The sequence below is a fragment of the Dipodomys merriami genome, unplaced genomic scaffold, assembly GCF_024711535.1.
Source record: "Dipodomys merriami isolate MVZ:Mamm:240054 unplaced genomic scaffold, mDipMer1.0.p SCAF_25, whole genome shotgun sequence".
Classification (NCBI taxonomy): domain Eukaryota; kingdom Metazoa; phylum Chordata; class Mammalia; order Rodentia; family Heteromyidae; genus Dipodomys; species Dipodomys merriami.
The window spans coordinates 8,779,154-8,851,242 of record NW_027203937.1 but is presented as its reverse complement, the minus strand read 5'-3'; the positions used below and the strand labels follow the sequence as shown (position 1 = coordinate 8,851,242).

The 72,089-nt window shown below is 40.8% G+C and overlaps 1 protein-coding gene and 1 long non-coding RNA gene across 4 annotated transcripts in view; both read right to left on the bottom strand.

Moving 5' to 3' along the window:
* The window catches only part of Rab30 (RAB30, member RAS oncogene family), a 95,627-nt gene extending 93,726 nt beyond the window's left edge, over positions 1-1,901 (bottom strand). The window contains exons 1-2 of one of the 3 annotated variants that reach the window (XM_070034900.1): positions 1,711-1,901; positions 922-969 (exon numbers count right to left, since the gene is read on the bottom strand). In XM_070034900.1, coding sequence (XP_069891001.1) covers positions 922-969; positions 1,711-1,743 — 81 coding nt within the window. In that variant the 5' untranslated portion in view covers positions 1,744-1,901. The remainder of the gene's footprint in view (positions 1-921; positions 970-1,710) is intronic. The other 2 variants (XM_070034898.1, XM_070034897.1) reach the window with 2 other exon arrangements.
* A 45,389-nt stretch (positions 1,902-47,290) lies between these two features.
* Positions 47,291-52,813, bottom strand: LOC138836154 (uncharacterized). The gene is made up of 3 exons (XR_011374918.1): positions 52,692-52,813; positions 51,518-51,568; positions 47,291-47,380 (listed from the first exon to the last, which is right to left on the bottom strand). It is a non-coding gene; the product is annotated as an uncharacterized lncRNA (long non-coding RNA).
* Positions 52,814-72,089: the final 19,276 nt, after the last annotated feature.

Sequence of the window (72,089 nt, the reverse complement as noted above, 5' to 3'; positions counted from 1 at the left end):
AAGTGAAGAGACAGGGAAAGAAAGAATTTCAATAGATGTGGATGAGGTAAGGCAAGAAAGGAAGGTAAAAAACAGAAGAGGATCTAGAAGAGCAGAGAGTAATCAAAACTGAGATGAAGCAAAAGGCAAAGACCTATAGTTGTTCTTTTCCCAAATCCAAAAGCTGCTCACAGCATCCCATTAAATCACTCAACCACAAAGTCCATACAATGGTCTCTCCTTTGTATTCAGTAAAAGCAGCAATTAACAAAGTTATCACCCAGCAGCAACTTTGAAGACCTAAACATCTGAATTCAAAAATCATCAGAATTGATTCAAAGCAGCTGAGACAGCTAGTAAAGACTTTCTCCCAAAGTCTGACTCAGCTTAAGAAAAGGTTTAACCTTTTTTAAAGTTAAGCAAATACTCTTGGCTTTTTTCCTTCTTTTGACATTCCAAGAGGGGGTGTGGTTGACCCCAGATCTATTCATTTCCAAGGTTGTAGATCTCTCAGGGAAGACTTGTCCCATCTGTTCTGGATTCCGTCAGCTGTTTATCTCAAAGTAACATAGTTGTTGCACTGATCATCCCCGTAACTTTTATGAAAAAGGACAACCAGCATCACACAAGCCAGAACGTTTTGTTTCCCATTAAAGTAAGTTGGGTTTTTTGTTTGTTTGTTTTAAGGCACATTACGATGCTCCTTGGTTTCCTAGGCCAGGATCACTCATTTGGGGGTACCTTTCAGCGACAGCCAGTAAAGGTTGATAACACTTCTACCTTTCCCTTTACATAGAGTGTTCAAAGGAACCCCAGGTTCCCTAATCCATCCTGTTGCAAACAGTTATTTGTGAGAGGTAACTGAGCCTCGAGAACCGGCAGCTCATTAGGGTACCATTGTCAGCGGCAAGAGCCTATGGCATTGTAACTTACAACACTCACACAAGCACAAATCTGTCGGTCGGCTCCACTTCCAAACAATCCTGAATCCTGCAATGGGGAGAACAGAAAACGCTAACTAAAATGATGCTTCCAGCAGCCTAAGAGAACCTTCCCCGGACACGTGAAATGTTTCTGACTAGTGCACCATTAAAGGACACTGTCACCTCAAATTAGCAGAAAAGGCGAGACAAACCACACACACACACACACACACACACACACACACGCACACACACACACACACACACACACACACACACACACACACGACATAAAGACCTAAGAAACTTAAGCTACTCAGAAGCAGTATGCTCATCTTAAAAAAAAAAAAAATAGTCTATGTCCGTCCAAGCGACACAAATGTTTCAAAGTAGTGCGATCACATTGAAACACTGTCTCCATGTCTCCCCACGCATCACCCCTTCGCACTCAAACCTCCGCACCCGGGCCGTGGTGACAGGACTGCAGTCCTCCACCTTTGCCCTCTTCTGATTTTTCCAAGAGCATTTCTCAACATCCTTCCCAGCCCAGCCCCCTCTCCCAGCCTCCAAAAAAAAAAAAAAGGTTGAAGGGAGTTGCGACGAGGGAATCTGGCAAGCACCAGTCTTCTGGCGGGGGCAGGTTGCCGGAGTTGTTCCTGGCAGTGACCCAAATTGCACAAGAGCCTGAGGGGACCCCACCATCACCGTCCTCCCCACGCCCCCTCCCCATCTTCTGCAAAGAAAGCCTTGAGAACTAGGCGCGAGGGATAACTTGGGAGAACCATCTGAATAAATCACTGCAACTCACCTGGTTTGGGATTTTTCTCCCCACCCCGGGCATAAACAGAAATGATGTGAGAATGAGTCACGCTCGCAAGGGAAGGTGCTGCGGTGTCCCGAGTCCAAGGGCTGCAGTCCGTCCCTGCCCCGGTGCGGCTGCTACTCTGAGCTCAGCTGGAGCGAGCGGCAATCGGCAGCCCAACAGCAGCAGGGGGGAGGATTAACTGTAGCACAATGAATGCAGTGGGGTTTTGCAATGACATCATCCCTCTGCTCTAGCGGCCCCAATAATCATGCTCGAGAGCCATGCATTCTGGGAATTGTAGTCCCCTTTCGTCCAGGAAAGGAAAGCCAAAACCGACATCGAACTACAATGCCCAAGATGCACCACGGCCGGGCGCGCCCAGCGCAAAGAAGCAGAGAGTTGGGCCGCCATGTTAGGTGCTGCGGGACGGCTCCGCGGAGCTGGCCGAGTTTTTAGGGACTGAGGCTGAAGAATGATGGTGCGGTGGGGACGGTGAGGTGAAGGACGAGCTTTCTGGAGAGCTCTGGGCGCCAGCGTGGGACGGGGTGGTGGTCTCGCCGGAGACGGACGCAGGGTGGGTCTGACTGAAGGAGGCCGATCTGGGCCTCACGTTTCTGCAGGGCTGCGCAGGCCCCTCGCCTCTGCTCAGTCTCGTCGCCGAGGGATCGAGGGAATCGTGTTATTTCTGGGCTGGACGGGTATCTTTAAACCCGCTAGCCAGGCAGTCGGGTCGACGGTGGCCTTTGTGGAGGTGTAGGGGTCTCGGGTGGAGACTGTCGCGACTGTACGTGGAAACCCGCCCTCGCCCAGAGTCACGCCAGCCTGTCAGATTTATTTTTTTTCCTTCCTTCTCCTTCCTTTCCCACTCTCTTACCTCCTTCCCTCAGGTTTAGGATTCTCCCACCGGTTTGCTTTTTTGCCATATAGGAATGACCTGCAAACAAAGGGGTCCCAAGAAATGTGCCAGGTATCGCGGGACAGTGCTTTGGCCCTGCAACTAAGACCACAGGCGCGGCCGAAAGGAGTAATGCCGAGTTTGAAACATCTCACCCAGCAGGGAAAGCACCGAGATCCTGAAAGAAGCTATTATTGGTAATAGGCTTAATAGCCACGGTTCTTGGGTAAACCTAGGGTGTATGCCCAAACACGGCCAAGACTCATTAGTGTGATCACCTTGATGTTTGATTAGCATATATTGATTGTACATAATAATGGGCTTCTTTGTGACATTTTCATGCATGCATAACACTTAAAATCACTCACTTGTGCCTCATTACCAATCTCTCTTTCCCCTCACCAATTTATATTAGAGATGTACTTAGCGTTTAGTTTGGGGTACTCTATAGTGTGATTAAGAACTTTTAAGTCATTCTGTCCAGTGTTTCAAACTGTTTTGTTTCCAGTTGTTTTACTAAATCAGTGGTATGTGTTTGTTCTTTTTCAGATTCTTGCTACACTCTGGATAGATGAGAAATTTCATTTCCTTCTGAGGGTGTCAGAAGGTTAAAAACTATATATAATATGTGTTTTATGTTGTCCCTCCCGCCTTCTGCACCTTATCCTTCAGACTAACTGGTCTCTTTGAACCAGTAAAAGTATGCACAATATTTCTGTTAGAAGTTAGTAAAATTACAGCTGATAGATTCTCTTATCAGAAAAAGGCTAGGAGGACTGATTTTAAATGACCAAAACATGGTAGATATCATCTGTAGAAGATTCAAGTTATATGTCTTGTTTCTGGGAACAAGCCACAAGATGAATTACTGTGTTTAATATGTAGGGAAAGGGAAGGATAGTATGTGTTGGTGTCCTTTGCCCATTTGCATTAGCCTTTCAAGTGCAACTGCTCATACAGATATCTGCATTCCTCAGAAATACTTTTGCACATAAAAGTGGTAAGTATTGGAAAAGGGACATCCACATTTTCTTTCTGATCTGTAATAATAGAGATGTTCTCTGCTAACATTAATTTTATATTTATATAAGCCATAACTACTTTGACATATGGAAGACAAATACATCCAGGGAAAAAGTAGCAGATTGCCCAGAAATCTTGCATGTAAAAAAATGAGACCTGTGTAATGTGATTACTATAATTTGTCATGTGTTTAATAACATCGGGTTTTCTAGTCTTAAATCTAGACATTTAGCATACTTTAAATTCATGGGGCATATTTAATACATGTGTATTTTGTGCTTTCAGGAATGTGAGTGTGTGTGTGTGTGTGAGTGTATGTGAGAGAGATATGCAGATCCTGGGGCTTGAACTCTGGGCCTGGGTTCCGTCTGTGGGTTATATTTAGCACTCTACCCTCAAGCCACAGTTCCATTATGGCATTTTTGCTTGTTAATTTGAGATAAGAGTCTATATACTTACCTGTCTGATCTGGCTTTGAGCCACAGTCTTCAGATCTCAGCCTCCTGAGCAGCTAGGATTAGAGATATAAGCCACTGGGACCTGGCATTCAGTTATTTTTTAAGATAATCTGTGTTTTTACCAACATGGGCCTTGGATCACAATCCTCCTAAGTTTCCTTTGTAGCTGGGATTACACTATTTTTTGTGTGTGTTGCTGGAATAAAATCTCTTTTTAAGTTTTTGCCCAAAGTGACCTTGAACTTCTCCTCCCAATCTCTACGTTCAGTAGTTGCTTATTTTGTACTTTTAATTTTTAGAAAAATATTCTGTACTCTTTAAAAATTAATATTTGCCAAGTTGATGATGCCAACTTCTAAAATAAACCCATGTTGCAGAAGAAACACTGGTTAACAAAGTACTTTCTTATTTTTTTCAGTGGTGAGGAGCAAACCTAGGTCCTCGGGACTGCCACTGAACCACACTCCCAAGTCCTAAGAAAATAATCCTAAAATGCAATTAGAAGTGCCTTAGAGAAAGCAGAGTGTATTCTTTAAATATAATTAGAAAGTTGATTTGTACTACAATCATATAGCTTACTAAAGTATATTCAGTTACTGTTGGCAGCAAGAATGTTTTCAACAGGGATAGAATTGTTGCCTCTAGATCCCAATTGAATTATCAGTACTGTGTATTTTTAAAACTATTTGTGCATCTACAGAGGCTGAGTGGAATCATCTCCCTCTTATATTTGTTTTTGTTAAGTGTAGTGCAAATAAGAAAGGTTTGAACAAAGAGTCTAGATTTATTGTTAGCTTTACTCATTGAACTCTAAAAATGTTGAGAGGAATTCCCTTGGTGGAGTTCCTATATACTGAGTTACTTGGATATTTCTGAAGATGAGGGTTTAGCTTGATATTAAGAAAGTCAGGGCTGGGAAGGTGGCTCATTGGTAGAGCACTTGCCTTGCATGCCTGAGAACCTGGGTTCGATTCCTCAGCACCACATAAGCAAAAAAGAAAAAAGCTGGAAGTGGTGCTGTTGCCTTGAGCTGAAGAGCTGAGGGACAGCACCCAGGCCCAGAGTTCAGGCCCCACGACCGGACCCAAAAAAAAAAAAAAAAAGAAAGAAAGTCAAATATGGGGCACGCAATAAGAGCTCAGTGCAGTGCAAAAATTATTATACAGAAATGTGAAAGAAATATATCTAGAAAGAGGCAATAGGATAGTTGAGGGATTTTTAAAATTTTTTTGAAATGTCCTTAATAACTCCATTTCTTGCCTTAAATTTTTTTTTAGATCATAGATGCTAGTATTCATATTTGAGTAAATGTAAACCTCATTTTGAGGTCTGAGAACTGAGAAATTATATAAATCATTTTGTCTTTTTCATATAAGGAGAAAGAACAATAGAATTAAAAATTTTTAGTACTGATACCACACATTAGTAAGAGGAAAGCTAAACTAGAGACTATTCCTTTTCAAGTTGAGTTTTCTTTCCCTGTTTAAGCTTTAGATTTTTTTTTCTTACAATCCAGGTTTTTGTTTCTGTTTTGTTTTTAAAGTTCAAATGGTTGTACCATGGGGTTGCAATTTAATGTATCCATTTATGTGTCCAGTGCTTCTTGATTATAGAGTTACTTCTTCCATCCCTTTCCCCCAAACTCATTTTATGTTTCCCTCTTTCTTTATACTCAGGTTTTAATTCCTTATGTTATTCAATTCAGTCTCTACTTAATTTTGGAATCTCAATTTTAAAAATAGAAACAGGAAAAATACAAAGAAGCATGCGTTGTTTTAGATTTATTTTGCCTTTTTATTTTGTTGGTTTGGGTGCTGGTACTGGGGTTTTAAACTTAGCCTCGAGCCCTTGCTGGGCTTTTTCCAACCCTCCAACTCTGGCTTTATTTTTGCTAATTTATTAGAAATAAGGTCTCAAAAGTTTGTATGCCCAGGGTGGCTCAGAAGCACGGTCCATAGATCCCAGCCTCCTGAGTAACTTCGGTTACAGCCAGCTTGTTTTTATTACTTTTTTTTTTTTTTTTTTTTTTTTGCCTGTCATGGAGCCTGAACTCTGGGTCTGGGCGCTGTCCCTCAGCTCTTCAGCTCAAGGCTAGCGCTCTACCACTGGAGCCACAGCGCCACTTCTGGCTTTTTCTGTTTATGTGGTACTCAGGAATCGAACCCAGGGCCTCATGCTTGCAAGGCAAGCATTCTACCACTGAGCCACCTTCCCAGCCCCTATTACTATTTTTTTAATGGTGTAGTATAACTGTGTTGCCCAGGCTGACCTCAGGCTCCCATGTTCAAGCAAGCCCACCTCAGTTTCCCAAGTTTGGGACTACAGGCTCTGTGCCTAGCTTGTGCAAATTCTTTGTCACTAAATTTTTTCAGTCAGTATTCAGTCCTGTCATGTTCTTTCCATCCTTATCCAATGAACAATGAGAACCAAGAGAACAAGGAGTTGAACCAAAATTCATTTAGCCAGTCAGTCTTTAGAAGGAAGCCCCTCTTAAGAATGTTCTATCTCAAAACTGACCTAATGTGTCGAATAGTATCTGTATCATGTATTTCTGCTTCTTCAGGTTCAAGTCTATTTTGGCAGTATGCTGGTAGCTCACACCTGTAATCCTAGCTACTCAGGATCAGAATTCAAAGCCAGCCCAGGCAGGAAATTTCATAACATTCTTATTTCCAATTAACCACCAGAAAAACCAGAAATGGCTCTGTGGCTCAAGTGGTAGAGCGCTTGCCTTGAGCTGAAGAGCTGAGGGACAGCGCCCAGGCCCAGAGTTCAAGCCCCACAACTGACCAAAAAAAAAAAAAAAAAGATTGTGAAGTCTATTTTGAATGGCTTACTTGATATTACACAAATTTGGAGCATTCTGAGCCTCTGTGACAATATGAGTGGTGGTGAGAATGTGTATAAAGAATTTTTGTTGTTGTTGTTGTTTTTGGTTGGGACCTGAAAGGCAAAGACTACAGTTACCTTCAAAAGTATTTCATCATGGACTAGGAATGTTGCTTAGTGGTAGAGTGCTTGCCTAGCATGCATAAAGCCCAGGGTTTGATTCCTCAGTACCACATAAACAGAAAAAACCAGAAGTGGTGCTGTGGCTCAAGTGGTAGAGTGCTAGCCTTGACCAAAAGAGGCTCAGGGACAGTGGCCAGGCCCTGACCTCAAGCCCCAGGACTGGCAAAGAAAAAAAAAAGGTATTTCATCAGAAGTCAGGTTTGTATGACAAGATCTCAACATACAGTTCTGTTTCTTCAAAACAGTGGGGATATAGGGAAACTGTGTTTCAGCCCATACTGAATTGTATTACTTAACAATTACAATAATGCCTGGGTTGACTGGGAAGTCAGTGATTATGAAGTGATTTTGCCAAAGTACCTGTACAGCTTGAAAAAGGCCCATGGTTCATTATAAAAAGCAGCCCCTGTTTTTGTTGAGACACTGATTCCCTACAAGAAACAGGTAAAAGTATCTAACTTGTGAGAAAGAAGTGTTTTGTACATTATATACAAAGGGTTTGTATTATCCTTTATATTTCAGTTTGTGAAGTTTAAAGCACCGCTATTATGTCTTATGCCTTTCTGTATCTCTGATCTAAAATCTTAACCAGTCCAAAATGAAGTACCAACAAAAGGAAATCATATAGTTGAGACGATAAGGCAGAAAAAAAAAAGGTAACAACATACCTTTCTTTTTAGGCCTCCCCTTAGAATGAATTAGATGTTTACTATAGTCTATTTCCATAATTGAATTGGTTGACCATACCATTTGAGTTTAGCAAATGGAATTTATCAATGGAAGATCTTTATTCTGGACAGTTAGTGTGTAAATGTGTGGGTGTACGCACACGTGCGTGTACATGCATATGCGCCAATTCTGGGTCTTGAACTCAGGGCCTAGGCACTATATCTCTTAGCTTTTTGGGGGAGGCGGGGGGAAGTCTGGTCTTGGGGCCTGAACTCTGGGCCTGGGCGCAGTCCCTCAGCTCTTCAACTCAAGGCTAGCGCTCTACCACTTGAGCCACACTGCCACTTCCGGCTTTTTGCTTATGTGGTGCTGAGGAATGGAACCCAGGGCCTCATGCATGCAAGGCAAGCGCTCTACCACTGGGCCACCTTCCCAGCCCTCTCAGGTTTTTTGCTCACGGCTAGTACTCTACCACTTGAGCCACAGCTCCACCTCACCTCGGACTTCTTAGTAGTTAAAGACAAGAGTCTTGGGGCTGAGAATGTGGCTTAGTGGTAAAGTACTTGCCTAGCATGGCATGAAGCCTTCCATTCAATTCCTTAGTACCGCATAAACAGAAAAACTGGAAGTTGGGCTGGGAAGGTGGCTAGTGGTAGAGAGCTTGCCTTGCATGCATAGGGCCCTGGGTATGATTCCTCAGCACCACATAAGCAAAAAGAAAAAAAAGCCAGAAGTGGCGCTGTGGCTCAAGTGGTAGAACGCTAGCCTTGAGCTGAAGAGCTGAGGGGGACAGCACCCAGGCCCAGAGTTCAGGCCCCACAACCGGACCCAAAAAAGAAAGAAAAACTGGAAGTGGCACTGCTGTGGCTCAAGTGGTAGAGTGCTAGCCTTGATCAAAAGAAGCTCAGAGATAGTGCCCAGGCCCTGAGTCAAGCCCCAGGACTAGCAAAAAAAAAAAAAAAAGATATCTTAGATTTTCCTGTAGGATTGGTTTCAATCTATAGTTCTTAGATCTCAGCTCCTTAGTAGCTAGGATTACAGCTATGAGCCACTTAAACCTAGCAAGAAAGCAAGAAAACTGTGTGCCAGTCCTCGTTCTTGAACTCAGAGCTGGGGTGTTGTCCCTGAGCTTATGTGCTCAAAGCTAGTGTTCTACCCCTTGAGCCACAGCTACACTTCAGCTTTTTGGTGATTAATTGGAGACTTTCCTGCTAGAGAAAAGCTGGCTTTGAACTGTGATCCTCAGCCTCCTGAAAAACTAGAATTATAAGTGTGAGCCACTAGCACCCAACTAAAAACACTTTTAGTTCTTCATACTTTTAACTATTTTAACTTCGGGTTGATATTCAAGTGGTAAAAGTGTTTTCTTGTCTTGATTAGTGATTTAATTGTAACAGCACAAGTTTGGCTGTTGTGCTTAATATATTGCCATTGGAGATCAATGCAGTAGGTATCCTAAGGTCATCATTTGAAATATGAATGCTCATAATAGCTGTACACCAGTGGCTCATGCCTGTAATCCTAGCAACTCAGCAGGCTGAGATCTGAGGATCACGGTTCAAAGGCAGCCCAGGAAGGAAAGTCCATGAGACTTAACTCTAATAAACCACTAGTAAACCGGAAGTGGTGCTGTGGCTCAAGCGGTAGAGTACTTGCCTTGAGCTGAAGAGTCCAGGGACAGCACCCAAGCCCCACGAACAAAAGAAAAAAAAATGCTCAGTTAATGAACATAGTGAACAGTCTTCATGATTTTGTTTTCTTATTTTTCCAAGTTTTGTAAATAGAGTACAGTAGGAAACATTTACAAAAATATATGCACATTAATGTTCATGAATACAGCCATTTAAAGAAATTCAAACAGATGCCCAACTGTAAGTAATTATAGCTAGTACTTTAAGTCTTAATTTAATAGGAAATCAACGATTCTGTCTGCATGAACTTCCTCTGTGCGTATGGTGGCATGACATACCACAGTAAAACCAGCCCTAGGGAAGCATAGGAAGGAGGAGGAGGATCCTAGGTTTAGAGCTAGCCTCCGCCAGTTTGAGACTGGGCTGGCCTTAGAGCCCTTTGTAAATAGTGAAAATAAATTAAGCAGTCTAATGCATTTTAGTTTGTTCAAGGAGTTCAAGCAATTATACAAATTATAAAACTAATTTTGTAAACTTGCTAACAGTATGCCTTAAAGTGGTAATATAATAAGTATATGGTTGCAGCTGATGTTGACAATACTTGTATTAGAATTGTAATACTGCATTTGGAAGCATGTTCTAGCCAGTAGCTCATATTTATAACCCTAGCTACTCAGCTGAGATCTGAGGATTTTGGTTCAAAGCCAGCCCAGCAGACCTCCAAGATTCTCACCTCTGAGTGTTAGCCTGCAACATGCTTAAAATGGAGGCATGGCTCAAGTAATTTGAGTGCCAATCACAAGTAAAAGTCCCAATCTAAAGCACAAGACCCTGAGTTCAGTCCCCAGTACCAGCAGCAAGTATTGAGGGGTAAGCATGCTCCATATATTTAATGGCTTTTACTCACAGAACTAGCAGAATCTAAGAGTTATGTGGTACATTTATTCAAAAGTTATGGCTGTATTAAAAATGAATTGCCAGGGCTGGGAAGGTGGCTCAGTTATAGAGTGCTTGCCTTGCATGCATGAAGCCCTGGGTTCGATTCCTCAGCACCACATAAGCAGAAAAAGCTGGAAGTGGAGCTGTGGCCCAAGTGTAGAACACTAGCTGAAGAGCTGAGGAACAGTGCCCAGGCCCAGAGTTCAGTCCCCACAACCAACCAAAAAAAAGAATTGCCTACATTTTTACATTTGACAGTCTAAATGCAAGTACATTTCTACAGTACTCCATATGTTGATGAGCATTATAGTGCTTGAATTTCAGTCCCATGACTATTCTGGATTTTGTACTCGTGTCTTTCTAAAATTATTTTGCTATTTACTTTTTATTCCTTGCATTTTGTTGGGTTTTGACAAGACTGAGGGTTTAAACTTCCTTAACCCTTTTTGCAATGGTTATTTGCTGAGATAAGGTCTTGCTTTTCTGGGATGGACTGGACTAACATCCTCCTACTTACATTTACCACCATAGCTAGGAAGATTATGTTTTTGTTTTTTTGAGGGGTGTCTCGTCGTGGGGCCTGAACTCTGGGCCTGGGCGCTGTCCCTCAACTCTTCAGCTCAAGGCTAGCACTCTACCACTTGAGCCATAGTGCCACTTCTGGCTTTTTTCTTTTTGCTTATGTGGTGCTGAGGAATGGAACCCAGGGCCTCATGCATGTAAGGCAAGCGCTCTACCACTGAGCCACCTTCAGCTGGGAAGATTCTGGATGGACCACCGCACTCAACTTTTTTTTTTTTCCTTGAAGTAGGATCCCACAGACATTTGCACTGGTCTAGACTCTTGAGTAGCTTGAGACTACATATGTGAGGTACTACACCAGACTCATTTCCTCCTGCTCTTCAGACCGTATATGAGAACCTTTACAATTTTAAGTGTGTTTTCCTGTGAAGGACTTTCTCACATTCCAGATACAGAAAGTACAGTGGTGATGGGGCTGGGAAGGTTGCTTAGTGGTAGAGTGCTTGCCTAGCATGCATGAAGCCCTGGGTTCGATTCCTCAGTACCACATAAACAGAAAAGGCTGGAAGTGGTGCTGTAGCTCAAGTGGTAGAGTGCTAGCCTTGAGCACAACAAGTTCAGGGGCAGTGCCCAGGCCCTGAGTTCAAGCCCCAGGACTGGCAAAAAACAAAAAATAAATTTATATAGTAGTGAGAAGCCACCAGATTTCAGGGGTTGAGTGAATGAAGAGCAAATAAAGTAAATAGGTACTGAGTATAGGCCCTGAAACTAATGGGTTAGAGCAGGACTGGATAGATTTAAGGTAGAAGGAGAAGCATGAAGATACTTAAATTCCCTTAGACCCTAGAGTCCCATGCTACTTTTGGACAGTATGATTACTTCCCAAAGGAATCTGAAGATACTGAAAATTCTACCCACCCTAAAATCTGCCAAGAGAAAAGGAATATCTCTGAAGTACTTTTGTGTTTTATTTTTCTGCTTTTGTGTTTCTTGCAGTTTCCATTTTGCAGGTATTTCATTACTGCATATTGAACCAGACTTTTACTTAGTGCACTATTAAATGATTCTACTTTCCTTCCAAAAAAGAAGCATAACAGTGACCATAAGCTTCACTTTTTTGAGAAATTAGTTTTATTCTAAAATGTTCCCAGGTCAAACTAAATGGATCCTCACAGCCACTATTGGAGGTAGTAGTTGCTGTTGCTTATTCATCAGTTCCTGCTCTGTAGGTATAGATCAATATCGTACAGAAGGAGAAATCTGAGATAGTTGAGTTCACTAGGTTACTTCTGAGGGTTGTAGAATTGTGCAAATATATAAGAAAAACAAAGTCTTCCACATAAAGTTAGAACTCTTAACAGAAACTAAAATTTCCATTTGAGGTAAGTCTCATCCCATAAAATGAAGTACTTTTTCTCAATTTAATTAGAAAAATAGTGGAAACAAATCCGTAAAAGAAAAGGCAGCTAAGACAAGTAGGTGTTCAGTTTGCATCCAAGGAAATTATTAGATTACTGTTACCTAATATGTTCTGATGTGGTTTAGTTTATACTTGATGCATACACCATAAAGAAAAAGGTATATTTTAAGGAAGGACAGAAATGCAGATATAGTTGCTCTTGTAAATGGACACATTTGAACTACAATGAATAGTGCTAGGCACTATACAAACAGGGTAACTCCCAAAATCTTAAGCCAAAACCTGATTTTATGTCTAAACTAATACCTATTTCTTACATTTAAATCTGAATCCAAATCTACTTAACTATTGGGCAGAAGGTAGGGACATGGTTTAGAATTAACCCTAGTCTTGACTTCTCTCATGGCAGCTATGGTATGAAGTTAGGCAAATGAACATTTAAAATCCATTACCTGCTATTAATTTTTTTTTTTTTGGGTCCGGTCGTGGGGCCTGAACTCGGCCTGGGCATTGTCCCTCAGCTCTTCAGCTCAAGGCTAGGGCTCTACCACTTGAGCCACAGCGCCACTTCCGGCTTTTGGCTTTTTGCTTATGTGGTGCTGAGGAATCGAACCCAGGGTCTTAAGCATGCAAGGCAAGCACTCTACCACTGAGCCACCTTCCCAGCCCCCTGCTATTAAATTTAGTAATAAACAAAACACCAAGTGTGTATATGTACCCAAGCTTGACTGTGTACTTGGTATATACTAAGAGCTTAAAAGAATAAGGAAATAAAACATTTTAGAAAATATTAAATATGGGCTGGAGGCATGGCGTACGTGGTATTGTGCCAGCCTAGCAAGTCTGAGACTCTGAAATAAATCATCAGTACCAGGGGCTGGGAAGGTGGCTCAGTGGTAAGAGTGCTTGCCTTGCATGCATGAGGCCCTGGGTTCAATTCCTCAGCACCACATAAGCAAAAAAGAAAAAAGCTGGAAGTGGTGCTGTGGCTCAAGTGGTAGAGTGCTAGCCTTGAGCTGAAGAGCTGAGGGGCAGTGCCCAGGCCCAGAGTTCAGGCCCCACAACCGGACCCAGAAAAAAAAAAAAAAAACCTACCACCCCAAAGATTTGTTATACACCAAAGGGGTGACACTGTGCAAAAAGAAATGTACTCATTGCCTTACTTAGATAACTAATCCCTCTGTACGTCGTCACCTTTTATAATAATTAAAAGTGAAAACTGAAGAAAAATACTTGCCAAAGGACAACATAAAAATGAAATAATTTAGGGAGTAATGCTATATACATTAAATGGAACAATGCTTGCAGAATGAAGAGGTTATTGGTACTCCAAGTTAGCCATTGTAGATAGAAGATAGAATTAAATGGTAACTAGTGTATAAACTGCAAAAGGAGAATTTTTGTCTTTTTTTTTTTTTTTAGTTGGTGGTGGGGCTTGAACTCTGGGCCTAGGCACTGTCCTTGTGCTCTTCAGCTCAAGGCGAGTGCTCTACCACTTGAGGAACAGCACCACTTCCTGTTTTCTAGTGGTTTATTGGAGATAAGAGTCTCACGGACTTTCCTGCCCGGGCTGGCTTTGAACCGAGATCCTCAGATCTCAGCCTCCTGAGTAGCTTGTGTTACAGGTGTGAGCCACTGGCGCCCGGCTTTTTGTCTTGTTTTATATGATTCAAAACTTTAGGAAAGTTCCTAGTGCAAAGCTAGTTTATCCTCATCTAACCAGCCTCAAGTCGAGGATAATCTGAGTACCGCTCAGTATTTCAGCATTAATTACTCCCATGTGAGGAAATAAAAAATGTGTTTTCTAATAGACATTCAACCTGTGAGCAAGGAGAGGTATTTTCTCAACAGAAAACACATAATATTTACCTATAATTTCCTTATTTGAAGGTAGGAATTTCCTCTTTTTGTAAGCTAAAGCACAAAGCTGCCTTACAGTGCTTATTAGCAAGTAAAGTAAAATCCAGGTTTGCTAGACTCTAAAATTGCTATGCAAGCCCAGTGCCAGCGGCTCACACATGTGAATTCTGGCTATTCAGGTAGCTGAGACAAGGATTGAATTTCGAAGCCATTCTGGATAGGAAAGTCCATGAGGCTCTTATCTCCAAATAACTACCAAAACAATCCAGAAGTGAAGCTGCAGCTCTCAAATGATAGAGCACTAGCCTTGAGCAAAAAAGCTCAGTAACAAAAATAATAATAAAGCTCAGTAACAATACCCAGTCCCTGAGTTCAAGCCCTTGTACTGGTACACAAGAAAATTCACTAAGCTGGCTGGGTGACAGTGGTTCACGCCTGTAATCCTAACAACCAGCATGCTGAGATCTGAGGGTCGTGGTTCAAAGCCAGGAAAGTCCATGAGACTCTTATCTCCAATAAACCCCTCAGAAAACCGGAAGTCATGCTATGGCTCAAGTGGTAGAGTGCCCGCCTTGAGCTGAAGAGCTGAGGGACATCACCCAGGCCCAAAGTTAAAGCCCTATGGCTGACCAAAAAAAAAAAAAAAAAAAAAAAAATCACCAAGCTGATAAGACATTGTTGGTTCATACTTAAAATCCTAGCTGTTCATGAGATTGAGATCTGCTAGACAGTGTTTTGAGGCCAGCCTCAGCAGAAGTTTGCCAGACTCCAATCAGCAAAAAGTAGGGCTGGAGACATGAGCACAATGTCCTGAATTCAAACCCAGTACCACCAAAGAAAAATCACTAAGCAAAAACTGCTACTAGTAGGGAAACAAAGGAAACTTTTTTCTTTTTACCTAAGTTTTCTATTTGCACAAAAGAAAAGTTTTATTTAGCCAAGACCAAAAAATGTGTGTGCTGGTACTGTGGCTTGAAGAGGCATTGTATTCAGCTTTTTCTCTTCACAGCTGATGTGCTACCGTTTGAGTTACACTTTCAGTCTGTATTTTGGATGTTAATTAAAGACTAGTTTTGGACATAAGAAGGATGCTGGTGGCTCACATCTGTGATCCTAACTACTTAGGAGGCTGAGATCTGAGGAATTTCAGACTTCCTACCTGGGCTGGCTTCAATTCAAACCATGATCCTGAAATCTCCTAAGTAATGCACTTAAAGACATAAGCCACCATTTACCAGCTTAAAGGTGATTTTTCATTTGTTTTGCTAGTCCTTTAACACTGGTCCTAGATGCTGTCCCTAAATTCCTTTTGCTCAAGGCTGGCACTTTACCACTTGAACCATAGCACCACTTTTGGCTTTTTTTCTGAGTCATTTATTGGAGATAAAGGTCTTATGGACTTTTCTGCCTGGGCTGGCTTTGAACCGGAATCCTAGTATCTCAGCCTCCTGAGTAGCTAAGATTACAGGTGTGCGCTACCAGTGCTTGGCAAATGTGATTGTTTTTAAAGCACATTTCTCAAAAGAGATCACAACCATTGTGAAATTAAAAGCTGGGCTCGGGAGACTGAAATCTTAACATTGCAGCTCAAAGCTAGACCTTTTTCTAGCAGGAAAGCCCCTGGGATTTTTCAGTTAGCCACCAAAATTCTAGAAGGAGAGCTGTGGTTCAAGTGGTAGAATACTAGCCTTGAACAAAAGAGCTCATTGACAGTGTCCAGGACCTGAGTTCAAGCCCAGGGACCAGCACAAAAAAGAATAAAGCCTGAGCCAGCCACCAGTGATTCATGCCTATAATCTTAGCTGCTCAACAGGCTGACATCTGGGGCTAGGTAGGTGGCTCAGTGGTAGAGCACTTGTCTTGCATGCTCGAGGCCCTGGGTTCGATTCCTCAGCACCACATAAGAAAAAAGCCAGAAGTGGCGCTGTGGTTCAAGTGGTAGAGCACTAGCCTTGAGCTGAAGAGCTGAGGAACAGCGCCCAGGCCCAGAGTTCAGGCCCCACGACCGGACCCAAAAAAAAAAAAAAAGGAGGCTGACATCTGAGGATCCCAGTTTGAAACCAGCCTGGGCAGAAAAGTTCTGTGAGACTTGTATCCCCAATTAACCACTAAAGAACCGAATTATGACTCTGGCTCAAAATCACACACACACATACACATCTTAAGTCAGCCCAGTTTGATGGCACTTGCCTGCAATCCTAGCTATTTGGGGAAGATCACAGAGGGAAGTTCAGAAAAGTTTGAGTCACCCCACTCCCCCCATCAAGACCAATAAAAGTTGGATGCTTTTTTTTTTTTTTTTTTTTTTTGGCCAGTCATGGGGCCTGAGCTCTGGGCCTGGGTGCTGTCCCTCAGCTCTTCAGCTCAAGGCTAGCACTCTACCACTTGAGCCACAGTGCCACTTCTGGCTTTTTCTGCTTATGTGGTGCTGAGGAATTGAACCCAGGGCCTCTTGCATGCAAGGCAAGCACTCTACCACTGAGCCACCTTCCCAGCCCTAAAAGTTGGATGCTGATGGCTCATGCCTGTAATTTTAGCTACTCAGCAGGCTGACACCTGAGGATCCCAGTTCGAAACCAGCCTGGGCAGAAAAGTTCCTGTGAGCATCTCCAATTAACCACTTGAGAACTAAATGTGACTGGCTCAAAGTGGTTGAGTGCTAGCCTTGAGTAAAATTGCTCAGGGAGCCGGGCGCTGGTGGCTCTCTCCTGTAATCCTAGCTATTCAGGAGGCTGAGATCTGAGGATCACTGTTCAAAGCCAGTCCAGGAGAGTCCATGAAACTGATCTCCAATAAACTACTAGAAAAACGGAAGTGGCGCTATGGCTCTATGTGGTAGAGCACTTGCTTTGAGCAAGGACCCAGAGTTCAAGCCCCATGACCAAAAAAATGAGCTCAGGGACAGTGCCCAGGGCCTGAGTTCAAGCCCCACAACCAACATAGCTAGGGCATAAGATGCAAAACCTTATTTGAAATAGTCTTAAGGGTTGATGGTATGGTTCAAGTGGATCTGCCTCATAAGTGCAAAGGCTTGGGTTCAAATCCCAATTTTTTAAATATAGTGCAGTTAGTACTGCGATAATTTAGTAGATTTGCCTTCCTTACAGTGTAGTGAGCATCTTTTTAACTTCTACCCTCCAAGAAAAATAGTATAAGATCTTGAGGATTTGTGTTGGTAATTTGCAATTCTTAGGATCCTATAATGCCCCCCCATCAATAAATGTTTTTAACAGTTTGCTTACAAAGAAAGCAGTTTATAGGCTAGGAATGTGGCAGTGGTAGAGCGCTTGCCTAGCATGCATGAAGCCCTGGGTTTGATTCCTCAGTACCACATAAACAGAAAAAGCTGGAAGCGGCACGATGGCTCAAGTGGTAGATTGCTAGCCTTGAGCAAAAGAAGCTAAGGGACAGTGCCTAGGCCCTGAGTTCAAGCCCCAGGACTGGCAAAAAAAGAAAGCAGATTACACAAAAATATTTTTTGGACTGAAGAAAATACTAATGAAAGTATGCTTCTGATCCCAAGAGGAGCACTAGAACAGTAACTTGAAATGACTGTATAGCTGATACTATGTCAGTCCTGACTCCAAAGCACTTGTATTAGTCAATAGTGTGAAATTGGAACGTTATTTTACAGATAAAGAGATAGATAACTAAGTGAAACCTGGTCTGATCTGTGCTGATACAGAGTTGTATACAGGTTTCACTCATCCTTTCTGTGAGCATTAATTCCATGGCAGAAACTGATCTCAATACACTGCCCAGACCCTCCTGGGCCATTTCATAACATTTGGGCTAAAGTTCAGGATCACATCTGGTCCTAAGAGATTCCATTGAGGTACTATTTATTGACCTGTAGTTAGTTTCTTTCCAGAACAGTTAGGTGTCATATCAATGCTTAAGCATATAAATACAATGACTACATGAGATTTTACAGAAAAAAAAATCAAGTATTAGGCATATGACCTAATGAGTAATTGTAGTCCAATAGTGAATTAGCCAAGTACTGGTGGCTCACGCCTGTAATCCTAGCCACTCAGGAGGCTGAGATTTGAGGATTTCTGTTTGAAGCCAGCCCAGGCAGTAAAGTCTGTGAAACTCTCATCTCCAATAAACTACTCAGAAAAAGTCAGGAGTGGTACTGTGGCTCAAGTGGTAGAGCACGAGCAAGCCTTGAGCACAGAGAGGCTCAGGGACAGAGCCCAGGCCCTAGGACTGGCAAAAAAAAAACCACCTTCAAATTTTAAGCTGTGGGTAGTGGCTCAGGCTTGTATTCTAACTACTCAGGAAGAAGAGATCCAGAGGATCAAGGTTCAAAGCCAACAGGAACTAAGCCTCCCCCATCTCAACCAATAAAAAACTTGGTTCACTGGCCTGGGCTAGTGGTCTTATATGTACAGGAAGTGTAAACCATGAGCCAGATCAGCCAGGGCAGAAAATGAGATCCTACTCAAAAAATAAGTGGCTTGACCTAAAGAGCACCTACCTAGCAAGTGTGTTCAAACTTTAATACAAGAAAAATCACAATTCTGCTGGGCACCTGTGGCTCATGCCTATAATCCTAGCTACTCAGGCTCATATCTGAGGATCATGGTTCAAAGCCAGCCGGGGCAGGAAAGTCCACGAGACTCTTATCTCCAATTAAGGACCAGAAAACCAGAAGTGGAACTGTGGCTCAAGTAGTAGAGCGTTCACCTTAAGCTGAAAAGCAGAGGGCCAGTGTGCAGGCCCAGAATTCAAGCCCCACAAATGACAAAACAAGTCTCTCTTCCAAAGCTAATTTTAATATCAAAGCAACAACTTAGTTCAAAGCCACAGTAATTTGTTCATGAACCAGTAAGTTACATTTGCCAACCAAATGTTATTGTTACCACTATACTATTATCTAAGTCCCATTACCAGTCCTAGCAACAGAATGTTACGGGGTCTCCTTCCACACTCCCCAATACTAAGGCATATAAGACACTAAGAAAAATGGTTTCCATAATCCAGTTGTGCTAAATCTTCTTCCCTTTGTCCTATTTATGTTTATATACCAGTTACTACATTGACAACATAAGACCAATAAACTCTAAGTTCCTTTGAAAGCAATAGCTGTAGCACTATTTTTACAGATTTTATTTTTTAATTTATTTTACATTTCCTTCTGTGTTTAAAACATTGTTTTTTGTTTTTTTTTCAACCAATACTCATTTGATATCCAGTAGGTGTCAAATGATATACCAGGTAGATTCTGTATATACTAAGATTCATAATCACAGATATATCTAAGAGTCTTGTGAGGAATAGGAGAAAAATAGATTTGCAAGCCAATAAAGGTTATAGTATATTGTAATTGCAATAAAATGCTAGAACTAATAATTTTACATTTATAATAATTCAACATCAGATGAGTCAAAGAAATATGGCATGAATGATAGATATAAAATCCTTGAATAAGAACTGTATAGAGCCAGGCACTGGTGGCTCATGCCTGTAATCCTAGCTACTCAAGAGGCTGAGATCTGAGGATCACAGTTTGAAGCCAGCCCAGGCAGAAAAGTCTGTGAGACTCTGATCTCCAATTAACTACCAGGAAATGGAAAATGGCACTCTAGCTCAAGAGGTAGAGCATTCGCCTTGAGATGAAGACCTGAGGGACAGCACCCAGGCCCAGAGTTCAAGCCCCATGAATGATCCAGAAAAAAAAAAAAAATAGCCAGACCCCTGTGGCTTACGCCTGTAATCCTAGCTACTCAGGAGGCTGAGATCTGAGGATCACAGTTTGAAGCCAGCCCAGGCAGAAAAGTCTGTGAGACTCTGATCTCCAATTAAACACCAGAAAACCGGAAGTGGCACTGTAGCTCAAATGGTAGAGCACTAGCCTTGAGCTGAAGAACTGAGGGACAGCGCTCAGGCCCAGAGTTCAAGCCCCATGACCAATAACAACAACAACAAAAACACAACTGTATAGAAATCAGGACATTCTTGGGGCTGGGAAGGTGGCTCAGTGGTAGAGCGCTTGCCTTGCATGCCAGAGACCCTGGGTTCCATTCCTCAGTACCACATAAGCAAAAAGAAAAAAGCCGGAAGTGGCGCTGTGGCTAAAGTGGTAGAGCGCTAGCCTTGAGCTGAAGAGCTGAGGGACAGCGCCCAGGCCCAGAGTTCAGGCCCCACGACCGACAAAAAAAAAAAAAAAAAAGGGCCAGGCACTGGTGGGTTAGGCCTATAATTCTAACTACTCAGGAGGCTAAGTTCTGAGATCTGACAATAGAATTTGGAAGCCAGCTCAGGCAGACAAATCAAAGAGGCTGTGATCTCCAGTTAACCAGCAAAAAGCTGGAAGTTATGGTATGACTCAGTAGTAAAGTGCCACAGCTAGAGGCTCCAAGTTCAAGCCCAAGTATGTGTGTGTGCGCGCGCACGCGCACACACACACACACACACACACACAAAATTAGTGTCAGTTTATTCACTTGTCTTCCTAAGTCTTTACTCCTATTTTTCACATTTTATTTGTCCTAATCAGTACCAACCTTAACCCTGAGGGCAAGAAAAGATTTCCTGTTTCAAGGGAACTAAAAAGTTATCTCAAAAAAATCCCAATAAGCTTACCTCAGTGACTAAATTTTTTTTCTTTTTCTTTTTCTTTTTGTTGATTGTGAGGCTTGAACTCTGGGCCTGGGCGCTGTCCCTCAGCTCTTCAGCTCAAGGTGATTGCTCTACCACTTGAGCCACTGTGTTACTTCCAGTTTTCTGAGTGGTTTATTGGTGATAAAAGAGTCTCACGGACTTTCCTGCCTGGGCTGGCTTTGAACCAGAATCCTCATATCTCAGCCTCCTGAGTAGCTAGGATTATAGGCGTGATCCACTGGCACACGGCTTCAGTGACTAAATTTTTATCATTAGAATGTCACTCTTTAGGAAGACCAGTACTTTATCATGTCTGTCCTTGGGTAGGAAAATTAAGGAGTATCAACAAAGTAAGAAATTCATTTTTTCTCCCTTTTAAAAGTTTTGGCTCATTTTAAAGTTTCCGTACAAGATTTGTTCCTTGCAAATAACATCACCACAATCCAGGCACAGAACAGTTCTATTACTCCAAAATAATTCTCTTGTGCTGCTCTGTTTATAGCTCTTATTTTTCAAAAATTATAGCCAGGTATGATCCTATAAACTGTTATTCCAGTACTGAGGGAGATGAGTCAGGAAAATGATGAGTACAAGGCCAGTCTAGCAAGACAACAGTGCCTTTTCTATGGAAATATATACAAGAAAAAAGCAAATTATTACACCATTATTAGTGACCAGCAACTTTATAATCTAAGATGTAAGAATAAGGGCTAATAAAGTATGCATGTGTTGAGTCAGATAGAGGATGAGGGTCAGGGGAGTTGGGGAGGAGATTACAGACTGACTGGAACAGTGTGACTGGAAGAATAGATATAAGTGGTGTGTTTTGAGTAATATAAGAATCCTGAATCCCAAATATATGGTACACTAGTGAAAAAAATATGACTCACAAACAGGAATGGACTTTGTGTAAAGTTTCATCTATCTTAATCTGGAGGTATAGACATAGGATTCTAGTACTGATTCTGCCAATAATTTTTTCTTGAAAAGAAAGTCACTTTCTTCTGGGCCCCCAATTTCATCTGTAAATGGACCTTTTCTAAGATTTATTTTAGTGTTCTCCAGCTAGAGGCAAGCTGTGGTGTATGTGTATTGTTTCTTCTCTAATGATTCATCCTTTAGGTTTAACTGGAGAGACACATCTGTAGATTAGATAAAACCATTATAAGCATTATGATAGCTTCAAAAACTGTGATTTGATGTCAAACTGCAAAGCAGTTAAGGCTGATCTAAATTGAGTTAAGGGAATGTAGCTCCTGTCAAGAAGAGCCACAGCTGCTGGGCACTGGTGGCTCACACTTGTAATTCTAGCTATTCAGGAGGCTGAAATCTGAGGATCACAGTTCAAAGCCAGACCCACCCCTCCTTTTTTTTTTTTTTAAGCAGGAAAGTCTATGAGACTCTTATCTCCAATTAACCAAGGAAAAGGCTGAAAGCGGTGCTGTAGCTCAAGTGGTAGAGGGCTAGTCTTGAGCAAAAGGAGCTTAGGGACAGCATCCAGACCCATAGTTGAAGGCCCAGAACCAGGAAGAAATAAGAGCAACAGTCCTCTGGTTTATATAATATGTGTATTCCTTATAGTTATCATGCTTATAAAGTTTATAGAACCTATTAAAATTTGCTAGTGTTCCTTTTATTCTCACTGCCTCTAGTTCTGAAGCTGTTATTCTGCTAATTTGATGTTTTTGTTGTATATTTTTATTAGCCTTTATTCACACAGTACCTATTATATGTATAACAACTTTTGGGGGGCTGGGAAGGTGGCTCAGTGGTAGAGTGCTTGCCTTGCATGCATGAAGCCCTGGGTTTGATTCCTCAGCACCACATAAGTAGAAAAAGCTGGAATTGGCACAAGAGCCGAGAGACAGCGCCCAGGCCCAAAGTTCATGACCGACAAAAACAAAAAACAAAAACCCCCCACAACTCTGGAATTTTACTTGTATTATTTAAGAAATTAATACAATGTTGACATACTTTATGGGTGTACAAATATGGGGAAATTGCATCATATTTTTTTATTCTTACCCGGAATAACATATTCTGACAGCAAGATCTCATTTCAATAAATATCACAAGAAGCCCTAGAAAACATAAGAAGCAGGGAAGACATGTGGCATTAAATTGGCAAGTGAAGGGTAAGACACTAACAACTGAGGGCTTACCATACACTGGGCCCCTCACACATGATGTCTTCTTTAAGTCATTGAAATAAACAGGAAGAGATGCTTTCAAAGGGGGCACAGCTGCCTGTCTTCATAACCAAGAGAAAAACATTATGTCATAAATCATTAGAAAAATTTAGACATTTGCTTTTTCGTGTCTTTTTTTTTTCTTTTTTTCCAATCCTGGGGTTTGAACTCAGGGCCTGGACACTGTTCCTGAGCTTCTTTTGCTCAAGGCTAGCACTCTACCACTTGAGTCACAGAGCCTCTTCCAGCGTTTTCTGTGTGTGTGGTACTGAGGTATTGAACCCAGGGCCTCATGAATGTTACGTGAGCACTTTACCACTAGATTACCGTCCCTCATGTCATACAGGGGCTGGGAAGGTGGCTTAGTGGTAGAGTGATTGCCTTGCATGCCTGAGGCCCTGGGTTCGATTCCTCAGCACCACATAAACAAAAAGAAAAAAGCCGGAAGTGGAGTTGTGGCTCAAGTGGTAGAGCGCTAGCCTTGAGCTGAAGAGCTGAGGGACGCGCAGGCCCAGAGTTCAGGCCCCATGACCAGACATTCCCCCCCCCCAAAATAGTAATGGTGTCTGTATGTAGTGTTTGGTGCATGTTTAGTGGTTAAACTGGCATTTTTTTCATACTTTGTGGAAGTCTTTCTGTCTTTATCCCTTTCCTCTTCTCCCCTCCCCTCCCTTTTCCTTCCCTTTTTTGTTGTGGAGCTTGAACTCAAGGCCAGAATGTTGTCCCTGAACTCTCTTGCACAACACTTTGAGCCACATGCCACTTCCAGTTTTCTGGTGGTGAGTTAGAGATAAGAATCGCATGAACTTTGCAGTTTGGGCTAGCTTTTAACAGCAGTCCTCAGAGCTCAGCCTCCTGAGTAGCTAGGATCACAGGTATGAGCCACCAGCGCCTGGCTAGAAGAATTTCTTGATGTTGTGAGTCCATGAACCTCTCACAAGTTTATAAAAGCTATGGACTCATTTAATACATTAATTTCCCCACCACTATATACATAAACAGCCAAATTCCCTCCTTTCCCTAACAACCTCCACATCTATATTTGTGCAAAATGCATCATTTTGGAATGTTTCCAGCTCTTCTGTGATCCATTCTCCGAATTAAGAACTCATCCCTGGAAATACATGTGGGCATCTGGATAGCTGAGACATTTCATTCACTTACAGTTCTGTATGGTTCTGTGTGTGCTACTGGGTATGTCTCTATCCCCAACTGTGTTCTTTTTGTGAGAGAAATGACATCCATTTTGCTTAAATGTTCATCAATATGTGCTATAGCCAGAAATCCAATAATATATACTCTCTTTTTTACGTTTTTGAAGTATAAATTATTCAGTTTTATAGGTGAAGAAATGAAGGTTTGTTCCAAAGTTTGCCTCATATTGGTAACCTGTCTCTGGCTTTCTACATGAAATGATTTCTATTTCCTGTTCTACCACTCTCCTTACTGATTTTCACTTGGAACTCTTCTAGGCCAGTTCCCTTATCTGTGAATCTTAGTAAAGAAAAATGACAAAAAAAAAAAAAAAAAAGGTCTTGGCTTATAATGGAAAAGAAAAAACAGGTAAAACAAGTATTACAAGTAATTCTTAAAATGATACATTCCACAAAATTGTAAGGGTAAAATAAAACTGGTTAAACCATGCCAGTACACTACCAAGTTGCCTAAATACCTATCTGGCCTTTCTCTGACTCGGAATCTTTTTTTTTTTTTTTAATTTTTTTATTGTAAAGATACTATACAGAGGGTTACAGTTACATGAGTGAGGTAATGAGTACACTTTTCTTGAACATTGTTACCCCCTCCATTGTTTTCCCCCTACCATCCCCTCCCTCCCTCCCTTCCCCAAGGTTCTTTTTTTTTTTTTGATTGTGATTAAGTGATTACTTAATTTCCGGAAATTAATTTCACAGTATTGTGGAATAATGATGCTCATTTAAAGTCACAAGTTCATTCTAACTTTCCTGGAGCAAATTGTCTGTCACAGTCTGTAATATATAACGGTGCTCACATGTTATATACCATATATGTGATCAGCAGCATGGTGATATTTGGTAGTGGTTCAACCAGATGAGTGGGAGTTCTTTGTTTCTTAAGTTCTGTTAGTTTTGTCATATCACCTAACATTTTGGATTTATCATCCACTTATCAGGGAGACCATGTACTGTTTGTCTCTTCGTTCTTGGCTTACCTCGCTCAACATGATTCCTTCTAGCTCCATCCATTTCCCTGCAAATGCCATTATTTTGTCATTTCTAATGGCTGCATAATATTCCATTGTGTATAGATACCACAATTTTTGGATCCATTCATCTGTGGTGGGGCATCTAGGTTGTTTCCATATCCTAGCTATTGTGAACAGTGCTGCAATAAACATGGAGGTGCACGTGTCCTTGTATATTGGTTCCTGTTGTTCAGGGTAGATGCCTAGAAGTGGTATGACTGGGTCTGACTCGGAATCTTGGAAGTCTACTAGACTCTAACCAGAACAGCTATCTGGATGCTTATCAAAGCTCCAGGATCATTTTTCTCTTTCGTATACCACAGCAGTACTATGTGCCAACTAACCTTGTGATGGAAAAAACTCCAGTTGTTTACTATTATTTCAAAGTAGGAAACCTTGAGGGGGTTTGCTGGTCAACTAAAGTAATGTTTTGAACACTTAAATATGTGCAAGGGGCTTTAAAATTTTTTATTTAGTTAGTTAGTTAGTGCCTGTACTTGAATTCAGGTCAGAATTCTCTCCCTTAGTTTTTTTGTTCAAGGCTGGCACTCTACCCCTTGAGCCACATTCCACTTCTGGCTTTTTTTGTTTTTGTTTTTTGCCAGTCCTGGGGCACTTAGGGGCACTGTCCCTGAGCTTCTTTTGCTCAAGACTAGCACTCTACCACTTGAGCCATAGCGCTACTTCTGGCCTTTTCTGTGTATGTGGTACTGAGGAACCGAACCTAGGGCTTCATACATGCTAAGCATTCCCAGCCCCATTTCTGACTCTTTTGCTGGCTAACTGGAAATAAGTCCCACAGACTTGGACTTTTCTACCTGGGCTGGCTTTGGACCATGATCCTCAGATCTCAGCCTCCTACCTAGCTAGGATTACAAGCACCCATTAGCCATGGGCTTTTTAATTTTCACATAAACTCTCTGGCTAGAGAGTGAGAAAATCTCTGGTTCACTTTCCCCAGGGTACACAGTATGGCTAACATTTGAATATTCACTTTGAGCAAAGACACTAGCATTTGTTGCATTTCATTCATGATTCTTCTTTAATCTTACAGCTCTGTAAGATTCGGTTAATATTGTCATACTGAATTTGTTACAGGAAAGCAGAAACTTAACTGCTGCCAAGGTGTGCAGCAATGTTGCAAAGCTGAGACTTCGAACCCTGGCTGATTTGAATCCAAAATCTAATATACTGCTGAAGCTCCTTGAATTACTGTTCATTCCCATGGCCACTTGTGAAGGGTTGCTGTACCTTGTGTAATCAGTGAGGAAGGCACCAAGGGGAATCAAGATGCTAATTTTGAGATTTGTGGCACATTCCCTTATAGATTTCTTGTGGTGAAATTGAATTGGAAGGATATGAGAGGCCAAAGAGAGTAGAGGTATTGTGGTTGGACCTGTTTAGGAACTTATTGCATCTGAGCCTCTGGCCTTTTGTCTGCCCATTGACTCAGAAGGACTAGAGCCCAGGCAGGTTCATTTCATGGGCTGTATACTTCAAAGGGTCTGATTTCTGGCACTGCTATATACTTTGCTTTTAGAGGACACAGCTTGTTGGGGGAGGTAACAGGAGGGTCTCCATGAGATACTTATAACACCCTAAGGCAGCATTAGCTCTGAATTCATATACAGCTTGTTCTGGGTTGGGTTAATAAAAATCACAGGGCCTGCTCTAAGCAAGGCAGAAAATTGGTTTTTCACTTAGGCTTAAGTATTCTTCAGTAATGTAGATAGGTCCTAGAGTCAGAAAGTTCTAATTCCAATCTCATTTTCATTATTAAACTATGGGTCAGTTAGGACTCTCTTCTCACATGTGAACTTGGGATTCTGCTGGTATTTTCTTTATGTGGTAGCTGTACGAATTAAGCAAAAGTGAGTGGAAAGCATATACCATGGCCTGATGTACTAAACATGTAAGAGTTTGTTATTAGCCCAGCTCCAGTGGCTCATGCCTGTAATCCTTGCTACTCAGGAGACTGAGATCTGAGGAATGCTGTTGAAAGCTAGTCCTGGCAGTTAACGTCTACGAGACTCTAATAAACTATCAAAAATCGAGAAGTAGAGCTGTGGCTCAAATGGTAGAGTGTGAGACTTGAGCAAAAGAAGCTCAGGGATAGCTCCCAGGCCCCAGGACTAGCAAAAAAAAAAAAAAAAAAGTTAGTTGTTACTCAACGAAAACCTGTTTTATTTTTTTTCCTCTGTAAATGGATTTTTAAATTTTTTTATTATTATCTTTAAGTAGTTGTACAAAAAGTTCCAATTCTAAAAAACAGTATATGAGTACAAAGTGTCTGACAACATTGCCACCCATCTCTCCTAACCCATCCCTTCTCTCACCTTTTTTCTTTAACTGAGATTAGGTGATTACATAAATTTCACATATTTCACAGTATTGTGGAAGAGTGATAGTTAAAGTTACAAACACATTTTAACCTTCACAAGGCAAATTGTCATTATCATGGTATATACAGTTTGTGAATTCTATGAGCTTTGACAATACAAATGATTTCTTCCACATTGGGTGATGTTTACATTTTGCTTAGTGTAGGCTGTTCCCACTTATTCTGTTCCTCCTCCTGGCTTCCCTCCATTGGGTGCATATATCTACCATATATATGGTCAAGAACATGGAGTCATTTAGCAATGATATGACAAAATGGGTGGCTGTCCTTTGTTTCTTGAGTCCTGTTACTTTGCCATATCTTCTTGTATTTTGGTTTAACATCCACATATCAAGGAGTCTATGTGCCATTTGTCTCCTTGTTCTTGGCTTACTCTGCTCAAAATAATCTGCTCTAGTTCCATCCATTTCCCTGCAAATGCCATTATTTTGTCCTTTCTAATGGCTGCATAATATTCCATTGTATATAGGTACCACAATTTTTGGATCCACTCATCAGTAGTGGGGCATCTGGGTTGTTTCCAAATCTTGGCTATTGTGAACACTGCTGCAATAAACATGGAGGTGCGTGTGTCTTTGTATACTGGTTCCTGTTGTTCAGGGTAGATGCCTAGGAGTGGTATGGCTGGGTCATAGGAGAGGTCTATATTTAGCTTTCTGAGGTACCTCCATACTGTTTTCCAAAGAGATTGTATTAGTATACATTCTCACCAGCAATGCATTTATGGTTCCTTTTTCTCCACATCCCCTCCAGCATTTGTCGTTGGCTGACTTTATGATGTGGGCCATTTTGACTGAGTAAGGTGGTATCTCAGTGTTGTTTTTCTTTGCATTTCCTTTACAGCCAGGGATGATGAATATTTCCTCATGTATTCCTTTGCCATTTTTATCTCTTCTTCTGAGAAGTCTTTCTTTAGTTCCCTTGCCCATTTCATGATTGGCTTGTTAGATTTGTGAGAGGTTAGTTTCTTGAGTTCCCGGTATTTAATGGATATTAGACCCTTGTCTGATATTTGGTGGTAAATATTTTTTCCCAATTAATGGGCTTTCTTTTTAGTTTGGTTGCTATTTCTTTGTCTGTGCAGAAACTTTTTATTTTAAGATAGTCCTATTTATCCAGTCTCTCTCCAATGAAAACCTATGTTTTATAAGAGAATCTTAGATCTTAAAATAATTGGATTATCATTGTTTCAGCAAACATTCAAACGGCTATATAGTGTATTGTTTAGGAGGGAGGGACGAAGAAAATTACAATAGCTTTCTTTGAGCACCTAACATGAGCTAAATAGATTTTAAAAGCTATACTAATTAAGTGTTCAAAACCACCCTAGGGGGGGCTGGGAAGGTGGCTCAGTAGTAGAGTGCTTGCCTTGCATGCATGAGGCCCTAGGTTTGATTCCTTAGCACCACATAAGCAAAAAGAACCCCCCCCCAAAAAAAGAATTCAAAATCACCCTAGGAAATTATATCTCCACTTTATAGATGAAGTTGAAGGCTAAGATCATAGAGTAGCAATGTCTAACTCCAAAGCCTATAAATGAACTAGCCTTTGTCACCACTGGAGCCTGTTACTCAGCAGGACCCCAGACACAGACAGAAAACCATGTTCAAAGCATCATGGTTGAGCTCTATACTGTGTGCTTGAGAGCATGGAGCAGGAAAGGTGGACCTTGAGGGTGGAGGGAAGGTAATCTTCATGAGAAGTAGTACTTACAATGTAGCTTCGGGTGAGAAGGCCCTTATGAGGAGTTAAAGGAGTTCCTCCTGAGTTTCTACAAGTTACACTAAAAGGGAAAGATGAGAAGAAGGCTGTTCTGGAATTCCTCAAGTCAATGCCTTTTAATTCTATCATAAAATTGCAGCAGATTTTATAATTGCAAGCAATAACACGGTCTCCAGAGAGACCAGATTATATATTGTTTACTTGAGGTATGTATGTATGTAATGTGTGTGTGGGGGGGGGGGAGAAGATAGGGAAAAATAGAAATAGAAACAGAGAGAGAGAGAAGAAAGAAAGAAGGAAAGAAAGTGAGAGGAAGAAAGAAAGAGAAAGAAAGAAAGAAAGAAAAGTCTATCTGTTTCAGAATCATCTGTACTTCCTAGGACATTGGAACTAAGTCTGATATTAATTATAGCAACCCACTCTTACTACATTATTTTTTAAGTACTAGACATCATGGTTCTCACAGACTAGATTCTCAACTGGTAATTTAAACTGTTCTATATCAATAATTTCAAAGTATATTTAATTTGAGCATATTCTCCTCTATATGTATATTACATTACAAGTTATATATAAACAGTACTTTAAGAGCACAGATATGCATAACAAAATGTAGGCATACAATCTGAAAGGGTAAAATGAAATTGAAATTATTTTAACTCATGGAAAAATCATACTGTGGTTTTTCTACTTTGTGAAATAGTTGATATAAATTAATATTCAAACAGTTTTTTTTTTTTTTAGTGATTTTGGTCAGCTTGTCAGATTTGATACATCAGGTTTTTTTTGTTTGTTTTTGTTGGTCACAGAACTTGGACTTGGAGCCTGGGTGCTTGTCCCTGAGCTCTTTTGCTCAAGGCTAGTGCTCTACCATTGAAGTCAGAGCTTCACTTCTAGCATTTTGTGGTTAATTGGAGTAGGAATCTCTTAGATTTTTCCTGCCTGGGCTGGCTTCCAAATTTGATCCTCAGATCTCAACCTCCTGAATAGCTAGGATTACAGGTGTGAGCACTGAGCTGCAATGTTGTTGTTTTGTTTTGTTTTTTGCCAGTCCTGAGACTTGAACTCTGGCTCTGTGCACTGTCCCTGGGCTCCTTTTGCTCAAGGCTAGCACTTTACCACTTGAGCCACAGTGCCACATCTGGCATTAATTGAAGATAAGAGTCTCGATGGACTTTTCTGCCGGAATTGGCTTCAAGCCATGATCCTCAGATCTCAGCCTCCTGAATAGCTAGAATTACAGGTGTGAGCCAGAAGTGCCCAGCTGCAGTGGCCTAATTATTGTGTTTAACTTCCAAATATGACTGATGGGGCGCTCATACAAAGTACAAATGTCAGTTTTGCCATATTTTTGTACCATATATCACCTTTAATTTATAGGTTTTTGTTTTTGTCAGTCGTGGGGCTTGAACTCTGGGCTTGGGCACTGTCCCTGTGCTCTTCAGCTCAAGAAGAGCCCTCTACCACTTGAGCCACAGCGTCACTTCCCGTTTTCTAGTGGTTTATTGGAGATAAGAGTCTCACAGACTTTCCTGCCTGGGCTGGCTTTGAACCGTGATCCTCATAGCTCAGCCTCCTGAGTAGCTAGGATTACAAGCGTGAGCCATGGGCGCCCGGCTTAATTTATAGGTTTTTCCAGCAATTGCCTTAAATAATTGTTCACTTTGTGAAATTTAATTCAGTCAAATTGGATTTTTCTCAAACCATACATTTCTCTCTCTCTCTCTCCCTCCGTCTCTCCCTCCCTCCCTCCCTTCCTCCCTTCCTCCCTTCCTCCCTTCCTCCCTCCCTTCCTTCCTTCCATCCCTGAGCTTGAATTCAGGCCTGGGCTCTGTCCTCTCTGTGCTCAAGGCTAGTGATCTGCTACTTGAGCCACAATACCACTTCCAGCTTGTCTGTTTATGTGGTATTGAGGAATTGGACCCAAGGCTTCGTGCATGCTAGGCAAGCACTCTACCACTAAGCCACATTCCCAGCCCCCATACATCTCTTTCTAAATTGCAACAACTATGTTGTTGCAAAATGTTGAAAGAGAAAAGGCTTCTATATATACTTCATCTGACTGCCAAAAAAAAGGACAATGTGAAGATAGATGCCCACCTCACATCCCTGTTAATGGAACTGAAGTGTTTTGTTTGTTGGCAGTACTAAGGTTTGAAATGAGGGCTTCACACTTGCTGGAGAGATCATCTACTACTCATGGCCGCACTTCCAGTCCTCTAGGCTCTGGTTATTTTTGAAATAGGTTACAATTTTTACTTAGGCTGGCCTCTCAATCTTCCTACTTACACTTCCTGCCACTGCTAGGGTAACAGACACACTACCACAAACAGCAGTTTATGTTGAGATGGGGATCTCAAAAACTTTTGTCCTGGCTAGGCTCCAACTATGATCCTCCTGCTCTCTACCTCTCACCAGGACTCATATTAGAATACAATTTTTAATGAATAACAACATAAGCAGAAGTTATAAAAATTCTTATGGCACCTCCATGGGCTGTCATACACACTCCGCTTTGGAGATCATTAGTCTAAGCAACAGGACCTGCAGCTACAAAGTAGGAATAACTATTCCTATCCTAAGCAATAATTGGATCAGATTCCTTTATGAATGACAAATGAAATTAGTCCAATAAGAAAATTTGTGACCTGTCTGTATAAGGGCAAAACCTACATTTGTCAAATGCCTCAATGAAATGTATTCTAGTATTTTAATAAATTGGAGTGAGATTTAATCCCAATTCTTGCTATCCAACTTTGGGAAACCAACAACTTCTTAGAACATGAGACTGATCAGTACTAGAACCACCTCACCTCACTTGTGGTATTAATCATTCTCACGTTTGGCAGTAATGCCAAACCCTTTCTACATGCATACAGATGCTGAGTTAAATAAAACTCCTTACAAACTTAGTACTACACTTCAAGGTACTGGATGCACACACCATCAAAAGTTGGTTCTCACAAGTTTCTCCTTCTGCCAGCTTTCTTAAGGACTCGTTGCCCACTAAAGTCTATCTTTTACAGATTAACTCTACACTAACGTTAGTAAGGAATACACAGACACTCCCTTCCTGCATGCTCTCTAGTCCTGCATTATGGAGAAGGTCACACCTGGAAGGGTGCTTGCCAGAAATGGTGGCCAAAACAAACGACAGACACAAGTTACTGGAATGAACACATAATCCTATCATTTATGTCTGGACTCTTGCCTACTTATGAGAGTGAGATAAGATGTCCACAGCCCACACTCTAGAGAGGCTACCTTTTTGTGTGTGTGCCCAGTCCTGAGGCTTGAAACCAGGACCTAGATGCTGTCCTCGAGTTCTTTTACTCAAGGCTAGTGCTCTACCACGTGAGCCACAGATCCATTTCTGGTGTGTGTGTGTGTTTAATTGGAAATAAGAGTCTCTCAGACTTTTTTGCCTGGGCAACTTCGAATGGCCATACATAGACCTCAGCTTCCTGAATAGCTAGGATTTCAGGTGTGAGCCACTGGCACCTGGCTAAAGTTTACTTTTTGAAACAGTAGACAACTGAGGGTCCCACTTGTCTGGGATCCATATACCTTCCCTTAAGTAACCAATGACTCTCCTATAGGGCAAAGAGTAAGATGCTAATAGAAGTGTCTACAGTCTTCCACTATGCCAGTTTGTTAATAAGGTTCTTTTTTGACCTGTCACTGTGTCTCTCCATACATTGACTCAGTAGGAGAGCCAACAAAACCTTTATAGTTAACAATACTAGTGGGCAAGTACTAACTAGCTTACCAAAACAGTTCCCTTTTTCTCATAACCTCATGAAAAGCCTGCATTTTTGTAGTCAGACATAGGGATCCATCTGGATGGCCTCTAAGTCTGACTTAGGATACATTCTCTTGCTCCATGCTCTCTTTTCCCTCATCTTCTACAAGATGAAGCAGAACTATTAAGTTCTCACTTTCTCAGCCTCCCTCCACCCTGCTGTGGACTAAGACATGACAGATGTTAACTCTTACTGTGTGAAGTCTATGCAATATAGGTATTGTTTATTGCAACAGTTACTGTTCTCTGATGAAAACCTGGAGATGGGAGAGATCAGTTGTTTAGATCAGATATCACCACCTAATATACAATTAAAAATTCATTATCCATAATATGAGCTAAAGATTTTATGAGGCAATCTCTAAACCAGTATACAATGTTCTTTTGATAAAATATGAAAAATATCAAGAATCAGATATGCATTCTGGTTTCCAGAGCTTTTCACAGACACCACTGTGAACTCCATGAGCCATGGCACCAGGATGAGGCTGTCAGTCATGGCCGTAACTCCATTCCCCCATCTGTTAAATGGCAGACTCCTGGGGGTTACTTAAAGTACTTGGCACTTATTGGCCCTCTGCCTCTATAAGTTCTTCACTTCCAAATTTTATATGTGTCTTTTTATTCTCTCCTGCCCTTATTTTACTGTAAAACCTGCTTACACACACACACACACACACACACACACACACACACACACACACACACACACACACACACACACATAAATAATAAAGTAAATGGACAAGTAGGTGGGACATATGGCATACTTTGCCCAGAGGAAGCCACTCACTCATTCACTTACTCACTCACTCTCTCCTCTTCCCACATAGCTGTAACTGTTTCAAGTACAAACTACCAGGTTTCAAAAGTCAAGCATCTTTAATGTCCCTTAACAAGGCACTTCAGGCCATCTCTGATTAGGACATCAAAGGAACTCCATTTGGTGCTGGTGGTCTGTTTTTACATTTCTTTTTTTTTTTCTTCAGTAACTTGTCAGACTACCCAGGAAAAAGAAAGGATCTTGTAGGGACATAGATTGGATAGTACATCTGAATGCTGAGTATTTCATTCTTAGGCTCATAATACATAAGGACAAATATCCTTTTTAACTTCCAGATAATGATGCCATTGGTTCCTTGTATATACTTGAACCTTGTTCTAAATATAGACAGTTGTTTTCTTATTTACATATTCCTTATGTGTTTGCATATTCAAAAGACAGTTATTAAGAAATACATATGGGCCACGACTTTGTGAGAACTTGGGGGACATAGCAATGAGAAAGGCACACTAAATCCCCACCCTCAAGAAGCTTATATTTTACAGAAGAAGAGAAAATGTCATCAAATAAATAAGCAAGTAAATTGTGAAAAGTACTGTACAGGAAATAAACAGGAAAATGGTGTGGTGACATACTCCATATAGAATTCTGGAATTTGGGAGGCTGAAGTAGGAGAATTGAGAGTTTTAGGCCAGGGTTGCTGAGCTCATGGGTCAAATGGTAGAGCATCTATGTGGTAAGAACAAACCCAAGTATTATTATAGAAAGAGATATAGAGATAGAGACAGACAGAGGGACACACAGAGATAGATAAGAGAATTAGTTCCAGGCCAGCTAAGTCTACATAGCAAGACTATTAAAAAAGAAGAAGAAAGCCAGGTGCTGGTGGTACACACCTGTAATACTAGCTACTCAGGAGGCTGAGATCTGAGGATCACAGTTCAAAGCCAGCCTGAGCAGGAAAGTCTGTGAGACTCATCTCCAATTAAACACCAGAAAACCAGAAGTGGCACTGTGGCTTAGAGTGGTAGAGCAATAGCCTTGCACAGAAGACCTCAGTGACAGTACTGAGTTCACTCCCCATGACTGACAAAAATCAAAAAGACATAATTCCTAATAATTTCTTAACAATGTAGTTTAATTTGCTTGTTTTTTTTTACAAGAATGGGATAATGGAAACAGCATTCGTTCAGTTTGATTTCTTTCATTTAATATGTTCTGTATATTAATTTCTTCATTGTATGTATACTGTTTTGTTATGTCACTTGTTCATTTATTCTAGCATTTGTGGTGATGCTGATTGTTTCTGGTTTTTCCATTCATATTAAGAAGGTTGACTCCTATATAATGTAAGATAAAGTTTAAATTTTTAAAGAAAAAAGAATGCTGAATGCTTTCTGGCATGGAGGCTCACTCCTTTCATCTTAGCTACTTAGGAAGCAGAGATAAGGGGGTATCATGGCTTGAGGCCAGGTAGGACATAAGCATTCAGGAGATTTCATTCCAACCAATAGCTGGGTGTGATGGCAGTGTCTATTATTCCAACTATGGGGGAAGGAGAAGGCTGGTGAGGTCTTGTCATCCCCAGTGAAATGCTGCTGTAAATATACTTGAGGGTTTTGTTGTTGTTGTTGTTGGCCATGGGGCTTGAACTCAGGGCCTGGGCACTGTCCCAGAGCACTTTTGCTCAAGGCCAGCCCTCTTCTCTTTTGAACCACAGCACCACTTCTGGTTTTCTGGTGGTTAATTAGAGTTAAGATTCTCATGGACCTTTCTGGCTTTTTTTTATTTTTGCCAGTCCTGGAGTTTGAACTCAGGGTCTGGGCACTGTCTCTGAACTTCTTTTGCTCAAGGCTAGAACTCTCCCACTTGAGCTGTAGCACCACTTCTGGCTTTTTCTGTTTATGTGGTATTGAAACTAAGCCACATTCCCAGCCCTGACTTGTTTTTTTTGGTTGATGCACATTCTGTTTTGTTGTTGTTGTTGTTTTGGCCTGAACTCTGGGCCTGGGCACTGTCCCTCAGCTCTTCAGTTCCAGGCTAGTGCTCCACCACTTGAGCCACAGCACCACTTCCAGCTTTTTCTGCTTATGTGCTGCTGAGGAATCGAACCCAGGGCCTCATGCATGCAAAGCAAGCACTCTACCACTGAGCCACCTTCCCAGCCCTGTATGTGCATTTCTGATGGGTATATTCCTAGGATCAGAGTTTCTGGGTTAGATGTACACATATGCACAATTTTCATACCTAATACCAGAGTTTTCCCTATTGGTTATATGAAGAGGTATTGCTCCATATCTTCACCAACCATTGATGTTGTTTGCCCTCTTTTTTCCATTTCTTCCCCTTTTTATCCCCAGTACTGAGGCTTGAAGTCAGAATCTTAAGCTCTTACACAGTTTTCTCTGCTCTTTTACCACTTGCACACATCTCCACTTCCAGCTTTTTTGTGGTTAGTTGGAAATAAGTGTTTCAGATTTGTCTGTCAGTCTAGCTTTGAACCTCAATTTTCAAATCTCAGTCTCCTGAGCAGCTAGAATTACAAGTATGAGCCATTGGTATCAGGTGAAATTTGAAAGTCTTTTTTTTGTGTGTGTGTGGTACTGGGGTTTGAACTTAGTGCTTTGAGCTAGTTCCAGCTTGCTTGCCAAACTGTCACTCTATCATTTGAGCCATACCTCCACTGTTTTGTTTCATTTTAAGGTAGAGTTTTGCTGTGTAGCTAAAGCTGATTTTCAAATCTTTTTAGCCTTTTAAGTGATTGCTAGGATTACAAACATATGTCATCTCTCCTGCCCCCACTTTCTTCCTTTTTTCTTTTTTTATTATTTTAATTATCTTTATTCAAAAGAGTTTCAATTCAATACATCAGTTTATAAGTACAGTATATATATTTTTTAATCAGTGTCACTCTTTTCTTCCTCCTCCTCTTCCTCATCCTCCTCCTTTTCCTTCTTTTCCTCTTCCCCTCCCTCCTAATTTGGGTGGATATTCAGTGGTATCACACTGTGGATTTGATTGATATTTCCCTCAATACTCATGTTCATTGGCCATCCAGATATCTTCTTCTGTGAAGTGTCTATTCAAGTAACCTGCTCATTTATAAAATTAGATGGTTTTGCTCTTTTTCTTATTGATTTGTCACTGTTTTTTCCTATATATATAAAATCTGAGTCTTGCTAGGCACTAATGGCTCACGCCTGTAATCCTATCTACGCAGGAGGTTGAGATCTGAGGATCACCATTGAAAGCCAGCCCAGGCATGAACGTCTGTGAGACTCTTATTTTCAATAAATCAGAAAGCAGGAAGTGGTGCTGTGGCTCAAGTGGTAGAGCACTTGCCTTGAGCTGAAGAGCTGAGGGACAGCACCCAAGCCCAGAGTTCAAGCCCCAAGATTATGTTAGATACATGTCTTATCACACTCTGTGATTTGTTTTTTTTTTCACAGTTTAATGATATGTATAGATGAATAGAGGTTGTTCATTTCATTATGGTCAAATTACCTATTATTACCTGTGCAGTGGTGTTTTATTAAATTATGTTTAGGAACTTTTCATCTATTTCACACTGGATAGTCTCCAATAAATTTTATTATTCTATCTTCCACATTTGGAATTAAGTTTTTATATTTCCTTTTTTCCACATAGGATCCAGTACCATTGATTGGAAGACTATGTTTTTCTCCTATTCCACCTTTCTTATAATACAGATAGTTACATAGGAGTTTTCATTCTATTCCATTGTTCTATTTTGTATTCTTGCTCCATTACCATACTGGCTTAGTTTTTATAGCTTTGCAGTAAATCTTGGATTATGAGGGTGCATTTATTTGTACTTATTTTTTTCTTAAAACTGGCTTCCCTATTCTTGGTCCTTTCTATACCGCTATAAATTTTTATTTTTTAATTTTATTTATTTATTTTGTCTGAACTCTGGGCCTGGGCGCTGTCCTTCAGCTCTTCAGCTCAAGGCTAGCGCTCTACCACTTGAGCCACAGCACCACTTCTGGCTTTTTTCTTTTTGCTTATGTGGTGCTGAGGAATCGAACCCAGGGCCTCATGCATGCAAGGCAAGTGCTCTACCACTGAGCCACCTTCCCAGCCCTAGCTATAAATTTTTAAATCAGTGTATGAAGTCTTATAAATGAAACAAAGTCTTCTTGGAATTTGGATTGCAATTGGCACTGAATTGAAAGATAATTTGGGGTGAGTTGACATCTTTCAGTAATTGATTCTTCTAATTCATGATAATGGTATAGACTTTTATCTAGATCTTTAATTTCTCTCAGTAAAGTTTATAGTTTTCTATGTAGCAACTTTAAACTTTTTGGAGTGAATTTATTCTTCAGTATTTGACACTTTTGATGCTCACTTTTTAAAGTTTTAAAGTTTTAATTGTGTCTCTACCCTTGTTTTTTAATTGTGAAAATACCATACAGAGGGGTTACAATTACATGAGCAAGAGAATGAGTACATTTCTTATCAAACATTGTTGCCTCCTCCTTTGTTTCCTCTTACCATTCCTTTTCATCCCCTAACCCCTTTACCTGTATCTACTCTTTATCTAAGAATTCCTTTTTTTTTGGGGGGGGGGTCCAGTCATGGGGCCAGAACTCTGGGCCTGGGCGCTGTCTTTCAGCTCTTCAGCTCAAGGCTAGTGCTCTACCACTTGAGCCACTGTGCCACTTCCGGGTTTTTTTTCTGCTTATGTGGTGCTGAGGAATCGAACCCAGGGCCTCATACATACAAGGCAAGTTCTCTACCACTGAGCCACCTTCCCAGCCCACCAATTCCCTTTTGTGTAGGCAGAGAGGTGGTCCTGGAGATCAAATCCATGAACTTCAGGCATGTTAGTTCCACTACTAAGATGACATTCCAAGCCTTACCAATTTCACTTTTAAGTCTAGTCTTTTATCTTAGCCTCTTTTTTAGCCTCTATTCTTGGTTTTTTAAATATATATATATAACCATTTTATGAATGACAGCTTCTTTTGTACTCTGAAATTTAAAAATTCCTAATTTAAAAAATACTATTTCACTTATCTGAAAAATATTTTTGGTACAGAGTATGAGAAATAGCTTCAAGCTGATTTTTTTCTTCAAATGATTTTTTTCTTCCACCATCGTTGAATAAGTAGTCAATGAATAAGTGGTTTTTTTCTTTTCCATGAATTTGAGAATTGGCTTATCTAATTCTCAAAAAAATAGACTTTTATTGATCAAACTTTATAGATTCTATTTCTAATGCTGACAGTTCCTATCCATGAATATAGCTGCCTTTCTAATTGCTGAAATTCTTTCATTCCTTAGTATTTTCATGTGGGTCTTGTGCACATTGCTTATTTCTATATAGGTTTTTCCTTGATTGATTGATTTTTTTTTTTTTTGTGTGTGTGTGTGTGTGTGTGTGTGTGTGTGTGTGTGTGTGGCTTGAATTCAGAGTCTGTGCATGTCCTTGAGCTTTTTTGTTCAAGAGTAACACTCTTCCACTTGAGCCACAGCTCTGCTTCTGGCTTTTTGGTGGTTAATTGGAGATGAGTTTCATTAACTTTCTTGCCTGGGCTTGCTTTGAATTGTGATCATCAGATCTCAGCTTCCTGAGTAGCTAGGATTACAGTTGTAAGCCACTGGCATCCAACCTATGCTAATGTCTTATTTTTAATTTATTATTATTTTATTTACATTAATGTTAATTTTGGGGAGGTAGTACTGGGGATTGAACTGAAGGCCTTATGCTTGCTAAGGACTCTAACCCTTGAGCCATGCCTCTGACTCATTTTATTACTAAACAAGTCATTGTTTGCTTGATCAAGACATATTAACTTTTTTGTGAGTTAATTTTGAAACCAAACTGAAAGCACCCATCCCAGAAGATCACATGAACACAGTCACATTTCACTAACTACAGAACTGAATTATCTTCCTATTTGTAATAGTTATTTAGTTGTTGTTTTTCTCCAGGTAAGCAAGTATATCACTATAAAGAATATAATTTGGGGCTGGGAAGGTGGATCAGTGGTAGAGCACTTGCCTTGCATGCATGAGGCCCTAGGTTTGATTCCTCAGCACTACATAAGCAGAAAAAAAAAGCCAGAAGTGGCACTATGGCTCATGTGGTAGAGTGCTAGCCCTGAGCTGAAGAGCTAAGGGGCGGGGGGGGGGGGGGGGGGGGGGGGGGAGAGATTGGGTGAGGGAGGATAGGGTGGGGGCAGGATGGGAAGGGGTGGGAAGGGGAAACAAAGGAAGAAGCTACAATGCTTGATAAGAAATGTACTCATTATCTTGCCCATGTAATTGTAACCCCTCTGTACAGTATTTTCACAATAAAAAAAAAAGGAAAAAAAAGAGCTAAGGGACAGTGTCTAGGCCTAGAGTTCAGGCCCCATAATAAATAAAACAAAATAAAATAAAACAAAAAACAAAACAATATAATTTAACATCCCCCACCCCAGTTTTTATTCCTCTTATTTTTTCCTACCAAAAGATTTTGAGCAGGAGGGATAGCTCATCACAGAACTATGAGATTACAGTGGGTGCAAAAGTAGAATCAAGGAGCCTTTAGGTATCTCGTTAGTAGTCACATTCACTTCAAAATATGCCATCTTGAGTTAGGAGAGTGGCAGCAAAGTCAGAGAGAAAAAGATAAGTAAGATTAGAGACAGATTTTGTAGGTAAAGTATCTGGTAGAGAGCAGATTGATCTTATTATGGTGACAGTTTGAAAACTCCTTGGAGATCTTAGAGTACAAGAATCACAGGGCTGAGAATGTGGCTTAATGGTAGACTACTTGCCTAGCATGCATAAAGCCCTGGGTTCAATTCCTCAGTATCACATACATAGAAAAAGCCAGAAGTGGCTCTGTGGCTCAAATGGTAGAGTGCTAGCCTTGAACAAAAAGCGGCTCAGGAACAGTACTCAGGCCCTAAATTCAATCTCCAGGACTAGCATATATATATATATATATATATATATATATATATATATATATATATATATATATATATATATATATATATATTATATACATATTATATACATATTATATATATATATATATATAATATGTATATTGTGAGATATATAATATGTATATTATATATATATATATATATATATATATATATATCTCACAATTACAGAGCCTTTAAATAGAATTAACTGTGACACAGAACTCATACCTCCCATGACAGCCTATTCTATTTATTCAGTTCATGTCACAAAACTTGCTCTTTGTCAGGTACTGATGAAGGCCCTTAGGAAACTTGAATAATCAAGATCCACACCCTTCTCTAGGGAAGCTGAAAGAAAGGGAAGACTTTCCTAGAAAGTCTTTCCTGGTAGACTCTCTCCTCTAGTCTTTTGTCTGGATTCTTTTATAGAACAAATCTGTTCTCTATTCCTCTGCTACTCACTCCTCAGGTGGTTTCAAAGGTGATGGGAGCCTTTAGGGACTCTGACCCCTTCTTTCTTGTTTGTTTATATGATCTGGCATCAAATCAAGCCCCAGCTTCTCCCCCATTATGATCCTCCTCCTGCTTCTGAACTCTGAGTGTTGGGGTTACAGGACTGTACCACTACATTCTATTCAAGTTCCCTCTTGTCCAAATCCCAGTTTTGCAAATTTGAAACTGTAGCTCTGTGTTATTTAGGAAACTAAAGAGTTATTTTGTCACTTCTGTACCTTACAATGTAAGCCACTTCCTGGGGAATTAATGTTTGTTGATTCATTATTAGATATTCTTGTTAATATTTACATTCTGGTTTAGTGGTTTTTTTTTGTTCGTTTTGTTTTGTTTTGTTTTGAACTGTCTTCTTTAGGGACTTGCTATATCAAGTAAATAATTTGCTTTGGGAACAAAATAGTAAGCAGTCAAGCAAACAATTATCTCGCTAAGCTCAGCAAACACTGGGCAGTTACAATAATGGAGGAATTTATCCACTGAAAAGGCTGAGAATAAAAACTAATAACACATATAAAAGGAAGCTAACAAGTAGGTAAGTGTTAAGAGTAGAATATAAACATATGAGTTCTTCAAGATAGCCAATGATACAGTCTACTTTTACAGTTCCAAATAATCAAACTTTTCTTCTTTCAACAGTCCATTACCTTTTTAAAGTCATTTTGCTAATAATATGTTCACAATCCCCATCTGATTTAACAGTATGTGTGTGTATGTGTATATATATATATATATATATATATATATATATATATATATATATATATATAGTGAAGATGTTATCTTCTTTTTTTTTTTTTTTGGGTCCAGTCGTGGGGCCTGAACTCTGGGCCTGGGTGCTGTCCCTCAGCTCTTCAGCTCAAGGCTAGCACTCTACCTACCACTTGAGCCACAGCGCCACTTGTGGCTTTTTTCTTTTTGCTTATGTGGTGCTGAGGAATCGAATCCAGAGCCTCAGGCATGCAAGGCAAGCACTCTACCACTGAGCCACCTTCCCAGCCCCAGATGTTATCTTCTTGGTGAGACACTTTTAAGTAATATTTGAATATGACTATATTTATATTACCAAAAGTCTTAAGTCAAGTTGACAGGTTTTTCCCAAATGGGTTACAGAGTAATGAGAAAGAGGGAAAAAAGAAAGGAAGAAAGGAGACAGTGGAATTTTCTTTGTGGGGGAGTATGGGTTTTCTTTACTGTAAAGAGGTGACTCTGGTCAACTTAGAATGGAGAGAGCTGTGGATTATAAGAGTATCTCCTGAGAATTGTTATATTTAAACTGTAATGATGACATGATAGCTCAGGGACAAACCCCTGGTGCTTTGGAAGTGATATGAGTAATTTGCTTCCTTGCATGATGTAAAGACAATTTTTCTCCCTTTAATGTTTTATTTAAGTCTAGATTGCTTAAACTAGAAAAAGAGTTTTGTCTTCATTTGTGCCAAACTCTAAATTCCATTATAAATCCTTCTGAGAAATCCAATCATTTTTATTTTTAGTTTTTGTTCATGGCAATTTCCTAATTAGTTTTTTTTTCCTATTTGAAATGTGTGTGTGCGCGTGCGCGTGCACGCGCGCGTGCCAGTACTGAGGCTTGAACTCAAGGCCTTGTGCTATGGCTTAGCTTTATGGCTCAAGGCTAGAGCTCTAGCATTTGAACAACAGTTCCACTTCTGACTTTTTGCTGGTTAATTGAAGATAAAAGTCTCACAGACTTTTCTACCCAGACTGGCTTTGAACCTTGATCCTCAGATTCCACCCTCCTGAGTAGCTAGGATTACTGGTGTGAGTAGATAGTACCCATTTCATATTTAAATTTATTGTAATTTTTCTCTATTAGGACTACTGTAAAAACTGAACAAATACAATATGTATATATGCATTTTTAGTCATTTGAAATTTTCATACATATAAATATATATGTAGCTAACACAAACCTTTACTTAATAGGACTTAGTAATGTCAGATATCATATTTTCTGACAAAATAAATCTTTCTTTCCTTTGGTGTGACATTTATTGGCTCATCAAGTTCCTTTATTTGCTTGCTTGGTTGGTTTTCTTTCTTTTTTTTTTTAATTATTGGGGTTTCCACTGGGTGAAAGATCCAGTGAAATACCTTCTATAAGGTATAGAAGGTATTTGCCAAGTATCAATAAGCAACAGTCACTCACCCAAATTGCATCTCTGAGGAATAATTATAATTAGTCATTCCTTTTTAACATTCTCTTCCAGTGTTTTTCAAACCAACATACTATTTGCAAAGATAGGTGATGTTATACTTACAGCTTAGCATCTTTTAAAACAAATTTAATTTTTTTATTGTTATTATAAAGGTGATGTACAGAGTCAGGTGATGCGTACATTTCTTTTTGAACAACATCATCCACCTCTTCCAGTTTTTCCCTCCTACTTCCACCCACAAGCTCTAAGTTCATTTGTCAACACAGTGTCTAGAGAATACCACTGCTGCATTTGTTCATTTTTGTGCCCCTCCCCCTTACCCTCCCATAGACAGTTGAGGGAGCAAACAAGACAAAAAGAAAAGAAAACAAAAACAGCAGCAAAGAAAATCTTCTTGTTTCCATTTCACTTGTTTTTTGAGAAATGGTCTTGCCCTCCAGCCCAGGTTGGTCCCAACCTCACAATGTGGCCCATGCTAGCCTTGAATACTCTATATCCTTGGACTCCAGGTGCTGGAAATACACACCTATACCACTGTCTATTAAGTGCTTTTGATTCTCATTATGAAATGCCTTTCAGATAGGTTTCATCATCTTCACTCTCTGGCAATGGCTTTGTTCAGGATTGCAACAACCTTTCAACTTACTGTTGTTTTTTTTTCTTTCATATAGTTTTGTCAGTTCCAATTTATCTTCCATATATTCCAGAGCTTCTCCAAACACATATTGGATTATGAATCAACTTGGCTTGCTTGAATATCTTTAAAGACTTTTTTGTTTGTTTTTGTCTGTCCTGGGACTTGAACTCTGGGCCTGGGTGCTGTCCCTCAGCTCTTCAGCTCAAGGCTAGCGCTCTACCACTTGAGCCACAGTGCCACTTCTGGTTTCCTGGTGGTTTATTGGAGAGTCTCACAGACTTTTGTTCCCGGACTGGCTTTGAATCACGATCCTCAGATCTCAGCCTCCTGGGTAGCTAGGATTACAAGTGTGAGCCACCAGCACCCTGTAAGACTCATTTTTATTATAGGGATCATGTCTATGCTATGTCTCACCAGTTTGTTACATTCTAACTACTTTCTTTTATTAGTTTCTTTAACTTCCTGTCATTAGGTTAGGTTGGGGCAAATTTCTAAACAAAGTACTCCATAAGTAACTTTTAAACGAATAGAAACCAAGTGTGATGGAACACACCTGGAATCCCAGCATTCATGAGGCTGAAGTAGGAGGATATTACGTTTGAAGCCAGCCTGAGCTACACAGGGAGATCCTATCTTAAAAAAATGTTTGTTGAAAATGAACTATATGGGGCTGGGAAGGTGAGAGAGAGAGAGACAGAGAGACAGAGACAGAGAGGGAGACAGAGAGAGAGGGGAAAGGGAAAGGGAAAAGGAAAAGGAAAGGGAAAGGGAAAGGAAGCTGGGTGCTGATGGCTCGCACTTGTAATCCTAGCTACTCAGGAGGCTGAGATCTGAGGATCCTAGTTCAAAGCCAGCCTGGGCAGGGAAGTCCATGAAACTCTTATCTCCAATACACCACCAGAAAAGTGGAAGTGGTGCTGTGGCTCAGGTGGTAGAGTGATAGCCTTAAGCTGAAGAGCTGAGGGACAGCGCCCAGGCCCAGAGTTCAAGCCCCATGACAGAAAGAAGGAGGGAGGGGGGGAGGAAGGAAGGAAGGGGAACGGAGGGAGAAAGATAGATGCAATCTATATTGATATAAAAGTATCACCAGAAAATAAATTTAAAAAGCAAAGAACAGAGCAGTATATGTAGTATACTATCATTTTCATAAAACTTAAAGATATGTATACACATATATATGTTACATCTGAAAATAGCTCTGCAGTGATATAAGGGATTGAAAAGATGATCACTTCTAAGGAGGTAAACTAGGGACAAGGGATTACACTGGTTGAGAGACATATACTCTATAGTCTTTAGGATTGTCGGAGGGTTGTTTTGTTTTGTATGTATGGGTCCTGGGGCATGAACTCAGGGCCTGGCTGCTGTCTCTGAGCTTTTGTGCTCAAGGCCACAGCTCCACCTCTGTCATTTTCTGAGATCCTCAGATCTCAGCTTCTAGAGTAGCTAGGATTACAGGCATGAAGCCATTGGTTTGGTGCCTGGCAAGTGGAGAGTTTGTTTTGTTTCCCACCAAGTACTTGTACTGTTATTGTTGATGATGATGATGATAAAAATTCTGGGTAATCAAACCAAGGTCTCTGCACATACTAGGTAAGCACTAAGCTTATACTAGGTAAACTAAGCTCATACTAGGTAAACACTAAGCTATACCATTGCCCCTACATATATTTTTCAAATAAATGAAGTAGCTAGATGTATGGCTCTGTGATCGAACACTTGCCTAGGAAGTATGAGACCTTGACTTGAAAACTCAATACTGATAAAACAGCCCAGCAAATTTTAGCCTATCATCATGATATGAGTCTCATTTTGTGATATATCTCAAAATGGACCTACAAGATGGCATTGTTTAGCACAGTGGGATAAATGGATGCTTGATGAGCTTGAATATAGATCCTTGTCATTCGGAAGCAGTAAAGATATGAGCCCCGCCCTGCCTAGTACTGGGTCTCTTCCAGCCTGTCTTTAAAGTATCTCAGTAGTAAAAGTACCCCATTACATTCTTTTTTTTTGGGGGGGGGGAGTCCAGGTGGGGCTTGAACTCTGGGCCTGGGCACTGTTCCTCAGCTCTTCAGCTCAATGCTAGTGCTCTACCACTTGAGCCACAGCGCCACTTCCGGGTTTTTCTTATGTGGTGCTGAGGAATCGAACCCAGGGCCTCATGTATGCAAGGCAAGCGCTCTACCACTGAGCCAACTTTCCAGGCTCCCCCCCCCCCCCCCCGCACCATTACATTCTTATATCACTTGTGTCCATACTAGTTCCCTAGTAAACTTAAAACTTCTTCAGTGCAGGGGCCATACATCACTTTGCCATCATCCACTATCAAAATGGCTGGCACAGGGTAAGTGGTAAAGTTCATTGAAATATATGAGACTAAACCTGTGATTTATCCCAGGAAACCTTTTACTAGACACCACCTCTTTCTAACTCCATTTGGACTGCTCCAAGCAGAAATGGTGTCCCTTACTTCCTATATTACTTGCTATTGGAGAGTTCTCATCACTTGTTCAAAGAAGCCTGGGTCCCCACCTTTTCTAGTGACCTGCCTCTCAGATGTATAAAAACTTTACTCACTACAGAGCCTCCAGATGCTAGAAAATGGTGTTATTTAGCATTTTCCAAGACAATTAGCAATTTGTAAAACTTATTTTTTGAAACTACTGAGATTTTTTTCCAGAATCAAGGCCTGGTTTCTTGAATGTATAAGAAAGACAACTTTTTATTGGTTTCTCTAATTGTCCAACCTCTCTAGAGCCTAAATCAACCAATTCAAGAACAAGGGACAGTGAGTGTACCCATTTGAACTTAACCTTTGGGCTTATCAGCTGAGAATCTCTGAGAATTCCTTTCCCAGCATCACCTGAGCAAAACAGAAAGATATAATGGAACTAGCAGAGACTGTGAGCAGACTGACCTGACTATGAAACTAGGTTGTGTCAACAATCAAGTCATGTGACCTTGGGGGAAATTACTCAACTTCTTTATGGCTCACTGTACTTGTTTTGCAATAGTGTGGTAAAAATCTGATAGATTAGCAGCAACAGAAACACAGCTTCAGGATCACCATAGGTGCTCAATAAATATTATACATATTTATTGATATAGAGAAGGATCGAATAAATATCAATTCCATTCACCTTCTCCACTCTTCTCACCTTCAGTACCAGGTAAGTGTTGCTTTTAGTGATTTTTTTTTCCCCTTCAAGGTTGTTGCCTAAGGTCATCAAAGCCTATTTTTAAATAGAAAAAGAAAAATGATTATGAGCAAAGAGGGAGAAGTGGAATATCTAATGTATTAAGGGAGTTAATATTTGTAGATGATCAACAGCCACCTTGGCTATGAAGTCTAAGATTGAAGAATTAAAAGCTCAGAAGAACCCTGCAAAGAAAAATACTTTGGACAAGGAACAGGCTGAGGCTTTTGTGAGGCAGCTGCTAGGGGGGAAATATCCTTCAGACAGAATAAATAGAGTTGTTCCAAAGCCTAAGCCTTTTGGAGCAGGAGGGATATGGTGGCCTAGAAACAAGCACTGAAAATGTAGTTAGACTCTACACCTGCAAGGGATAACTCAGTTTTCTATTTGGTCAATTTTCCAATGTGTTTATTGAAAAAAATTCAAATTTTAATTTTAAAAGTTTTTATAGGGGGGCTGGGAAGGTGGGTCAGTGATAGAGTGCTTGCCTCACAAGCATGAGGCCCTGGGTTCGATTCCTCAGCACCACATAAGCAGAAAAAGACAGAAGTGGTACAATGGCTGAAGTGGTAGAGTGCTAGCCTTGAGCTGAAGAGCTGAGGGACAGTGCCCAGCCCAGAGTTCAAGCTCCACAACTGACAAAAAAAAAAAAAAAGTTTTCCTTATAGTATTACAAAAAACAAAACAAAAACAAAAACAAAACCCAGAGAATTATTATCAAACTACTTATTTGAAATATTCTTCAGCTCAAGGCTAGTGGTCTACCACCTGAGCCACAGCACCACTTTCGGTTTTCTGGTAGTTTATTGGAGATAAGAGTCTCTTGCCCGGACTGTCAAGATTCTCAGATCTCAGCCTCCTGAGTAGCTAGGATTAAAGGCTTGAGCCACCAGTGCTCGGCTTTCATTCTTAAGCTTTCTTGATAAAGACACTATGGATTGGTAGTTGAGATTATAGCTTTAACCTTTGACCAGTCACCAAGATTAGAGTTCAAACTGTCACTTACTTTCCTTGTAGGCACCACAATTTACTTAACCAGTCTGTATGTCAGTGTGTTGATCTGTAAGGTCTAAAATAAAGCTAGCAAGAGAATAAATACACCTAACAGGTTTGTTGTTGTTGTTGTTGTTGTCTTTGTTGGTCATGGGGCCTGAACTCTGGGCCTGGACGAGGTCCCTCAGCTCTTCAGCTGAAGGCTAGCATTCTACCACTTGAGCCATAGCGCCACTCCTGGCTTATCCTGCGTATGTGGTGCTGAGGAATCAAACCCAGGGCCTCATGCATGCAAGGCAAGCACTCTACCACTGATCCACCTTCCCAGCCCATACCTCGCAGTTTTTATGATGACTAAATGAAATAATTACTATGGTGCCTGGTATAAGGTTTGCTCTCAACAAACAAGAGCTATTGTTATTTATTATAAGGTTATTTATTATAACCTTATGAGATAGCTACCATTATGGCCTCTGTTTTGTTTGTTTGTTTGTTTTGCCAGTCCTGGGGCTTGAACTTAGGGCCTGGGCACTGTCCATGAGCTTTTGCTCCAGGCTAGCACTCTAACCCTTGAGCCACAGTACCACTTCTGGCTTTTTCCGTGTGATACTGAGGAATCGAACCCAGTTATTCACACATGCTAGGCAAGCACTGTACCACTAAGCCACATTCCCAGCCCCTATTGCCTCTATTTTATAACAAGGAAACAAATCATAGATCATTAAAAAAAAACATTTAGGGCACTGCTGTACAAGCAGTAAAAGGGTATATATAAATATATATACAAATATATACATACAAATGTATATGTATATAATAGTCCCCAATCTACAGATCAGGAGACCCTCTATACCATGAAGACATTGTGTATAGAAGAGGAAACTAGAGTAACTTACTGATTTGTCTACTTGCATGTGCTAGGAGGGCATAACTAGTGTCACCACTGAGCCAGCATGTAATTATGTGTGCTCAGTAAATATTTGTTAGTCAAATAACTGGAGGAGGTGAGCACAAGGCGCTCTGTTCTGCGTCTTCCCAGTTAGGAGCTGCTCCAGCCACCATTCTTACCCTTGTCTCCCTATCTTCAGTGCTATTTCTTCTTCACTTGAAAGCTTTTGATAAACCAACACAAGACACTCTTCACTGAAAGGTAAGAAGATACACACCCACACGCCTTGCTTGAAATGTAAAACCTAAAAATTGTACCTAAAGTTGTTTTTTTTTAAAGTTATTTGTGCTGGGCACTTGTGGCTTAGGCCTGTAATCCTAGCTACTCAGGAGGCTGAGATCTGAGGATCATTGTTCAAAGCCAGCCCAGGCAGGAAAGTCCTTGAGACTCTTATCTCCATTAAATGCCAGAAAACTGGAAGTGTTGCTGTGGCTCAAGTGGTAAAGTGCTAGCCTTGAGCTGAAGAGCTCAGTTACAGCACCAAGGTCCAGGGGCTGGGAAGGTGGCTCAGTGGTAGAGCGCTTGCCTTGCATGCATGAGGCCCTGGGTTCGATTCCCCAGCACCACATAAGCAAAAAGAAAGAAGCTGGAAGTGGCACTGTGGCTCAAGTGGTAGAGTGGTAGCCTTTAGCTGAAGAGCTGAGGGGCAGTGCCCATGCCCAGAGTTCAGGCCCCACAACCGGACCCCCCACCCCCCCAAAAAAAATAGCACCAAGGCCCAGAGCTCAAGCCCCACAATCGACCAAAAAAAAAAAAAAAGTATTTGTATCTGACTGAGAAATCATGGTAGATTGCTTATAAAAGATGGGTAGATTTTACATCACTTTAGAAGAGACTGTGTTTAAAACTTGAGTAAGAAAGGGCTGGGAAGGTGGCTTAGTGGTAGAGTGCTTGCCTTGCATGCATGAGGCCCTGGGTTCGATTCCTCAGCACCGCATAAGCTGAAAAAGCCAGAAGTGACACTGTGGCTCAAGTGGTAGAGCACTAGTCTTGAGCTGAAAAGCTGAGGGACAGTGCCCAGGCCCAGAGTTCAGGCCCAACGACTGACCAAAAAAACAAAAACAAAACCTTGAGTAAGTCAATTAAACTAAGCTCTGGAGACTTTAAATAAACATATTTTTGACCTACAACAGAATTATAAACAACCTAAAAATGAATTTGCCAATGATTGTTCTTGGTCAACTAATAAAAAAAGTCCAAATGTCAGAGTGCTTTTGGAATTCATAGTTTTGCCTCCTTTAAGTCTACAACATAACAAGCACAAAGAAAATAAATTTAGTTTTACATGAAAGCATGTTTGAAAGTCACTCTGCATTCCAAAGATAAGAAGAAACAAAGTGGAAAAGGAAAAATAACACTCTAAAATAGTGGTTTCAGAGCCAAACAGTCTTAGGCTAGAATAGTAGAATTCTGCTTGAATCACTTATGAGACTGAACAAGTAACAGCCCCTCACACAACTATACACATACTTACATGGATATATGCATAATATCTATGATACCATGCAATATTTCATGGTACACAGAATATGCTCAGTAAATAAGTGCTTTTATTATTCAAGAGAGATGACAGAAGATACAAGCTATATACCTTGACAATGAATTTCTCATATCCACAGGTTTCTAGATCATCCTGAGAAGCAGGAATTTTTTCTTGGTGTGTTCACAAGGAATTATTCAAAAGACAACAGCAGTGTGATGAGAGAGAGAGTGGATTTAAAATCAAAAGGACCTAGCCAGGTGCCAGTGGCTCATACCTGTAATACTAGCTACTCAGGAGGCTGAGATCTGAGGATCAAGGTTTGAAATCATGCAAGATGAAAATGTCTGAGAGACTCTTATTTCCAATTAACCACCAAAAAGAAAAAAGCCAGAAGTGGAGCAAAAAAGCTCAGGGACAGTGCCCAGGCCTTGAGTTGAAGCCCCAGGACTGGTGCGTGCACATGCATGCACATGCACACGCACACACACGCACGCACACACACACACACACACACACACACACACACACACACACACACACACACACACACACACACACACACACACAGCAAAAGAACCTGAACTCCAAGTCCTGGCTCAAATTTTGAACTAATTGTGCGTGCACATGCATGCACATGCACACGCACACGCACACACACACACACACACACACACACATACACACACACACACAGAGCAAAAGAACCTGAACTCCAAGTCCTGGCTCAAATTTTGAACTAATTACTTACCATCTTTGAGATTTGAATTCCCTGTCTGAAACAAATTCCTGAAAGTTTTTTCTGAGTAATAAGAGATAAGATGTAGAATATATTATACATTGTAAACAAAACAAAACAAAGAACAAACAAAACCACCAACACCACAACAACAAAGAAAAACAGTAGTGGGTCCTTTTGTCTCTGGCCATAACACAGCCTGGCCCCAAGAAAGGACCTTAGGTGCTATCAGATGAGGAACCAGGCTTCTATAAGATGACTTGCAGAGGTCTTGTGACCTAGAGTCCAAGTAGTACCAGACACAAGGCTGCTGTGTTTCCTAGTAGATGTTAATGTAAGCTGCGCTCTGACTAAATGACTTCTGGGTCCGTTTTCCAAGTTCTGTCAAGCAAGGAACTTCACTGATCATAAAAGCTTACCTCTACTCTCCTTTCTTAAAAAGCAAAACTCTCTTATGAGGAATTTAGGAGGAAAAATGAGGATGGAGGAAGAGAAGTCTTGCTCAGTTCTTTATTTTTAAAGCTACAGCGCTGGTGAGATAGACTTTTTTATTCTCATGTTAATGCAAAAATTGGCCTGTCTTGTGAGGGCAACAATGATGTCTCACAGAAGAATTTTTAAAATAACCCAAGGCTGGTTCCCAACCCTCCATTTTTTAATTAGTGTGTGACCCTCAGCTGATTGCTAGTTTCTTTGATCTTGGAATGTTTCTCCAAGCTAAGTTATAAACATAGAAGTAACATTTCTTCCCAGCCTGCTCTAGGAGCTTTGCAGCCACACTTTTAATTCCCAATTAAGTTCAATCTTGAATTGGTCTCTGAATGCTTATGTTAATATAGTGTTCTCTATTTATTCCTTGAGCTAACAATTTAGCCCACACTGGCTTCAAACTCTCAATCATCCTGCTCTAGCTTTCTGAGTACTGGAATTGCAGGCATGTACTACTTACGCCAGTCTTACAGTCTCTCCTGTTTTTATGGGCTCCAACACTATTTTCTTCATCTGAGAATTGAGTGCTAAAGCCTAAACCCAGCACATAGTATGTTCACAATACATGCTTGTTTAATACTGACTTACAGAAATTGATTTAAAAATCATTGTAAGTTCTTGGAATGAAGCCCCCAAAATACCCGATACAAAGCAAAATAGGTGCTAAAGACACACAAATTGTAGAATTTATCTGTACCACATGTATCATCTTGTCTCTTCCTCCTGCTTGATTTTCATCTTGTCTTCTTTGGGAATTTAAAATTTCCAGCTTTCACTTCCCAACTGTCACCAACTGCTAGTACAAACTGCCATACTCTTGGGGACTCCTGGAATCTTTCTCTGTAGGTAAGATTACCATATTTAGTAGGGGGTGGGGAGGAGAATGCAGGACAGCAAGTTAAATTTGAACTTCAGATAATCATCTTATCCAACATTTGGGTCATGTTTATAGCAAATATTTTTACATTTTATCTGAAATTCAAATGTAACTATATGTCTATTTGTTCCAGCACCCCTCTTTATAGGGTCTCACCCCAATACTACACCAACATGGAAGCTGTCATTTGTCAAAATTATACCTTCTTAGGCTCCAGGCTACTGAACTGGTCAGTTTCCAAACATCCCTAAGGAGTCAGAAAGCTGCTTTCTCTTCTTTCTAGTGACTGTAGGCCTCACCCAGAGTCATGTTGGCGAAGAGGCACTAAGGATTTCAACTTCCTTCTATACCTTAAGTTTCCTTGTATGAGTTGCCCTGAGATCCTTTGAACTGAGGTGTAGAGGCTTAAGGATATTTATTTCACTGATGCCTAGAAATCAGAGCATTCAAACACCAAGTTTAGGATTCCCTGTTGCACTACCCCCGTAACTAGTTTATTCTTTCAAACTTCCCTGCTGCAGAAATTTCCCCTCCTTTTACAAAACTCAGAGGCATATTAATGTCTCACTCTCTTTTGTAATTGTTAAATATTATAAATTATGAAGTTGTAAAAAATTTAAAAATACGAAGTTCTGGGATTTTTTTTCTTGTGCACTTTAAAATTGTTCTTGTTGTTTTCTTATGGAAGCATGTCTTAGACCCACTTCTTCAGTCAACTTTGGCTTGGATTGTTCTGGCTCCTTGCAACTGTGAAATTCTGAGCAAACTTATGTGTATATTCTTTTCCTATCTGGGATTCTGCATTGGCACAAAATGGTAGTATTTTCTAGTTTCTGCTTAACAAACTAATACCAGGCTTAATGGCTTAACTGTTAAGGCCTTGAAGCCTATCTATTTTCTTCTCTCTGTTTACCTTCTATAGATTGAGGCCATCCAAGTTCGGTTTGCCAATCTCTGGGCTTCAGCCCCACCCCTGGTTTCATTAAGACCATCATTGCATCTTCCTCGAGCACCCTGATCCCTTCCATCCTTTTCTGGATTAGTCCATATCCTTCTCCTTCAAACTCAGCCCAGTAGAAGAGATAAGAATTGATGTTGGAGTAAATGGGGCTGGGAAGGTGGCTCAGGGGTAGAGTGCTTGCCTTGCATGCATGAGGTCCTGGGTTTGATTCCTCAGCACCACATAAGCAGAAAAAGCCGGAAGTGGTGCTGTGGCTCAAGTGGTAGTGCACTAGCCTTGAGCTGAAGAGCTGAGGGACAGTGCCCAGGCCCAGAGTTCAGGCCCCATGACTAGCCAAAACAACAACAACAACAACAAAATAATGTTCATAGAGAGGAGGCATGACTCAAGTGGCAGGGCTTCTGCCTAATAAACGTGAGGACCTGAATTCAAACCCCAGTACTACAACAACAACAAAATGTTTCTCCTTATTTAAAATTTCAGATTAAATAAATCATATTAAGCTTTTTATTAAAATTTATTAAAAATGTCTTCTAATTTTCTACAATAAATATATTCTTTATATAATTGAAAACATGTATGTACATTTTGAAAATCCTACAAAACTTAAATGAATGGTACAAAGGGAGGAGAAAGAAAACATTTTTCCTTACCCAAGCAACCCTCCTAGTTTAGGGATACTTCCTTTCCTTATCTAACTATGATTAACTCCCCAGGCCTGGAATCCTCACTTCAGAGAGGTGTTAAGATTTAAAGAAGCAAAAAGCAAATAACCTTCTAGTACAGTACCTAGCACCTTGGAACATTCAAAAACTGTTGTGTTTGTTATTATTCTGTTGTATCCTCAGAGAGCATACAGTAGGTGCTAAATGAAAATATTTCCTCTGTGGTTTCATAAAATCATTTTCTCCATCATTTTTACTTTCCATTTCTGTCCTATCCATCCATTTCCTCCTTCTTACTAATCTCAAGAAGCAGTCATGAGTACTCTGAATATTCCGGGTTTTTTTTTTTTAACCCAACTCCAATAGTCACCAGTTATTAGACTCACCCAAAGGTCACAGTGATGACAATGGTGTTTGTCTTCTCTATACTCCTACTCCTAATTTTATTACCAAATGGCTTGAAAACCAGCCATTCTTGAGGAGGCTGAGTCTTCTTGCATCTGAGTCTTTCCTGGTAGGCTGTGGAATGTTTGTCTGCCAACCTAGTATTTCCTCCAGCTGAAATTAATTCTATGTTTCCTAGGCTTTTTCCTGCACAGGTTGTAGTCATCAATCTTTTGTTGCTGTTGTTGTTGTTATTTTGCTAGTCCTGGGGGCTTGAACTCAGGGACTGGGCACTGCCTGAACCTCTTTTGCTCAAGGCTAGTGCTCTACCACTTAAGCACTTAAGCACCATATGGCACTGTGGTGCCATGTCCAACCTTTTCTGTTTAAGTGGTACTGAAGAATCGAATTCAGGGCTTCATGCATGCTAGGAAAGCACTTTACCACTAAGCCACATTCCCAGCCCCATGCCCATCAATCTTGTAAATTAAGTTTGAAGCATTTTCTAGTCAACAAAAATAGCTTTCCCTCTCTTCATCCTTTTTCCCATCTTCATGTCTTCCACTCTTTTTCCTTCTCCAAGGGAATATAGTTATTATTTTTCTTTTTTCTCTGCTGTAATTTGTACTTGATTAGGGAAGATAGAATGAATGTGTTTGTACCTGTGACTTATTGGTAGCATATTGAATGTGTCTTTTATTTGAGAAACATACACTAAACACTTTACAACAGCTAGGAAGAGAACACAGCAGCAACTGAGTTTGCCCATGAAACACTTTCTGCATTTCCTATTCATATTCTCCTAATGATTAAGATGTATAACTATGGAGCCAAATGCTGGTGGCTCATGTCTGTAATCCTAGCTAACCAGGAAGTTGAGACCTGTGGATCTGAGGAGCATGGTTTAAAGCTAGCCTGGCCAAATGAGTCCATGAGACTCTTATTTCCACTTCCAGCTTTGCTGGAGTGGTAGATCACCAGTCTTAAACAAAAAAAACAACAACAAGTGAGAGCCAGAGGCCTTGAGTTCAAGCCTCAACTCAGGAACTAACACACAAAAATTCTTAGGTTTGGCTTGTCAGGAGATTTGAATTCTATCTCTAATTCTATGTAGTCTTAGTCAATGCATTTGCCTTCTCTGGGCTATATTTATTGTCTGAAAAAAAGATGATCATATCATATCAAAAGAAGAGAAGTAGCTGTGTGCCAGTGGCTCATGCCTGTAATCCTAGCTACTCAGGAGGCTGAGATATGAGGATCATGGTTCAAAGCCAGCCCAGGCAGGAAAGTCCATGAGATTCTTATCTCCAATAAACTGCTAGAAAACCAGAAGTGGCTCTGTGGCTCAAGTGGTAGAGCTGAAGAGTGCAGGGACAGCACCCAAGCCCAGAGTTCAAGCTCTACGACTGACCAAAAAAAAAAAAAAAAAGAGAAGTAAATGTGTATAGTCTATAAGATGTAGTGAAACACAGAATAGGTGTAGGGTCGCTAACATAGAGGAAAGTGTTCCTTTTCCTTTCTAAAGTGTGTGTGTGTGTGTAAAGAAGATTTACAGTTATCACTAGTCAAAAATAAGAACTTTATTAAACACATAACAATTTTATGTTATGTACTGCACTGAAAATTTTATAAATACTATCATAGTTACTCCTTAGATAGTCTCTCTCTCTCTCTCTCTCTCTCTCTCTCTCTCTCTCTCTCTCTCTCTCTCTCTCTCTCCTCCCCCCCCTCCTTCCTCTTAAGGGTCCGAGTATCAAAGCCAGAGCCTTGTACATCCTACCACTAAGCTACATCTCTAGCAATATAATCTCAGTTTTAAGATGGAACAACTGTGGAACCCTACAATTAGGAAAGGTTGAGCAATCAGGAACTAAGGTCCATGTTCATAACCACTGTCTCATTCTGTTCTCATTTCTTGCACATAGTAGGAAGTCAGTTATCATATGTCTTCTTTAACTCCTTTACTGAAAGCACATTCCAAGAAAAACTCTTCTTACCTCTTTAAAGAGTTGCTGTTTTCACATTTTGCTTTTGTTTTTGTGCTGTCCCTGGGGCTTGGGTGTTGTCCAGGAGCTTTAGAGCTCAAAGCTACTACTCTACCACATTGAGTAATAACTCCATTTCCAGCTTTTTAGTAGTTAATGGGAGATAAGAGTCTCATGGACTTTCTGCCCCAGCTGGCTTTGAACTGCAGATCTCAGCCTCCTGAGTAGCTAGGATTATAGGCGTAAACCACTGGCTCTTGGCTAAGAGTTGCTGTTTCACAGAGTCTAATACTCAGGTCTATCTGGTGCAAGAGGGAATAGGTAGAACAGAGATATTTTTACTGTGAAAGAGTTGGTCCCCCCCAAGGCAAGTGACTATAATAACACCACAGGGTGTGAAGAGGATGATTTTGTAAAGGTCCCTCCAGACTATACAATCTCTTTTAAAGACACATAAGTAAGTGTCGTTTATAGACCTAATTTACTACAGTGGAGGAATTGGGGCTTATAAATATTGTTTCTCAAGATTATCCACATTGAAAAGTAACTTAAGATTTGAGTTCTGAAATATTCAAAATTGATAATGTTTCACTATTTTATGCTTAGGAATGGAAATTTATATAAGGCTATGGTGGAAGTCTAACCCTTGTCACCATGGGGCCCCTTACCAGTGAGTTCACATTTCTAATTACTTTATAAACTCAAGTGCTATAAAGGGGCATGAATCTATCTTTAGAAACATTCAAGGGCTGGGAAGGTGGTGTAGTGTAGAGTGCTTGCCTTGCATGCATGAGGCCCTAGGCTTGATTCCTCAGTACCACATAAGCAGAAAAAGCCAGAAGTGGTGCTGTGGCTCAAGTGGTAGAGCACTATCTTTGAGTTGAAGAGCTGAGAGACGGCACATAGGCCCGGAGTTCAAACCCCATGACTGACAAAAAAAAAAAAAATCAGATGTCTGTTCTTTTTTTAAAATTGTTATTATAAAGGTGATATACAGAGGGATTACCATTTCATAAGTGAGGTAATGAGTACATTTCTTTTTGTACAATGTCATCCCTTTCTTTGTTCTCCCCGGTTTTCACCCACAAATTGTATAGTTCATTTTCAACATACTCATTTTCTACTGAGTAGAACTGCTGCATTTGTTTACCTTATGTCCCTCCATTAGCACTCCATTCTTCTTTTCTTTTTCTTTTCTCCTCCTCCCCCCACCCCTCGCCCCCATTCCTGGAGCTTGAACTCAGGGTCTGGGCACTGTCTCCAAGTTTCTGTTGCTCAAGGCTAGCACTCTACCACTTGAGCCACAGTGCCACTTCTGGTCTTTTCTGTTTATGTGGTACTGGAAATGGAACACAAGGCTTCATGCATGCTAGGCAAGCACTCCACTAAGCCACCTTCCCAGCCCAAATGTGGGGCTTGAACTCTGGGCCTGGGCACTGTCCCTGTACTCTTCAGCTCACATTAGGCACTCTACCACTTGAGCCACAGCACCACTTCCAGTTTTCTGGTGTTTAATTGGAGCTAAGAGTCTCACAGACTTTCCTGCCCTGGCTGGCTTTGAACTGCAATCCTCAGGTCTCAGCCTCCTGAGAAGCTAGGATTACAGGCATGAGCCACTGACATCAGCTTGGTCACAATATTCTTGAATATAAGATAATGAAGTTGGTTTCTTTGAGGATTTGTTGTTGGGGGATTTAATTTTTTGAGTTCCAGGTATATTTTAGATATGAGACCCTTGTCCATTATATGGCTAGTGAAGATCTTCTCCCAATCCATGGGCTTTCTATTGATCTTGCTAGCTATGTCCTTTGCCATGCAGAAACTCTGCAGCTTCATAAAATTCTATTTTTCCAACCTTTCTTTGATTTGTTGTGTTTCTAGGTCTCTATTAAGAAAATTCGGCCTGTGCCAAGGAGACCTAGGGTTTCTTCTATTCTGATGTTTCGTGGGGTGTCTGCTTTGACTCCAAGTTCTTTGATCCATTTGGAGTTGATTCTGGTGCAGGGTGATATATAAGGATCTAGCTTGGAAAGAAGGATGGCCAATAGACATATGAAGAAATTCTCAACCTCTCTAGCCATAAAAGAAATGCAAGTCAAAACAACACTGATATACCACTTCGCCCCAGTTAGAATGGCTATAATCAAGAACTTTAATAACAACAGATGCTGGAGGGGATGTGGGCAGAAGGGAACTCTACTGCATTGTTGGTGGGAGTGTAAACTTGTTCAACCACTTTGGAAAACAGTATGGAGGTTCCTCAAAAGACTCCATATAGAGGTCCCCTATACCCAGCAATCCCACTTTTAGGCATTTGCCCAAATGATCACAAACAAGACCATACTAAAGCTATCAGCACAACTATGTTTATTGCAGTATCATTCACCATAGTTAAGATATAGAACCAACCGAGATGCCCCTCAGTAGATGAATGGATCAAGAAAATGTGGTGTATATATACAATGGAATTCTATGCCTCCATCAGAAAGAATGATATTGCCCCATTTGTTAGGAAATGAAAAGACTTGGAAAAAATTATAGTAAGTGAAGTAAGCCAGGCCCAAAGAAACATAGGTCCCATGGTTTCCCTTATTTACAATAACTAGTATATGTCTGAGTCAAGCAAAAAAGGTCAGATAAGATGATGTTAGGCCAGGCTGGGAAGTTGGCTCAGTGGTAGAGTGCTTGCCTTGCATGCCTGAGGCCCTGGGTTCAATTCCTCAGCACCACATAAGCAAAAAGAAAAAAGCCGGAAGTGGTGTTGTGGCTCAAGTGGTAGAGCACTAGCCTTGAGCTGAAAGCTGGGGGGCAGCGCCCAGGCTCAGAGTTCAAGCCCCACGACCAGACTCAAAAAGAAAAAATGATGATGTTAGGTGAAATGAACCCCAAGATAGGGACACAAGTGGTTTTTTTCTTTCTTGCTATTGTTTTTTAACATATTTATAAGATGATTGTATTGTTGCTTTGTATGTCCCTCCCTCACGATATAACCAGTTTTCACTGTCACTTTATTTGATGTTGAGATAATTTGGGGAGGGGAAGGGGAAAAACCAAATTATTTAAATAGGGATACAGGTGGACCCATTGTAACAATGAGATATACAAAATGCTATGTTGAAAAACGAAGTTTACAACTTTGGCTGGGGGGTGGGGGTAGTGTAGTCCTGCAGATAGGAAGGCAGGGATGGTAGGGGAAAAACAAAGGAGGAGGCAACAATGCTTGATAAGTAATGTACTTATTACTTTGCTCATGCAAGGTATTTTCACAATAAAAAATGTATTAAAAAAGAAGATAATGAAGTTGGGTGTTATGGCTAAAGCCTTGTAATTCTACCCATTTGAGAAGTAACTCAAGTGTACATTTTTGTCTTGGATTATCTGTAGAATGAGATGTCCTCTCTTTACTCCAAATCCCAGATAAACAGAATCTGGCACCATGATATGTTAGTGGGAAGGTAGGCTTGGATGCTGAGCTAAAACCAGTGTCAACTCAGAGCTGGTTCATAAGTCTGCACCAGCTTCATCAGGCAGAAAAGCTCAGACTGTGGATGTTTTTGCTCAGACTGGGGATGTTTTTGTACTGCTTCAGGGTTTTTCTGAAGCCCTCAAACAACAGCTTTCTTTTTCTTTTTCTTTTTTCTTTTTTTTGGTGGGTTGTGGGGCTTGAACTCTGGGCCTGGGCGCTGTCCCTGAGCTTCTTTTGTTCAAGGATATCATTCTATCACTTGAGCCACAGTACCATTTGCAGCTTTTTCTCTATCTGTGGTACTGAGAAATCCAACCCAGGGCTTCATAAATGCTAGGCAAGCACTCGACCACTAGGCAACATTCTCAGTCCCCTGGATGAGATTTTTTTGTTGTTGTTGGTCATGGGACTTGAACTCAGGGTCTGGGAGCTGTCCCTGCACTCTTTAGCTCAAGGCAAGCACTCTAACACTTGAGCCACAGTGCCACTCTCAGTTTTCTAGATGAGTCTAGATGGAGATGAGTCTCACAAACTTTCCTGCCCAGGCTGGCTTTGAGTAGCCAGGATTACAGGCCTGAGCCACCAGCACCCAGCTTGGATGAGATCTTTATTTAGCCAAGAATGACATTTTCTCTTAACTTGCTTCACTCCTGCCTATACCTAAAATTCAATTTAGTCATCACCTTCTCTGGGAGATTATCTCCAAGTAACAAGGATTGTTGGTTCTATTTTTCTTCATTCCTTTGTTCCTTCCTCCCTTTCTTCCTTCTTTCTGTCTACCTGTCTCCCTCCCTCTCTCCCTCCAACCTTTCCTCTCTCTCTCTTTCCCTCTCTTCCGTGTTCCCTCTTCTCCTTCCTTCTTTCCCTCTTTTCCTTCATCACTCCCTTTCTACCTCACTTCTTTTTTCCTCCTCCTCCTCCTTCCTTCTTTTTTTTTTTTCTTCTTTGTTTGCCAGTACTGAGGCTTGAATTCAGGGCTTTGGCTGCTATCTTTTATCTTTTTCATCCAAGGTTGGCACTCTAAGCCACAGCTTTTTTTTTTTTTTTTTGTCGGTCACGGGGCTTAAACTCTGGGCCTGGACGCTGTCCCTCAGCTCTTCAGCTCAAGGCGAGCAGCACTCTACCACTTGAGTCACTGAGCCACTTCCAGTTTTCTGAGTGGTTTATTGGAGATAAGAGTCTCACGGATTTTCCTGCCCAGGCTGGCTTTGAACCTTAATCCTCAGATCTCAGCTTCCTGAGTAGCTAGGATTACAGGCGTGAGCCTCCGTTGCCCAGCTGCTTCAGCTTAACTTCTAGCTTTTTGGTAGTTAATTGCAATAAGTATCACAGACTTTTGTTGCCTGGCTTTAAACTAGAATTCTCTGAGGAAGGAGACTGGTGGCTCCTGTCTGTTTAAAATATAGAAGGGATTTTGGGGAAGTGATACCTAGAAGGTGACTTTTTTTGGTGATTAATCAGAGGTAAGTGTGTCATAAATTTTCTTTCCCCAAATAGCTTTAAACTGCGATTGTCAAATCTCAGCCTCTAGGATTATAGGTGTGAGCCACGAGATTCCTGCTTTTCTTTTTATTTGAAATAGGGTCTTGCCCTGTCCTATCTTACACTTATGGACTGGAGTGATCTTCCTATGTTAGCCTCCTGAGTAGCTGGGGACAATAGGTATGTCCAAGATGACCAATTCAGGTTGATCTTTATTCAACTTCATATCCCATTCTTAGTGAATTGTAACACATACCCCACTGCTTTGCCATGAATTGTGCATTTCCTTCATTAGATTCTGGAATCTTGAAAGTCTACACCTTATTTTCAGGACTTACCCTAACCTCTGGATTATGGTCAGGCTCATAAATTTGTTGAGCATGATCACAGGTCTGAGACTATAATTTAGATCTGTTGTTGAGAAATAACCATAAATATTCCTACTGATTTTACACCTACGTGAGGAACAAAACTGTATTGTACCAGGAACTACAACCTGGATTCTGGTCCCAGTCCTGGAATTTCCTGTGCAGTTACCTAAGCCTCTTTGAACATCTAATTTGCCTCATCTATATTCTGAGAGATAATGACCACAAGGGGTTGTGGTAAGGATCAAGTCAATAATTGTGTACAGAAGCTCTTGTTATGAATTAAGCTGTTAGATTTCACACAAGAACAAACTTAAAACTTCCTACACAAAGAATTGTCCCATTTAAAATAATAATCCCCCATTCTCTAGATGCAAAGATAAGGTAATCTTAGCCTTGAAAGAGCCTCTGTGATTCAGGGGCAGCTTTCAGAGTTTGAGGTCCTTTCTCTGCAATGAGTCAATCCACTGAGATAGCTCCTCTTAGGGACTTACATGTTATATTGAGGGTTGATACTTGTGCCAAGGCTTTTCCTTGTCCCTGAAAATTCCACACTAAATCACAGTCCAAATCTGAGGCTTCCATGTGCTTTGAAAACTCCTCAGCCTCTCAAAATTAAACCTTTTCTTAGAATAATAGTCTTGTGATTTTCCCATGGTCCATCTGAATCTCATCTCCATTTGCTCCAGTAGATGGGAAGGTGGCAGTTCAGAGAACTGAGGGAGTCATTACGTTGAGGGAAAGATGACAAAGAAGTGCCTTCTAATTGTCTACCCTTAGCACCTGGGTATTTTCTTGGGGCCTCAACTAGAGCTATACTTAGGATGTGATGCAACAATGAGGTTATTAAGTCAGCCTGGAATGCAAATCAAGAAGCAGTTAGAATGCAACAGACACAGCCTGACTCTACTGCACACTGAGGGGTCAAGGGTTTTGATGTGTGTGGTGTGTGTGTGTGTGTGTGTGTGTGTGTGTGTGTGTGTGTGTGTGTGTGTGTGTGTGTGTGGAGAGAGAGAGAGAAGAGAGAGAGAGAGAGCAAGATGCACGCTCGCATGAGCACTGGTGGCTCATGCCTGTAATCCTAGCTACTCAGGAGGCTGAAGGGCTAGAGTGCTAGCCTTGAACTGAAGAGCTGAAGGACAGCGCCCAGGTCCAGAGTTCAACCACGACCGACAAAAAAAAAAGCATAAATATTAAATCACATGGACACTTTATATAATTTTCAAGGTTGTGAGCTCCAGTACAAGGTTCCTATCTGTCTTGTTTAATCCTGAAACAGTTGCTGATCTGATAATAGGGATTCAATAAAAATTATGAGGACTGAGTGAACAAATAGATACTATTTACATCAAAAGAAACAACTATTTACAAAAACCAGTTTCAAAGCATTTGAACACTTGAAAATTAGGCCATCTTAAATTATCTAGATCAAAGCCAGACACTGATGACTCACACCTGAAATCTTAGCTATTTGGGAGGCTGAGATCTGAGGATCACAGTTTGAAGCCAGTCTGGGCATGAAAGCATCTGAGACTCATCTCTAATTAGCTACCAAAAATGTCAGAGTGGCACTGGGGCTCAAGTGATAGAGCACTAGCCTTGAGCAAAACATTCAGGTTTCCCAAGCCCCGAGTTCCAGTCCCAGGACTGACACACACACACAAAATTATCTAGATTAAAACTTTGTACCTCTGGGGCTGGGAATGTGGCTTAGTGGTACAGTACTTGCCTAACATACATGAAGCTCTGGGTTTGATTCCTCAGTACACAACAACAGAAAAGGCTGGAAGTGATGCTGTGGTTCAAGTGGTAGAGTGGTAGCCTTGAGCATAAGAAGCTCAGGGTCAAGCCCCAGGACTGGCAAAAACAAAACCAAACAAAACTTTGTACCTCTGAAGATGGGTGGTGGTGGTTCATGTCTGTAGTCCAGATTACTTGGGAGTTGAGAACAGATGATTGAGATTTGAGACCAGCCTGGACAGAGACGTTAGAGATCACTGTTCAAACCATCACTAGGTACAGTGGCAAACTCCTTTCATCCCAAGCTATTTGGTAGGCTGAGATCAAGAACATTGGGGTAACAGCCCAGATCAACTTGAGCAGAAAGATCTACAAAACTCTGCCTCCATGGAAGAGAAGCTGGACATGGAGGCGTGTCCTTGTTGTCTCAGTGATGATGGAAAGCCTGAAATAGGTGGATCACCGCTCAAGGGTTTGCCTGGGTAAGAAGCAAGAATCTATTCTGAAAATAATCTGTGAACAAGAGAGCTGGAGATGTGGTGCAGTGGTATTAGGTATTATGCTAGGCTAGGAAGCATGAGGTTCTCAGTTCATATCTCAGTACTGCCAAGAAAAATAAAAGAAGAATAAGACAAAACACTATGCTTCTGGTCCCTATATGGATGCCTATGGCATAAGCCTAATGGAGCTCCATTGAGGGTGGTTGGCATTAGGATTCCATGTTAGAAGCTGTTCCTGATAGCTAAGTGGGGCAGCTGCAAGAGACTAGGAGGAGAAATGGCAGCTTCATACCAAGAGAAGTGTAAAAAAAATGCCTCAAGGTATTGATTTTGGAGAGAAGAGGAAGAGTGAGCATATTTGGCTTGTGGGGGGAAAAGGAGATTTTAACCAGTTGGACAGGTTGCAGCACACATCTCCAGGATTTTCTAGTTTCCTAAACACACACATCCTGTCATTTCATCTGTACAAGAACTATGCAGATGGGTTCACTCAATAACGTCTGCACATCTTCCAGTCCCCACCACTGTGCTGTAATGTAACAGGACACAGATAGGGATAGCATTGCTCTTTCCATACAAGTATGGGGAAACTTATTTTTCTGCAAAGGGCTGTTTGGATCTTTATAACATCATTCAAGGGCCACACAAAATTATTATTACAGGGAGACAGCCAACCAGAAGGATAAATGTCTGTTCTGTTGTGTACCAAATGATTTCTCTGACATAGCAGACCAGACATTCCCCACACCTGCTCTACCTGCTCTACACAAACAATTTAAATGGTGATTCATTTTTTTTTCTACTTACCAGGCACTACAGTAAGATTTTTTAACTGCCTTGTCACATTTAATCCTAAAAAACCCCTGCAATTTTAGAGTCTAAAAATTAATGTTTAGAAATGTTACTTACTTGCCAAGTAATTAACTCATTGTTCAAAAATAAGATTAGCACATGTATTTAAAAGGAGCTGTAGAGACGGGTGCTAATGGTTCATGCCTGTAATCCTAGCTGCTCAGGAGTCTGAAATCTGAAGATCGCAGTTCAAAGCCAGCCTGGGCAGAAAGTCTGTTGCGACTCTTTTTTTTTGAGGGGGGGTGTCCAGTTGTGGGGCCTGAACTCTGGGCCTGGGCACTGTCCCTCAGCTCTTCAGCTCGAGCTAGCGCTCTACCACTTGAGCCACAACGCCACTTCTGGCTTTTTTCTTTTTGCTTATGTGGTGCTAAGGAATCGAACCCAGGGCCTCATGCATGCAAGGCAAGCACTCTACCACTGAGCCACCTTCCCAGCCCTCTGTTGAGACTCTTATCACAAAAAACTACTCAGAAAAAGCCAGAAGTGGCACTGTGGCTCAAGTGGTAGAGCACTAGACTTGAGTAAAAGCTCAGGGGCAGCACCAAGACCCTGAGTCCTGAGTTCAAGCCCAGAACTGGCCAAAAAAAAAAAAAAGTAGCTGTAGGATTCTAACCTGACATTACCTGATTCCAAATTCCTTTATCTGTTAACAGATTACCAAAATATGCTAGTAAATAATTTAGCTATCTGTCCCACAGATGCTAAATCCATACATACACATACAGACATATAAAAATACCTAAATACCGAAATAAACTTCTTTAGTTGGTAAACAGCAAAATAAATAAATAATCTGGCTAACAATTACTAGAATATAAAATAGGATGATATAAAATAGGATGTATGTTTTAAAATTCAAAGATCTATATGGTTTTTGCTAAATAGACTATTTCTCATACCAACTTTATCAGAGAGCCATTTGGCATTATATATTGCAATTACAAATCCTTAACCCCTTTTTTCTGTGTGTGTGTGTGTGTGTGTGTGTGTGTGTGTGTAGGGTAATAGGGTTTGAATCAAAGTCCTTTTGCTTGCTAGGCAAGTATCTGCTACTTGAGTCATACCCTCAGCTCTAAATGCTTACTATTTGAAGGGGGCTATTCTAATTTAGTAATTATTGAATAAATGAAAGTAAACAAAATATTTACTTACTAGATTCAGGTCTTCCTGAAATCATTCGTGAGATGAAGAGTTGAGAGTAAATGGCTTATTGGGACAGAGACTCCGGAATCTCTTAGAAGGAAAGAGCAAAGACCACACAGAGTAGGAAATTAACTGGTTACTACTATGGGCAAATTGAGTTCATTCCCTACTCAGGAGAGTGTACAAATTCATTTCATTGATGTTTCACCAAGAAAGCTGGAGTAGACCTTGATTTCTTATCAATCTAGTGGGATACTGGAGATCAGGACTGTTAAGGCCCTGCCCATATATGGACAAAGCCCTTGTCTCTCCTGAGAAAGCTTAAGGCAGAGTCACAGGTGCTTGAAGAGATAAAAATGTTTAAGAAAATGGTTGGTACCTTGGGACCATCACTGGGGCAGTCACAGCATCTGTTGTCATAAATTAATGTACAAAGGTGGTAATTGACTCATTGTTTATAATGTAAAGTACTACTAACAAGCCAATGCCCCTGGCTCATGCCCATAATTTTAGCTACTCAGGAGGTTGAGATCTGAAGATTACAATTCAAAGCCAGCCCATACAGGATTTCTAACAGGCTAGTGATTGTTGTATTTAAATGAAAGATTGAAATTTCCCTTTCAAAGAATTAAAGATACCTTTAATTTTTTTTTTTTTTTTGGGTCCGGTTGTGGGGCCTGAACTCTGGGCCTGGGCACTGTCCCTCAGCTCTTCAGCTCAAGGCTAGTGCTCTACCACTTGAGCCATAGCACCACTTCCGGCTTTTTTCTTTTTGCTTATGTGGTGCTGGGGAATCGAACCTAGGGCCTCAGGCATTTAAGGCAAGCACTCTACCACTGAGCTACCTTCCCAGCCCGATACCTTTAATTTTTATTAACTAACCTAATTAAATAAATGACTTTGTCAATGTGAGTTTTTTTTTTAATGAAGAGTGGCTTTTATACATAGAATAGACTTTGTGAGTTTTAAAAATTAATATTCAACATATTAACATGACAATTGGAGGCATTTGTTTTCATTATGACTTTCTGTTAAAATAATAACATAAATTACTCCATTTATATCTTAGAAAACATTGAAAATTACCTGATTAATGTTTGATCAACTTGCTTAAGTAAACAAGTCTTCAAACCATTTCCAACTTATTTACTTGAATTTCTTCAAATTGTAAATCCACTCTATTTTCTCTTTTTGTTTTGGTGGTGCTGGGTTTGAATTCAGGACCTTATGATTGCTACATGGGTATTTGGTCACTTGAGTCCTTGGGGACTTTTGGCTCTAGTTATCTGGGGTTTCACTTTTTTGCTATGATCATCCCAGACTGAAATCCAGTTTATCCTTCCTACCATAGCCGGGATGACATGTGCACCTGCCATGTCCAACTTTTTCTGCTGAAGTCACATAAACATTTTTGTGATTCTCCTAATTTCAACCTTGTGAATAGCTAAGATTACAGGTATAGTACATTCTATTTTTTTTAGTACTTTGTTTTCTTTAAAGCCTGAACAGAAATACAAAACTGCTTGATCTGATAAGCAAAACCTTTCCAAGTTTTTTTTTTTTTTTTTGGTCCGGTCGTGGTGCCTGAACTCTGGGCCTGGGTGCTGTCCTTCAGCTCTTCAGCTCAAGGCTAGCACTCTACCACTTGAGCCACAGCGCCACTTCCGGGTTTTTTCTTTTTGCTTATGTGGTGCTGAGGAATCGAACCCAGGGCCTCTGGCATGCAAGGCAAGCGCTCTACCACTGAGCCACCTTCCCAGCCCCCTTTCCAAGTTTTTATGTTCTTTAAAATGTGGTGATATTAGCTGGGTGCCAGTGGCTCACACCTTTAATCCTAGCTACTCAGGAGGCTGAAATCTGAGGATTGTGCTTTTTTTTTTTTTTTTTTCCAGCCCAGGCAGGAAAGTCTGTGAGACTCTTACATCCAGTAAAACCGGGAGTGGTACTGTGGCTCAAGTAGTAGAGTGCTTGCCTTGAGCTGAAGAGCTGAGGGACAGCACCCAGGACCAGAGTACAAACCCCACAACCTACCAAAAAAAATGCAGTGATATTGTTTATAAACAGGATTTTTTTATGTATGTATGTATGTATGTAAGTAGATAGGTATGCAGGTAGGTAGGTAGGTAGGTAGGTATGCAGGTAGGTAGGTAGGTATTCATGCTGGCACTAGGGCTTGAACTCAGGGCCTCGTGTTCTTGCTTAGCCTTTTTGCTCAAGGCTGGTGCTCCAACACTTGAGCTATACCTCCCACGTTGTTGAATGGCAACCCAAACTCTTGAGCTGAAGGAAACTATCCTCTCACCTTCCCTTCCTTCCCTCCTCTCTCCTCCTCTTCCCCCCTTCCTCTTCTTTCCTCCTCCTTCCTCCTCTACACTCCTTCCTCCTCCTCCTTCTTTCTTCTTCCTCTCTCTTCTCTCTGTTTCTGTCTTACCTGCCTGCCTCCCAGAAGAAATTTATTTCTATGTTGAAATACTTAATCTTTCTGGAAAAAATCATCTTTTCTGGAAAAAATATCCTCGTATGTTAATCCAACATCTGGGTCATCTGAACCTATTGACTTTTCTTCTCTTAATTTTGGGTCATATTGCCTACCTCTTTTAATTTTTTTAATGATGCCTATCAGATATTGTTAAATAACAAAGACTGGATGCCCCACTCCCACTACATATATGCTCTTTTTTCTGTCAGCATCTAGAACAAGGCCATGCTCATTTTAATTCAGTCAAAAGTTGTGCTGTCTTAGATGGTTGCATCTTTGGTTTCAAATGTTTTGAAAGAAAGCTACACTGCGTGTTTAACAGAAGACCCTTCTAGTAGCATGCTGGTTTTGCCATCTAGCCTAACTTTAATTTCTGCTTTGTCATACATGCAGCACAAATTCCACTGCTAGATCTTCCTGTCTCCCAGAGGACTTGGTATGTGCTGGCAAAGACCCCTTTGGCTGCCATACCAGTCCAGGCTGAAATGCTGAGAAACAAAATGGCAACTCAACTTGCCAACTAACCTTGGTTGCCACCACTGTGTGGATCACTTCTCTACCAAATAGGACTTAAAATGCCAGTTGTATGGATTCTTTTTCTATGGTTTGACTTGCTTCATTGTTTCTATATTTACCAATCCAAGGAGATCATGATTACCAGCTCAGCAGAATAAGGTTGTTTATGGCCAGAGTTTGTAGTTGCGCTGCATGTACCTAAAGCTATAATTCTGAAAAGGTAACATTCAGCTCTTTTGAAACTCCTTAATAGATTGAATCATTGTTACTAATACCTTAGCCTATAACTCCCACTGGAGGAGGCAGAGGACATACCCCTCCCCCCATCTAATGATGTGTTTGGCTTTGAAAATTGTTTTGGCCAATCAGATGTGGGCCAAAATGACAAACATACCAGCACTAGACCAAGGGAGACCTCATGTTTCCACTTCCTCTCTTGAACTCCAATGAGAAGAACATGTCCCAGGTACTCACTGGTCCAAGGAGAATGAGGAAGCATGAGGAATAGTCTTGAAGTTAATCAACAGTCTGGAGTCAAGCCTAGCTGATTGCAGCCCAGCCCAGCAGAGCCTTAGACAACCCACATACCCAGGAGAAAAGATAGGAAAGTTTGTTGCTGTAGGCCACAAAAGTTTTTTGGTAAGCAACAAAAAATGGTTCCAAGCCAATGGTTAGTATTACCTGTTTTTGTTGTTGTTGTCAAAGTTTATGCTGATTAGGCCTTATAAAAATTAGTAATTTTGGAAGTGGTGCTGTGGCTCAAGTGGTAGAGTGCTTACCTTGAGCTGAAGAGCTGAGGGACAGGGCCCAGGCCCAGAGTTCAAGGCCCACAACCAACCAACCAACAAATAAATAAATTATGATTTACCTTTATGTTTTTTCAGTTCACTGACTAGGTAGCTTATCTATGTCCTGTGTATGCCCTGGGTATTTGCCTGCCTGCTTGCCTGCCTGCCTTCTTTGCTTGCTTGCTTGCTTGCTTGCTTCCTTCCTTCCTTCTCTTCCTTCTTTTTCCTTGGCCAGTCCTGGGGTTTGAACTCAGGGTCTGGGCACTGTCCCTGAGCTTCTTTTGCTCAAGGTTAGCACTCTATCATTTGAACCACAGTGCCACTTTTGACTTTTTCTGTTTATGTGGTACTGAGAAATCGAATCCAGGGCTTTGTGCATGCTAGGCAAACACTCTACCACTAAGCCACATTCCCAAGCTTCTTCCTTTTTTTTTTGAGTGTGTGCCAATTCTGGTGCTTGAACTCAGGTTCTGAGTGCTGTCCCTGAGCTTTTGTGCTCAAGGCTAGCACTATATGAGGTAAAAGTTGTTATAATTTCTTTCTTTACACATAAGAAGACAGAAAGTTATAGAAATTAGGTAACTTTCTTATAATGATGCTAAGAAGTTTCTAAGGAAGCAGAGCAAACACATTTTGTAAGATTCCATGCGTTGAACTACTATTCTGAGTTATGGTTTCTTTGTGCAATAAATGTATATATCCTCCTAAGTTAACTCACACATCTAATAACAGGTTTTATTCTTAGGTTAGTGTAGGTTATTATCTGACATAAAACAATCCTGGAGTAAGATTTACTGGGCCTCTCAACAAAAGCCAGCACCAGAAAATAAAAATGATAAGAATTCTCATTACTTTTACCTCATACAAATTCCAATGATATAATTCCTTAGAAAAATTAACTCATAGTCCAATAAAATGAATGCCAGAAAACTGGAATGTGAAAGGTGTGCTGGAGAGGTTAGGAGAGAGGGGTAGAGGAATGAAGAGAGGAAGCAGGGGATAATGAAGTAATAATATGCAACACATATGACACTAAGCAAATTGAGGAGAGGGCTTGTTTGGAAAGAAAATGGGAGGGGCTGGGAAGGTGGCTCAGTGGTAGAGCACTTGCCTTGCATGCATGAGGCCCTGGGTTCAATTCCTCAGCACCATAAGCAAAAAGAAAAAAGCCGGAAGTGGTGCTATGGCTCAAGTAGTTAGAGCACTAGCCTTAAGCTGAAGAGCTGAGGGACAGCACCCAGACCCAGAGTTCAGGCTCCACGACCTGACCCCCCCCCCCCAAAAAAGGGAGAGAATGATGAAATGGGTGATATTGATCAAGATGCATTGTACTTATAAGCTGATTTGAATAGTAACTGCTTTGTACTATTAGGTAAAGATAATTCAACTAAAAAAAAAGAATATGATGCAGTTAAAAAGTCACATAAACTGGAGGCATGGCTCAAGTGACAGAGCACCAGCACAAAAGGAAAGCATCAGATATCAATGCTATAACATATTCCAATGTAAATCCACTTTTAAAATTTTAATTCTCATTATAAAGTTGATGTACAGAGTGGTTATAATTACATAAATTAGGTAATGAGTACATTTCTTTTTTTGACAGTGTCACCCCTTCTGGGACATAAAACTTTTTTTTTTGTCAGTCATGGGGCTGTCCTGAGCTCTTTTGCTCAAGGCTAGCACTCTACTACTTTGAGCCACAGTGCCAATTCTGGTTTTCTGGTAATTAATTGGAGATGAGAGTCTCATGGGAACTTTTCTGCCCAGGATGGTTTCGAACCATGATCCTCAGATTTCAGCCTCCTGAGTAGCTAGGATTACAAGTGTGAGCCACTGATGCCTGGCTTAAATTAACTTATTTAACATGAAACTTTACTACTCTTGAT